Source organism: Oryza sativa, chromosome 8 (genome assembly GCF_034140825.1).
Source record: "Oryza sativa Japonica Group chromosome 8, ASM3414082v1".
Classification (NCBI taxonomy): Eukaryota; Viridiplantae; Streptophyta; class Magnoliopsida; order Poales; family Poaceae; genus Oryza; species Oryza sativa.
This window is the reverse complement of record NC_089042.1, coordinates 14,844,097-14,916,185: the sequence shown is the minus strand read 5'-3', so window position 1 is coordinate 14,916,185 and position 72,089 is coordinate 14,844,097. Positions and strand designations below refer to the sequence as shown.

The window sequence follows — 72,089 nt, the reverse complement described above, 5'->3', positions numbered from 1 at the left end:
CTGTTGCTGCTGTGGGACGCGCACCACGAATTGAGGTCGAGGCGCGGAGCGAGGTTGCTGCTGCTGCTGCTGCTGTGAGGAGGATCCCCCTGGGTAGGGATTGGTGTAGCGGACCCTCTGGTTAGCACCCTGCTGATTGCGGAAATTCGCCAAGCGGCGCTTGTGCGATTCCAGCTCCTTGTGCTTGGCTTCCAAGCGGATGCTCTTGTCCACCAGTCGTTGAAAATCAGGATAGTCCCCAGAGACTAGACGAACGGACAGCTCAGGGTCCATTCCTGCCAAGAACTTCTCTTGTTTCTCCTCATCTTCCCGCACATCCTCCGGGGCATAACGGGCTAGATTGTGGAACTCATGCAAATACTCCATCACGGAGCGGTTGCCTTGCTTCAACTCCCGAAATTCCCTTTTCTTAAGAGCCACGACTCCGGCGGGCACATGGGTTCTCCGGAAAGCGGCGGTGAAGCGAGTCCAAGTAATAGGTTGCCCTTCTGGCTGCGTGGCCTGGAAATGGTCCCACCATAGAGATGCGGGCCCCTGCAGCTGATGGGCGGCGAAGATGACTTTCTCTTCGTCACTGCACTGCACAGTGTCTAACTTCTTCCCCACGGCATGCAACCAATCCAACGCATCCACGGGGTTGTTGGAGCTAGAGAAGGTGGGTGGGCGGATACGGAGGAATTCGGCGAGTTTGGAGTGTTGGGGAGGGGGTGGTGGAGCATTGTGTTGTGGCGGGTTTTGGAGGTGGTGGAGGAAAGCATTCATCAGGTTAGCTTGCTGGGCGAGGATTTGGGTGAGAATGGCGTTAGTGTCTGGTGGTGGTGGTGGAGGCGAAGGTGGAGGTGGATTGCCTTGGTGGTTGGGGTTGCTGCCCTCGGGTTGGTTGCCTTCACCGGTGTTAACATTTCTCCTGGTCGTCACCATCTGAAAACCCCTCACAGAACCAGCAAACAGAGAAGGAGAGCTGACGATTAAAACTAACCACCCACGACTACTATTATTCTTAAATTTATCACTGCTATTAAATTGGTTCATTAAGGTTCAAGTTGCTTAGGCAAACAAATAAAGACAGGCTCCGACATAGTTATGCCACACACCGGCATAACCATGCCCCACACAACTCAAAAAGACAAACGAGGAAAAACACACGCGCAAGCCTACTAACTGCTCGTCTAACGCTGCGACGGGCCAGGATGGAAGGTGAGCAACAGCGCACCCTCCGAGCTACCAACGCCGGAGGCTTCCCCCTCCTGGGGAACCACGGGCGCAGGCTCGGCACGAGGGGTCTCGACGAAGCAGGTCCACGCCAGGGACTGACGAACAAGCTCGGGCCTGGAGGTGCTCTTGCGGGCGGTGATCTTCTGGCTGCGGCAGACGCGGCGACGCTTGGGACGGCTGTCCTCTCCCTGGGCGATCTTGAGCTGATGCAGCTGCGCCTCCAACGCGTCGAGGTCCTTCTTGAGCTGCAGATTCTCTTGGCGCAGCTCCAGGATCTTCATGTTGTTCTCCACCATGCCACGGCGCACCATCTGATGGAAGTCGATACGAGCCGCGTCGTACGCCTCCACCATGCGTGCCAGATGCACGACGGTAGCGTCATCCTCCGAACTGGCGTCTCGGAAGGTGGCGTAGTCGCGGGCTCCTCCGCGACGAGGGTGGTAGCGGTAGGGCGAGTGCTGCAACTCGTCCGGGTAGCGCTGGTGAAGGGTGCCGATGGCGAGGAGAGCGGCGTTCTGGCAAGCGGCGGGGAAGGAATCTCCACCCGCGGTGACTGCCAGCGAAGTCCGCTCGGGAGAGCCGGAGAGGATCACTGCAGTGACCTCCCAACCAGCGTGAGGCTCTGCATCCTCACCCTCCTGCTCCGGGAGCGGCCTGGCCTGGTAATCCACTCCATGTGGATACCCCAAGACCACGCACATGCCTCGCAGCTCCAAGACGAAGCCAGTCATGTGCAAACCACGACGGGTAACGCTGCCGGCCATCTACAAACAAAAAGAAAAGCAACATTTTAAAGGCCAGATTTTGACGATAAATGAAGCAGCAAGACAAGAGAGAATAGCGGGTTTTCACAAATAATAAAGGATTTTTATTTTTTTGAAAATATAGCTAAGGCTTGGGATCTACGGCTCGTCCTAGGGTCAAGGGTGGCTCTGATACCAACTTGTCACGACCGGAAATCACCCAACAGGCGTTCCTGACGTGCGTGTATTATTCCTTGTCCCAGGAGGCAAGGTACACCAAAAGTTGATACAATTCAGAGTTTAACAAGCGGAAGCGTAAATATAATTATTACACGGGCAACAACGGCCCAGCACACAAAGACAACGAAAAACAGCGGAAGACTAGGGCGACGACCACAGGCACTTGACGGCAGGCACGAGCTAGACACCAAAGCCTTCATCTTCAAGGAGCTCCTCTTCTGGACTTGGGAAAAATTGAGCAAGACTGAGTACAACCACCGTACTCAACAAGACACACCCACAAATGCAGAATAAATGCAAGGGAGTACAAGGGAATAATAATATAGGGATTAAGTTTTGCAGTAAACAGCATTTAAAAGACATTTAGTTGCTCAGGGCTATTTTGTAAACACGATCTTAGAACTACACAATATTATTAATCAAGGCCGTGAACCCTCACGAACCTGCCTTAACCCAAGGCCTACGATGATTCGGACCGAACTGGCAACCCGACCTGGGTTCCAGCTCGTCCCAAGCCAACCCAGGCCAACCATTCCATATTTTAGTTGTTGAGCAAATTTTAAGAATTAAAACACTGACTTGGGTACATTGCTAGGCTTGCCCATATCCGAGGGCTCGGCTATTCGAATAGATTTACTCTGATCAGAGGTGTACATCTTTACCCACAAGACACATCTTCCTCACGTGTTACCACGCGCCACATACCACCACGGTATACAGACGGAAGACGTGACATAGTTTCCAACCCATCCTAGCCATAAACAAGAGTACCGACCCAATCCTGCCTACGGCCGGGATACCCGGGACAGGCAGGCAGAACTGAGCCCCTAGCATTGGGCACCAACCCTCCGCCGTATGACATCTCGACTACCGGGCCGCAGCTCGTGTAGCCTTCATTTGCCCTGGAGAATGTCCATCGACGCCCGACTTCATCCATCTCCAATCCGTGTACTTTTGTTTAAGACTAGACTGAGCCACAAACTAAGCCTTACCCATTAGACATGTGGAAGTACGGTAGTGCTTTGCAACAGAGGCCCGAGCTTAATCCTTATAGTGGCCGGGGTGCTACTTCCCACAACTGGCATGCACCCAAACCCCACCGAAAACAGGTTTTAGGGGTTTTGAAAGAGGAAGAGAGGTGTGTGTCCAATTCCACCATAAACCAACAATTCCAAAGTGTCCAAATGATATGAGAATTCCCAAAGTCTAAAGTTGTAAAACCTCCTAATGTTACCTAATTAAATTGCGAAGCATCTACCTAGAATTAAACTAGTGGTGTCATGAGTAGAGTGTCCACTAGTTGGGGTTTTGTTTGATCTAGGGTGAACAAGGTAATAATAATAACAATGACAATAATCATATGGTCATAACAAAGGTAAATAGGCATGGCTAAGTAAAACAGTGATAACGCGGGAATTTAAATAAAGCGATAATGCAATAATTTAAATCAACATAATTTTATAAAATGGGATTCAATATGATCAAGATGATGTGTCTTGCCTTGCTCGTTTTCCCACTCGACGGCTTCGACTTCCACGAAGAGCGGATCTTCCGAAGCTGCAGCGTCTACACGACCAACGGAAAAGAAAAAGGCTTTAACACTAAATAACTCCACATAACAGCAGAAACAAAGCACAAAAATGGGTTCTTTACATCTTAAGGAAAAATTAGAGACTTGAACGGTCCAATTCCGAGTTCAAATGGCCAAGATATGGCCATTTGAAGTTTATATGCTCTTTAAATGGATATTTGCGAATTTCTTCATTTATTTTTCAATTAAAAATCCTATTTATTGCGTCAGCCGAGGGGCGGGCGCGCGGACCGGATCCACGGGAAGTGGGGCCCACGCGTCAGCCGCTCGGTCCACGGTGGACCGGGCGCACGCGGCTGGCGGCGGTCGGCGCCGTGGGTCCCGCGCGTCAGCCGCACCCGCGGGCGCGGGCGGCTGACGGCCGGGCCCACTTGGCAGCCGCGAGGGCGCGCCCGAGGGCGGCCTCGCCGGCACGGCCGACGGGAGCGGCGCGCACCCGCGCCCCGATGGTCACCGCCGGCGACCACCGGCGCGGCGGAGCGGCGCCCGAGAGAGAGGAGGGAAGGGGGAAACGAAGGGGACGGTCCACGGCTCACCCCGGGACAACGACGACGACGAAAACGGTGGACGGAGCGGAAGAAGACGGCGGCGCGGCTCGGGATGACGAGGGCGACGGTGCTCCGGCGGTCGGCGGGCGAAGCGGAGCGGCGGACGGGGTCGGCGGCAACACGGCGAAGCGGACGGAGGGGTCGCCGAGTCGGGAGGAAGTCCGGAGCGGCGGCGGCGGCGGAACGGAGCTCGGCGGCGACGGCGGAGAGGGAGGAGCACGGCGCGAGCACGATTTCGACGGCGAGAGCGAGCGGCGAGCGGCGGAAACGGAAGAGCGGAGCTCGGGGAGCAATTATATAGCAACGGGAGGGAGAGAGAGCGGCCGGAGAGAGAGGAAACGGGCGCGGAGATCTCGGCTCCATTGAATACGCCGGCGAGGTTTGCGGGATTGATTCCGAGCGAATCCGAGGGAGAGAGAGAGGGGAAAGAGGGGGAATCGGGAGAGGGGATTGCGGGGAATAATTCCCCCCTCTTGATTGCACGCGGGGCGGACGGGAGCGGCGGGATTCGCGGCGGCGGCGGCGCTAGGGCACGGGCGCGGCGGCGGCGGGAGGAGGGCGATGACAGGTGGGCCCCACCTGTCAGCGAGAGTGGCGGGCGGGCCCGCCTGTCAGCGGCGCGCGCGCGCGGGGAGGCCGATGGGCCGCGGGAGAGGAGAGAGAGAGGGAGAGGGAAATGGGCCGAGCCGGCCCAAGAGGGAAAAAGGGGGGGGAAAAGAACTTCTTTTAGGATTTTCTTTTTATAAACCTTTTTAACTTTGTTTATTTCTTTTCACTTATTATTTGTGCTCTGAAAATTCCACTAAAATTTGTTTAAGCATTTTAGGCTTTTAGGAAATATACAAAAATCCTCCAAGCCTCATTTGACTTTTATCTTTGCACATTTTAATTGTTGGAGGCTTTCACATTGAATTTTACTTATTCTTTTGCACAATTTTGAGGATAGATTTTAGAGTCGATTTGGGACGCGACAATCGGGGCGTTACAAATCTACCCCCCTTACAGGAATCTCGTCCCGAGATTCTGGGATGGCTAGAAAGGAAGCCGGTGCTGGTGGGCGGTCTGACTGATCTGCACATTGAACTGCCACATTCTGCTTCGAACTGATTGATTTACTGGTTGATCAAACCTGCACCATTGAAATGGCTGGATTCGACCTTTCTATTCCTTTGCTTTGCCAAAACTAGACCGGCTAGTTCTGCTTGAACTGACCTAGGCCAGAACTGCGGATACTCCTGAAACTTACTTATCTTGGACTGAACTGTTGAGGTTGGCAATTTTGGTAACCTGAGAATTCACCACGCTGGCTATAAGAGGATGAAAATTGAATCTGGCATTTGTAAATCATTTACCCTATGTCCGCTTGGACTGGTCCCAACTCAAATGGCAAGTAATTCCAGGAAAACCTGCTTAACCTATCTTTCGTCTGAACTGCAACCGTCTGCTTGACCTGTCTAAACTAAGCGGTTAAACTGGCCTCATGGGTGTACCTTAGAATTCACTCGGTTGCCCGGGGATCGGCTTAATTCTTCTGATACCTTGCAACTTGCTTCTTCAAGTGCTACCCTGATTGCGGCACTGATTGAACCTTCAACTAAAACAGCGACGAAGTGAGGCAAAACTCTTCTCCGGGACCTACCCCCCTTACAGGGAGTAGTCTTACTTCCGCGTGGCTGGGATCAGTTGAACTGTTGTCCTTCAAATGTAGCCAACACTTCTCTGATTTACAAAGAGCCCTGACTTTGAAAACTGAAAACTTCATCGGTCCATCAAATTGAAGCAATGGCGATGCACTTTCACCCCGACAAGATTTGGAACTTAACCCTTAGTTGATGATAGTAAATTCCACATAAAAGTGACTCTCATTTAGCTCATGAACACTCTGACTCTTGACTAACTTTCCCATAAGTTCTAACTACTGGCATGACTGTCCTGCTTCTATCCTGACTTCGGTGTCGAGTTGCAAAAACTGAACTAACCGACTCTGCATTGGAACTGACACAACTCGAGGAGTTGGGGTGTCGCTAACAAAGCTCTTGATGTGATGACGCTGACGCCTTACTGTGGAACAACCCTCTGAGAGGTGCCCTGTCGTACATCTTCCATGGATAGTTGGACACTTTGCAAAAACTGCTCTTGAAAACCATAACCACTATAGGTAGCATATGTTACTCCTGGGATTGGTGGTGGCTTAGCTGTGCTGATTTGCTGAGGACTTGGTGGCGTACTATCTGAGGTTGTGGGTGCTTCCTTTTTGAAAACAAACTGACTATCGCTCTGATCCTGATTCCGGCTTGCATCTGGGCTTGTACTTGCTGTTGGAGACATTGTCGTTGCATCTGCTGCTTTGGAATCTGCGGTTGCGGGATCAACATCTGACACATCCATCATTAGATCTTGGCTAGCCAGGATCTGACCAGAGCGAGGTGCTCTGACTCAGCTGGTAGCTTGTTGTCTTGAACTGATCCACTGACTCTGACTGCAACACACTACTGCTGGAGTTATTTCCGCTACATTTGACTAGGTGTCGAACCTGCATCTCCCACATCGATACACCCATCTTCTGATCTTGGACACCAAAAGTTGATCATGAGCAGGGTTCATCTAGCGTTGGGGCACCTTGCAGCTTTCAACTAAACCATTGATCTGTGGCTTTAATTGATCCTATCTCTAACACTGACCATCTGCTGCCAGGACGGAAGAGAGGTGGAAGAGAGGGGTCGCTAAAGATAAGGTACTAAACCACTTGCCTACTGATCTGTTGTGAGTACACTTTTATTGTTCAAGTTGCTTAAGCAAACAACCTAGTATGGTCGCATCCCCACCAATGACGCAAACCATACCCCTACACACAAGCAAACAACACACGATCTAGAATCTAACGAACTACTCTTCCGGGAAGGATTAGGTTTAGGTGAACTTCGGGTAAACTCTTCTTGATCTTCGCGCAACGACAACTCCGGGCTGAACTTCTTGCTCATGCTGCACGAAGCTTGAGGCTTGACTTGACTTCCGAACAGGCATGACGCTGGCGGTTTGTCCTCCAGGTTTGACAACTAAAGGAATTGGAGGGGCAGGGAGGAGAATTTTGAAAAACCGTTTGGCAAAGAAAAGCCGAAGGGCGAGGGGAGACATTTTTCAAATAGGGTTTTCAGAAAGCTTGTCCTTAGGGTTTGACCGTTTGGCTCAACCTACAGTCGAGTTGGCTCTGATACCACTTTGTCACGCCCAGAAACTTAGCCCAAATTTCCAGACTATTTTGTGTATTAAATCCCTGTCCAGGACCAGCCAGGGTACACAAAACGACAAGTAATATACAGTTCCAAACGTAAATAAAGCGTAAAATACTTACAGAAGAGGCACTTAGTCCTCACACCGAAACAAAAGCAGCAGCAGCGGAAAAAGGCGATCCTAGCGGGGCTTCAGCTCCACTCCACAGGCAAAACTCAACTGGGGTCTGAGCCTTGGTCCTCTAATTCCATCTTCAGCTCAGAAGCACTATACTTCTGAAAAGGGGGAATAATAGCAAGGCTGAGTACAACCACCGTACTCAGCAAGCCACACCAACGATGCAGACGTGCAAGGGGAACACAAGGATGGTTTGTGGCTATTTGCATAAAGGCGGTTGTAAAACATTTTATTGAGCAAAACAGTAAAACTGTTGAGTAATTAAAGTAACATTAAAATCTCCACTGATCAATGCTACACCACGTTGAACAGGCCCAACCAACCCACCTGTACTACAGTGCATTGGGTCGATTTATTAAGGGTGTGAGACTAATCACGGTGAATCTGGTCGATCGCCCATAACCGCGGGCACGGCTATTCGAATAGTTTTACTCTGGCCAGAGGTGCACAACTGTACCCACAAGACACAACCCACCGACATGTCACCGCGTCATCATGTGCCCATGATGCACACGTCACCATGTCGAGTGATTGTGACGAGACCCTTCGCATAACCCTCCCCTAACCATCCACACCACGCTAAGGTTTCACCCCCACCCCTCAAAAGGCAGTGGGCGGTCCCCTCTTGCGCCGCGGTGAATCCGGCAGCTGGACAACCGGACACCCCGGCCGACCCAACTCCATCACGCCCACCCTCGCCACCGGTGCCTAGGAAAGGGTCGAGCTATTCTTCAGATCAAGCAGTTACCCACTCCCGCTTGTGGCAAGCGCTGTAAGTCTTCCAGGGTTTCCCGTGAACCGGTCCTTAATTGCCATGGGTGCGACTCACAAAACCATGCACCCACAGCCCACCATTCAGTCGCATTTTAGTTGGATAATTACGACCATAAAACATGGCCAGATGTCTCGAGCACGCGGCTCAACAAGATACTAGAATGTCTAATACTGCAATTATCCCATCGACTGAGCTAGTGGTAATTAAGCATGGCTAAGCATATAGTTCTAGCTAGGTCACATAAGTAACACAAGCTAGTCGATTCATTACCCAAGGTTGACAAAGAATAGATATCAAGTAAACATGGCACAAGCGAGCAGATAGGTAATACCCGGATCCCATGTAATTAGCAAAACATGCATATTTATTTGTAAACGGTAAAACATTTATAAATTGGGATCAACATGCTCAAGGGGAATGTGTGACTTGCCTTGCTTCTTCACTTGGATCTTCCGAACTCTTTTCCTCGCGACCGCGATCTTCCGAAACGACGGATTCTACACGCTGGCACGCAAAACGAGGAAAAACCCTAATAAAAACCAAGGAAATAGTACATAAAAAGTAAACAAACATGTAGAGCTCAATTTTAGATGAATTTTGCAAGTTGAATGGCTCAATTCGGAGTTCGAATGAATTAGATATGAATTTTAGAAGTTTTGAGCCATTTTAATGGATTTCTATAATTATTATCGAATTATTGCGCAATTATTATTTATTTTTACAAAGGAAATGGACCTCGCTGACGTCAGCAAAGGGGCGGCCGGCGCCGACACGCGGGCCCCACATGTCAGCGAGTCAAAGGGGGAGGGCGCACGGTGGACATGGTCCACACGTGGCCTCGGGTGCGCGTCCACCACGTGGACGGCCCAGATCGGCCTGAGCCGATCGGACGGCTGGGGACGGCCGAGCGGCGCGGCCTGACCAGCGCGCACACAAGGCTGGCGGCGGCGGCGGCAGGGACCAAAGCGACGGCGGCACACGGGCTGGGCGGCCACCGGCGGCGGCGGCACGGCGCGCGCAAGCACGGGAGGCGGCCGGCCAAGGGGAGAAAGAGGGAAGAGGGGAGGAGTGCTCACCGAGGGCGGCGACGAGGGGCGGGGAAAAGCGGGGGAGCTCGGCGTCGGCGCTCCTCGGGACGAAGGCGGAACGGCGGCCCGGCGGCGTTCCGCGAACGGGAACCGGCGGACGGCAGCCGGGAGGACCTGGGGAGGATGGGGGAAGAGGTTAGGAGGGGGAGAGAGGGCTCCCAGCGGCATGAATCGCTGGTCGGAGGTGAGAACTGGCGGCGGATGCGCACCGGTGCAAGGGGAACCGTGTTCCGGTGGGATCCCGGCCGTGAAAAGCGGCGGCCGAGGTGCTCCTCGGCGCTGCGAAGCGAGCGGCAGCGACAGCGCGACTTGGGGTGGCTAGGAGCGGCGCCAAGCGGCGGCTGGAGTCGGCGGCGGCGGTGGAAGGAGGTGGTGCGCGTGGCGACGGTGCTTCGGAGGCGGGGAGGGGAAATGGAGCGGACGCCGGGGTGCGGCACGGGATGGCGAAGCTGATGGCACACTTGGTGAGGCGCGGCGACGGCGGGAGCAGCGGCGGCGCGCGGCTGGAGATCGCCGGCGAGCGGCGGCGATGGGGATCGGCGTGGAGAGCTCGGTAGAGGACGTGGGGGACTCGGGAAAACGGGGAAAAAGGAAGAGGAGGCCACGGGGAGTGATTTTATAGCTCAAGGGGGCGAGGAGAGGGCCGGGGAGCGGCGGATTTCGAGGGGGAGTGGGGCGGCGTCGTGGCGGGTGTGGCGGCTCGGCGTGGCGTCGATTCCCGCGGGGAGAGAGGGGGAGTGGGGCGGGATGTGGTCGCGAGGTGGAAGGGGACTCGGGTCCACGCCGGTTGGGACGAGGGGAGGCGCGGGATCGGCGGAGGGAGTGGACGGCGTGGCCGACGGTTGGAGCTGGCCGGAGGTTGGGGATGACAGGTGGGCCCACGGGTCCCACCTGTCGGAGAGAGAGGGAGGGAGAGTTGGAAGGGGGACGTAAAACAGACTTGAGGGAGAGAGAGAGAGCCGAGCGGGCCGAGGGAGAAGGCCAGCCCGAGAGGGAGAGAAAAGGGCGCGCGGGCCGAGGGAGGGAAGGAGGACTTGGGCCAAAAATGGCCCAAAGAGATTTTAATTGTTTTCTTTTTATTTTAATTGATTAAATGAAATTTGTGCTATTAAAATTACTTCTTGAGCTCCGAAAAATTCACGGAAAATTCCGGAGAGTATTTTAGGGCACAAAGAATATTGCAAAATATTCCCGGCCAATGATTTTTAAGGGAAAATTTTAATTCTCCCATTATTTCACTTGATTAAATTGATTTAAATTTTATTTAATTTCTAGAAAATGCATTATTTAATGATTTTTAATCCCGAACGAAAATCGGGGCGTTACACGGGTGGGCCCCACCCGTCAGCGAGGGTGGCGGGCGGGCCCGCCCGTCAGCGGCGCGCGCGCGGGGGAAGGCCGATGGGCCGCGGGGGAGAGGAGAGAGAGGGAGGGAGCTGGGCCGAGCCGGCCCAAGAAGGGAAGGGGGGGGAAAGAAGACTTTTTAGGGTTTTTCTTTTTATAAAACCATTTTAACTTTGTTTATTTCTTCTCAATTATTATTTGTGCTCTGAAAATTCCACTAAAATTTATTTACGCATTTTAGGCTTTTAGGAAATATACAAAAATCCTCCAAGCCTTATTTGACTTTTAAATTTGCACATTTTAATTGTTGGAGGCTTTCACATGGATTTTAATTATTCTCGGCATAATTTTGAGGATGTATTTTAGAGTCGTTTTGGGACGCGACACTCCGCGCCTCGACCTCAATTCGTGGTGCGCGTCCCACAGCCGCAGCAACAGCAGAGTCAGCAAGGGACTCGTGCGCCCCGTCCTCCTACGCCCACTGTGCAGCCTGGTCAAGGCCGCAGGGACGCTCAAGGTCAGCAGCGTCTGTGCTTCAACTGCTTCGAGCCCGGGCACTTTGCGGATAAATGATCGAAGCCAAGGCGTCAGCAAGGCCAAGCGCCTCCCCGCTCCAACAACGGTGGTAAGGATGTCATTCGGGGTCGTGTGAATCACGTGACGGCCGAGGACGTGCTGACAACTCCAGACGTCATCGTTGGTACGTTCCTCATACATTCCATCCCTGCTACCATTTTGTTCGACTCTGGAGCTTCCCACTCGTTTATATCTGTGCCATTCGTGGGGAGAAATCAGTTGGGGGTAGAAAGGCTTAGGAACCCTCTGCTCATCACCACCCCTGGAGGGGTTCTGACAGCAAAGTATTATAGCCCTGCCGTCCCTATAGAAATTCAGGGGATTCCTTTTCCCTCGGATCTGATTCTGCTAGACACCAAGAATTTGGATGTGATTCTTGGGATGAATTGGTTGGCTCAATTCCAAGGAGTAGTGGATTGCGCGAGACGCACTGTCACTCTGTACCGAGGGCCGGAACAACCGGTTGTTTTCTTTGCACCCCCAACCTCTGTCAGTAGTTCAGAACTGCATCAGGTAGGACTGTCAGAAATCCCCATCGTCAGGGAGTTCGGAGATGTGTTTCCGGAAGAACTACCCGGTATGCCGCCCAAGCGAGAGACTGAGTTCCGGATAGATCTTGCTCCAGGAACCACTCCTCTGCACAAGCGACCCTACCGTATGGCAGCAAATGAACTGGCCGAAGTTAAGAAACAGTTGGAAGAGTTGAAAGAAAAGGGGTATATACGTCCGAGTACTTCCCCCTGGGATGCTCCGGTGATTTTTGTGGAGAAGAAGGACAAGACGAAGAGGATGTGCTGTCGTGACCGAGAAAATTGCATTTTCCCGAACGCTAGTGTATTAATCCCCGTCCCAGGAAAAGCCGGGGTACACCATACAAACATGATATAAAAGTCACATCTTTATTATATCGATAATATTTACATTATTACAAAGGCACTTAAGGCCTGACAATCAAAAATAAACAGCAGCGGACTAGCGGGCCTGCGGCTCCATCTTCACAGGCGCTCAACTGGGGTATAAGCCAAGACTCCACCTAAGACTTCTTCTCCAAAGCTTCTCTTACTGAAGGGGGAAGAAAGATAGAACAAGAATGAGTACAACCACAGTACTCAGCAAGCCACACCGGCAGATGCATGATTAATGCAAGGGGTACAAGGGGTTAATAATATAGGGGTTAAGTTTTGCAGAAAACCGCATTTAAAAGTTACTTAGTTGCCCAAAGCCATTTTATAAAGACGATCCTAGAGCTACACAGTATTATTAATCAAGGCCGTGAACCCTCACGAACCTGCCTTAACCCAAGGCCTACGATGATTCAGACCGAACTGGCAACCCGACCCTGGGTCCCAGCTCGTCCCAAGCCAACCCAGGCCAACCATTCCACATTTTAGTTGTTAAGCAAATTTTAAGAATTAAAACACTAACTTGGGTACATTGCTCGGCTTGCCCATAACCGAGGGCGCGGCTATTCGAATAGGTTATACTCTGATCAGAGGTGTACATCTTTACCCACAAGACACGTCTTCCTCACGTGCAACCACGTGCCACATACCACCACGGCATATGGACAAAAGACATGACATAGTTTCCAACCCATCCTAGCCATAGACAAGAGTACCGACCCAACCCCACCTACGGCCGGAACCTCCGGGACAGGCAGGCAGGATTGAGCCCCTAGCAGCAGGACACCAGCCCTGTGCCATGACATCTCGACTACCGGGCCGCAGCTCGTGTAGCCTTCATTTGTCCTGGTGAATGTCCATCGACCCCCGACTTCGTCCATCTCCATCCGTGTACTTTTGTTTATAACCAGACTGAGCCACAAACTAAGCCTTACCCACTAGACATGTGGAAGTACGGTAGTGCTTTGCAACAGAGGCCCGAAGACCGGTCCTTATATGGCCGAGGTGCTACTATCAAAACCATGCACCCCGAGCCCAGCCTAAAACCATTTTGGGGATTTTGAATAGAGGGGGCGGTGTGAATCCAATTCCACAATAAACCAACCATTCCAAAGTGTCCAGGTGATATGAATATCCCAAAGTCTAGAGTTGTAAAACCGCCTAATGTCACCTAATTAATCAGCGAAGCATCTACCTAAAATTTATACTAGTGGTACTATGAGTAGAGTGTCCACTAGTTGGGGTTTTGTTTAATCTAGGGTGAACAAGGTAATAATAACAATAACAATAATAATAAGGTCATAACAAAGGTAGATAGGCATGGCTAAATAAAACAGTGATAACGCGGGAATTTAAATAAAGCGATAATGCAATAGTTTAAATCAAAATAATTTTATAAACTGGGATTCAATATGTTCAAGGATGATGTGACTTGCCTTGCTCGCTTTCCCAAACGCCGGCTTCAACTTCCACGAAGAGCGGATCTTCCGAAGCTGCAGCGTCTACACGACCAATGGAAAAGAAAAGGCTTTTACTCTAATAAACTCCATACAACAAGTAGGAACAAAGCACAAAAATGGGTTCTTGACTTCTTAAGGAAAAATTAGAGACTTGAACGGTCCAATTCCGAGTTCAAATGGCCAAGTTATGGCCATTTGAAGTTTATATGCTCTTTAAATGAATATTTGCGAATTTCTTCATTTAAATTTTAATTTAAAAATCGGATTTATTGCGTCAGCCGAGGGGAGAGGGCGCGCGGACCGGGTCCACGGGAGTGGGGCCCACGCGGCAGCCTCACGGTCCACGGTGGACCGGGTGCACGCGGCTCACACCGGCCGGCGCCGTGGGTCCCACGCGTCAGCCGCACCCGAGGGCGCGGGCGGCTGACGGCCGGGCCCCACATGGCAGCCGCGGGGCGCGCCCGAAGGCGGCCTCGCCGGCACAGCCGACGGGAGGCGGCGCGCCCGCGCCCCTATGGTCGCCGGCGGCGGCCATAGGCACGGCGGAGCGGCGGCCGAGAGAGGGGAAGGGAAGGGGGAAGAGAAGCGGCGGTCCTTGGCTCACCCCGGGTCGACGGCGACGACGGAAACGGCGACCGGAGCGAAGGAAGGTGGCGGCGCGGCTCGGGTGGACGGGGTCGACGGAGTTCCGGCGGTCGGCGACCGAAACGGAGGGGTGGACGAGGTCGGCGAGGATGCAGCGAAGCCGAAGGAGGCGGCGCCGAGGTGGGAGACGGTCCGGGGTGACGACGGCGGCGGGCCGGAGCTCGGCGGCGACGGCGGAGAGAGAGAGCGACGTCGCGAGCTCAAATCCGGCGAGGAGGAAGGGCGGCGAGAGGCGGAACCGGACGGAGGAGGTGCGGGGAGGGTTTAAATAGAGCCGGGGCGAGAGAGGGTGGCCGGGGAAGGGAGGAAACCGGCGCTGGAGGTCGGCCGCCATCAATGGCGCCGACGAGATTTGCGGGGGCAAATCCGCCCGTTTGAACGCGGGAGAGAGAGGGAGAAATGGGGGGAAAGAGAGAGGGGATCACGGGGAATAATTCCCCCCACTTTAATGCGCGCGGGGACGGCGAGAGGCGGCGGGATTCGCGGCGGCGGCGGCGCTAGGGCGCGGGCGGGGCGGCGGGAGCGGCGGGAGGATAGGGATGACAGGTGGGCCCCACCCGTCAGCGAGGGTGGCGGGCGGGCCCGCCCGTCAGCGGCGCGCGCGCGGGGAGAGGCCGAGTGGGCCGCGGGGAGGAGGAGAGAGAGGGAAGGAGATGGGCCGAGCCGGCCCAAGAGGGGGAGGGGGGAAAAAGACTTTTTAGGGTTTTTCTTTTTATAAAATCATTTTAACTTTGTTTATTTCTTAATAATTATTATTTGTGCTCTGAAAATTCCACTAAAATTTGAGGGCTCCTTTTAGACCAAGGAGAATTTAACAAAAATTCTCCGGGCCACATTTGAATTTTTCTTATACGCATTTTAGTGTTTGTCAATTTCTTTTTGAATTTTAATTAATTCTATTATTCCTTTTAGAAAATGATTTTTATTTCGGGATGAATTTATCAGGACGTGACAAATCCACCCCCCTTACAAGAATCTCGTCCCCGAGATTCGAGGAGGCTAGCATGAAGATAGGTTGGGCGGTCTTCTCTTCTTGTCTGACTTCTTCCGCTCCGTCTTCTACAACAAACTTGCCTAACAAAACTTCTCCACTCTGGACTGCTTGGCTCGATCTCCTGTTGCAGGTGGAATCTTCTTTTCACCTGACTCGAACCAGGGTGCACCTTTCAGCTGACGCAGACTAGGTTGCGGTAGTTTAATGATGCTTCCGTTCCAGAACTTCTCACGATTCATATCTTCGGCGTCAACCTCACACAAGTTATCAACTTCATGTCATGTGTCGTAACCTGCTTGTCATTACTAGGATACCATGCTTGTCATCATGAGAATACCATGCTTGACGTTTCCTTCCAGCTTACCACCATATGCTTTAGACTATGATATCCCGCTTACTAAGGATACCATGATTGACAACTTGCCATTAACTGTCTCATATTAGCTTTCCTGGTCTCCGGTGCTAGGTACTTCTGCTACTCGATGCAAGGGTCAACCACTCTAACTATAAATTATGCTTCCCAAGAGAACCAATTTATCCCACTTGACATGCTTTGACGTCTTCCCGAATGACTTTGCTGCTGGACTTGTTATTGTCTGATCGTGATCCTGCCAGATCTGAAGCTTCGTTGTTATAGGTGATTTTAATCTGACCTCTGTAGACTATCTTCGAACATATCACTTGGTACATAACTGGGAATAGCTCCCACGAACAAGCAGCTCGGATTCACTTTCTTTACATTCAGTTTACTTCCCATTATTATCTTCAGGTTGTCCTCAGTCAGCATTCAACGTATTCCTTTACACCTTTAACCTTGATGTGTTCTTTCCCATTGGATCATCTCCCAAGACATGGCATTACCTGGTAACCGGTGCTTGCACTTTTCACTCCGTGTAGCGTCTGATACCGAGTTGAAGATTTCACTCCTTGCCTTCATAGAAACACTTTTACCTAGGTCATCTTGCTTACTTAATGACAAGGTGACTGTTGCGGGGCAATTACTATCAGGGGTCTTCCTTGAGCGATGCAGAGCATGTTTCTGTTTATCAATCACCTTTCGGCCTACTTCTTTCATGCTGGAGAACATCTTTGCCAATCTCTTTTATCAATCATCTTTCGGCTTATCTCTAACAGGTGGTATTCTTTAATGTGGATTGCGGACGCTTCTGGGGACGATGAGGCCCTTTGGCTTGCTGCCTTTCAGTGAAACCTTGATGTGGTTCGTCAAAAAGCTGCACTGACTACCTTCAGGGAAATACATTGCTTGCTATCTGTATCTATGCCACTAGGGTTTAATTGCCGATGATCATCTTTAGTGCTTCCTCGAGATGGGGAGCATCCATATTGTTCTTCTGCCATATCACCTTTGACCCTTTTCTGATACCTGATAGACTAATTACCAAACACCGACTATTATGTTCTCAAATATTGATGTCTCCTGGATCTTCTTAACTGTTTGCAGGTATATCCGAACTTATCAATGTAGAGGCATGGCGGGTACCCTTATGGGTTTCATCCAACAATCCTTATCTTGATCTGTAAGAGGCGTATCCAAACTCCTATCCCCAACTACTGTCTCATTGGCTTTTTAACCCAACACGGTTTAATTGGTTTTCTTTTCCATCCACAGGTTGGTTATTAACTCGAGGTTAGAATATAGTTCCTCTGACACGAGACCCTAGGTCTCCTTTGTCAGTAAACCATTATACACATGATCACATATCCGCATCTTCCAAAAGAATCCTCTTAGAACTTGTCTGTATTACACATTTCTCCCTTATTACACGAATACAAGGCACTGCCTTAAACAAAAAGGGAAGGTGCTTATCATCGGTACATTGTATCCTCAACATGAATCATCCCTAAACATAGCAAGCTCACTGTTTACAGACATGAATATATTTATTAATTACATGATTGCTGCAAACTTTCGATTACACAATGATAAGTAGCGAACTGAAAACCACAAGCGTGGCTGCTCATTTTGATTCTGGAGAGATATAGCTGGCGTTGTTCTAGTGACTGCATCATCCTTGATTGGTTCTGTGATGATGTGATAGAACTGCATATTGCTATCATTCACAGGAGAAGCTTCCTTCTGGGTGCTGTTTGAAGCGGATGACGGTCTTCTGCTTGGTATCGCCCTCCGGAGGTTGATTGCCCTTGGCTCGGCCTGGAGTAGGTCGGGGAGAGACACAACTTCTTCCATCGACGACAATTCTTTGCTGAGGCTGTCGGTGCAGAGAATGGTTGGCGCTAAAGGTATTATTGCTATGATTTATTGCAGAGTTAGGTGGAGCAGGAGGAGCATTGGTGCTGTGGATGATATCGTCGATGTTGCGGTTGGAGCTGACTAGCTGATGAGACAATCGTAGGGTTGTTCGTTGGATTTCTGCGGTCTTGGTCAACGACACACTGAGTTGGCAATCCTTGGGCACATGGTTTGTTCCTTCGCACAGAAAACATGTCACCTTGCGAGTGGGACACTCCCCTGGTGGATGGTCTTCTTCATAGTGAGTGCAGAGTGTGAGACACATGCTAGCAACGTGTCCAATTTCTCCACAACGGGTGCATGCCTTTGATCCGAAGAAGACACATCTGAAACTCTTAGTCCAAACAAATGTCTCTTTGGTTGATCACTTGATTTTCTTCGCCATCAATCGCTAGGTTATTTGATTCATAATAGATTATGAGCTTACGGAAATGAGACCCTAGGTCTCCCTAATCAGCAACAAAATGTACACAACTCACAGCACTTGCAATCTTAACATGGATCCTTCATAAACTTATCAAACTCCTTCATTATCTCATGTTTCTCTGTTATTACACGATTGACGGGGAACAACTATAAAACAAAAGTATTTGAACACTGATATAAGAGTATTATGGTTGCTTCTGTCTAGCGCTAGGCTTAACAGGTACTGCATTTGCTCCAGTGACCACTTGGCGATTGGCATGTCTGCTTCCTTAACCGGTACTACAGTTGTAACAGACAATAACTTTCTTACGCTCGGGTTCTTCATCTTGTACTTGATTTCTTGGCTGCTGTGCTGGAACATCCAAAGGTGCAATGCCGATACTGGCCTCTGTCTTGTCAACTGGTGGCTGGGGCTGAAATTGAGCATTGACACCTTGTGGTAATGCACTCGCTGGAGTTGGAGCTGTTGCAACGCGGGCTATAGGACTGCTTCGGGATGCCTGGATGACAATTCGCTGAGGAGCAAGCTTCTGATTGCAGGGAGTTGCGTGGACTGACGTGCTGGCAGCTATGTTTCTCGGTTTTGGGCACTTGTCGGCGAAATGACCCATTCCTTGACAATTGAAGCAACAGATATCTTCCCGGACTCGGCATTTTCTTTTCTCATTTTGATTCCTCTGTCCTGGCACTGGAGTTAGGCTGAAACTGTAATCTTGGCGAGGATTTGTGTTGCCTTGATGCTTCTCTCCGTTGGAACTGGCGGGTTGGTTGGCCATCTTCTTCGTCAGCAGAAAACTGAATTGACAATCTTTTGGTACATGATCAGTTCCTTCACAAAAGAAACAAGTGATCCTGCTCGTTGGACACCTGTCGGGTGGATGGTCTTCCTCACAATGAACGCATGTAGTGGCACACGAGCTGGCAACATGACCGATTTCTCCACAACGAGAGCATGCCTTACGTTCCATTTTATTCTGGTTGAAACCTTGGGGAGACTTCTCATCTTCATCATCTGAGGAGACTTGATCTGAATCTTCACTATCAGACACTCTACCTCCATTAGCTAAAAGATGCTCTGTCAACTGTGGTGCACCTCGGAAGGTATTTCTTCTCTGACGTTTTGTCATTCCTGGTGGAGGCCATTCTGTGCTGGTAATGATCATCTTACGGACTTCATCTTCGGTTCGCATTGGTGTTTTTCTTTTCTGCTGAGGACACTCCCTTGCATAGTGCCCTTGCTCATCACACATAAAACAAATGATACTTGCTTCTTTTGAGTCAACATGTGGCACGTCACCATGGGTCCTTCGGGATGCTGGCGGCATGCTGACTTGCGGTGTGAGTGCTTGGACTGCCTCCAACTGCACTTGAGGTTGTATTTGACTCAGGTTCAGAATTGGCGTCTGATGCTGCTGTAGTATCTCTATAAGCAATCGGTTCTGGTTAATCAGGTGTTGGACCAGTGTCACACAACTGGTGTCTGGTGCTTCATTCACTCGGGAGCTTGAGGTACCAATGTCCTGACTTCTGACCTTATTGCCTTTCTCATTGTCAGCCATCTGTTGCAAAGGTTTGGAGAGGGAGAGAGGGAAAACAAAGGGGAGAGACAGATTAGAAGCTAAGGATAGGACCTTAACAGATCTAAGTCTTTTGCTGTTATGATGTATGTTAGTCTTATTCTGCAAGTTGATTAAGCAAACAACCTAGCATGGTTACATCACACCCCACTGATGCAAACCACGCGCTACACACACAAGCAAGGAAACACACGACTAACGACTCTACCCTAGAGGGTGGCTTAGGTTCTGCGACGGGTTCTCAAGATCTTCACTCCTGCTTCACAGCTGGCTTCACTGCTTCCTCCACTTCGCTAGCGGATCCTGCAGTCTTCCGGAGCTTCGGCAAACAACTGACGATGTCTTCTTCTTCACTGACCTGACCATCTAGTACTAGTTGAAATCCGAAGAAGAAAGAAGGGAGTAAATCTTTTGCAAATAGCATTAGGGGAAGGAGAAAAAAGGAACTTTCGCAAATAGTTTTATTTATAAAATATGTCCTTAGGTTTTATCCACTTGGCTTATCCTACAGTCGAGATGGCTCTGATACCAGCTTGTCGCGACCGAGAAAATTGCATTTTCCCGAACGCTAGTGTATTAATCCCCGTCCCAGGAAAAGCCGGGGTACACCATACAAACATGATATAAAAGTCACATCTTTATTATATCGATAATATTTACATTATTACAAAGGCACTTAAGGCCTGACAATCAAAAATAAACAGCAGCGGACTAACGGGCCTACGGCTCCATCTTCACAGGCGCTCAACTGGGGTATAAGCTAAGACTCCACCTAAGACTTCTTCTCCAAAGCTTCTCTTACTGAAGGGGGAAGAAAGATAGAACAAGAATGAGTACAACCACAGTACTCAGCAAGCCACACCGGCAGATGCATGATTAATGCAAGGGGTACAAGGGGTTAATAATATAGGGGTTAAGTTTTGCAGAAAACCGCATTTAAAAGTTACTTAGTTGCCCAAAGCCATTTTATAAAGACGATCCTAGAGCTACACAGTATTATTAATCAAGGCCGTGAACCCTCATGAACCTGCCTTAACCCAAGGCCTACGATGATTCAGACCGAACTGGCAACCCGACCCTGGGTCCCAGCTCGTCCCAAGCCAACCCAGGCCAACCATTCCACATTTTAGTTGTTAAGCAAATTTTAAGAATTAAAACACTAACTTGGGTACATTGCTCGGCTTGCCCATAACCGAGGGCGCGGCTATTCGAATAGGTTATACTCTGATCAGAGGTGTACATCTTTACCCACAAGACACGTCTTCCTCACGTGCAACCACGTGCCACATACCACCACGGCATATGGACGGAAGACATGACATAGTTTCCAACCCATCCTAGCCATAGACAAGAGTACCGACCCAACCCCACCTACGGCCGGAACCTCCGGGACAGGCAGGCAGGATTGAGCCCCTAGCAGCAGGACACCAGCCCTGTGCCATGACATCTCGACTACCGGGCCGCAGCTCGTGTAGCCTTCATTTGTCCTGGAGAATGTCCATCGACCCCCGACTTCGTCCATCTCCATCCGTGTACTTTTGTTTATAACCAGACTGAGCCACAAACTAAGCCTTACCCACTAGACATGTGGAAGTACGGTAGTGCTTTGCAACAGAGGCCCGAAGACTGGTCCTTATATGGCCGAGGTGCTACTATCAAAACCATGCACCCCGAGCCCAGCCTAAAACCATTTTGGGGATTTTGAATAGAGGGGGCGGTGTGAATCCAATTCCACAATAAACCAACCATTCTAAAGTGTCCAGGTGATATGAATATCCCAAAGTCTAGAGTTGTAAAACCGCCTAATGTCACCTAATTAATCAGCGAAGCATCTACCTAAAATTTATACTAGTGGTACTATGAGTAGAGTGTCCACTAGTTGGGGTTTTGTTTAATCTAGGGTGAACAAGGTAATAATAACAATAACAATAATAATAAGGTCATAACAAAGGTAGATAGGCATGGCTAAATAAAACAGTGATAACGCGGGAATTTAAATAAAGCGATAATGCAATAGTTTAAATCAAAATAATTTTATAAACTGGGATTCAATATGTTCAAGGATGATGTGACTTGCCTTGCTCGCTTTCCCAAACGCCGGCTTCAACTTCCACGAAGAGCGGATCTTCCGAAGCTGCAGCGTCTACACGACCAACGGAAAAGAAAAGGCTTTTACTCTAATAAACTCCATACAACAAGCAGGAACAAAGCACAAAAATGGGTTCTTGACTTCTTAAGGAAAAATTAGAGACTTGAACGGTCCAATTCCGAGTTCAAATGGCCAAGTTATGGCCATTTGAAGTTTATATGCTCTTTAAATGAATATTTGCGAATTTCTTCATTTAAATTTTAATTTAAAAATCGGATTTATTGCGTCAGCCGAGGGGAGAGGGCGCGCGGACCGGGTCCACGGGAGTGGGGCCCACGCGGCAGCCTCACGGTCCACGGTGGACCGGGTGCACGCGGCTCACACCGGCCGGCGCCGTGGGTCCCACGCGTCAGCCGCACCCGAGGGCGCGGGCGGCTGACGGCCGGGCCCCACATGGCAGCCGCGGGGCGCGCCCGAAGGCGGCCTCGCCGGCACAGCCGACGGGAGGCGGCGCGCCCGCGCCCCTATGGTCGCCGGCGGCGGCCATAGGCACGGCGGAGCGGCGGCCGAGAGAGGGGAAGGGAAGGGGGAAGAGAAGCGGCGGTCCTCGGCTCACCCCGGGTCGACGGCGACGACGGAAACGGCGACCGGAGCGAAGGAAGGCGGCGGCGCGGCTCGGGTGGACGGGGTCGACGGAGTTCCGGCGGTCGGCGACCGAAACGGAGGGGTGGACGAGGTCGGCGAGGATGCGGCGAAGCCGAAGGAGGCGGCGCCGAGGTGGGAGACGGTCCGGGGTGACGACGGCGGCGGGCCGGAGCTCGGCGGCGACGGCGGAGAGAGAGAGCGACGTCGCGAGCTCAAATCCGGCGAGGAGGAAGGGCGGCGAGAGGCGGAACCAGACGGAGGAGGTGCGGGGAGGGTTTAAATAGAGCCGGGGCGAGAGAGGGTGGCCGGGGAAGGGAGGAAACCGGCGCGGGAGGTCGGCCGCCATCAATGGCGCCGGCGAGATTTGCGGAGGCAAATCCGCCCGTTTGAACGCGGCAGAGAGAGGGAGAAATGGGGGGACAGAGAGAGGGGATCACGGGGAATAATTCCCCCCACTTTAATGCGCGCGGGGACGGCGGGAGGCGGCGGGATTCGCGGCGGCGGCGGCGCTAGGGCGCGGGCGGGGCGGCGGGAGCGGCGGGAGGATAGGGATGACAGGTGGGCCCCACCCATCAGCGAGGGTGGCGGGCGGGCCCGCCCGTCAGCGGCGCGCGCGCGGGGAGAGGCCGAGTGGGCCGCGGGGAGGAGGAGAGAGAGGGAAGGAGATGGGCCGAGCCGGCCCAAGAGGGGGAGGGTGGGGAAAAATACTTTTTAGGGTTTTTCTTTTTATAAAATCATTTTAACTTTGTTTATTTCTTAATAATTATTATTTGTGCTCTGAAAATTCCACTAAAATTTGAGGGCTCCTTTTAGACCAAGGAGAATTTAACAAAAATTCTCCGGGCCACATTTGAATTTTTCTTATACGCATTTTAGTGTTTGCCAATTTCTTTTCGAATTTTAATTAATTCTATTATTCCTTTTAGAAAATGATTTTTATTTCGGGATGAATTTATCAGGACGTGACATGTGCGTTGACTACAGAGCTCTCAATGAAGTCACCATCAAAAACAAGTACCCTCTTCCCCGGATCGATGATCTGTTCGATCAGCTTAAAGGTGCCACTGTATTCTCCAAGATTGATCTTCGTTCCGGATATCACCAATTACGTATTCGTGAAGAAGATATTCCTAAGACCGCATTCACCACGCGATACGGACTGTATGAATTCACGGTGATGTCATTCGGTTTAACCAATGCTCCTGCCTTCTTCATGAACTTAATGAACAAAGTGTTCATGGAATACTTGGATAAGTTTGTCGTGGTTTTCATTGATGACATTCTGATATACTCACAATCAGAGGAAGACCATCAGCACCATCTTCGTCTGGTGTTGGGAAAGTTGCGGGAACATCAATTGTATGCCAAACTTAGCAAGTGTGAGTTCTGGTTGTCCGAAGTCAAATTCTTAGGGCACGTGATATCTGCTAAAGGAGTTGCCGTGGACCCCGAAACAGTGACCGCCGTCACTGATTGGAAGCAACCCAAGACAGTCACTCAAATTCGCAGTTTCTTAGGTTTGGCAGGATATTACCGGAGGTTCATCGAGAACTTCTCCAAAATCGCTCGACCCATGACACAGTTGTTGAAGAAAGAAGAGAAATTTGTGTGGAGCCCGCAATGCGAGAAGGCGTTCCAAACTCTCAAAGAAAAGCTGGTTTCCTCGCCAGTGTTAATCTTGCCGGATACTCGCAAGGACTTCATGGTGTATTGTGATGCTTCGCGCCAAGGATTGGGGTGCGTGCTCATGCAGGACGGTCATGTGGTGGCCTATGCCTCACGCCAGCTACGGCCTCATGAAGGCAACTACCCTACCCATGATTTGGAGTTAGCCGCGGTGGTTCATGCTCTAAAAATCTGGCGGCACTATCTCATTGGGAATCGCTGTGAAATATATACCGATCATAAGAGTTTGAAATACATCTTCACCCAGTCGGATCTGAATCTTCGGCAGCGGAGATGGTTAGAACTCATCAAGGATTATGATGTGGGAATTCACTATCATCCTGGTAAGGCCAACGTGGTTGCCGACGCTCTAAGTCGAAAAAGCCATTGCAACACTCTTGACGTCCGTGGCATTCCACCCGAACTTAGTCAACGGATGGAAGCCCTGAACCTAAGCATAGTTGGTCGTGGATTCTTGGCTACGCTGGAAGCCAAGCCCACCTTGCTCGATCAAATCCGCGAGGCTCAGAAGAACGACCCGGACATGCATGGACTCCTCAAGAATATGAAACAGGGTAAAGCCGCTGGTTTCACAGAGGATGAACACGGAACCCTATGGAACGGAAATCGGGTATGCGTTCCAGATAACAGAGAACTTAAACAGCTGATACTTCAGGAAGCTCACGAAAGTCCTTATTCCATCCACCCTGGCAGTACGAAGATGTACTTAGACTTGAAAGAGAAATACTGGTGGGTTAGTATGAAGCGGGAAATTGCAGAGTTCGTGGCCCTTTGTGATGTGTGCCAGCGTGTCAAGGCAGAGCACCAACGAATATTTGGACTCCTCCAACCTCTCCAAGTACCAGAATGGAAATGGGATGAAATTGGGATGGACTTCATCACCGGACTTCCAAAAACCCAAGGTGGATATGATTCTATATGGGTAGTTGTGGATCGATTAACCAAGGTAGCTCGATTTATTCCTGTGAAGACCACCTATGGAGGGAACAAGCTAGCCGAGCTCTACTTCGCTAGGATCGTGAGTCTCCATGGCGTTCCCAAGAAAATCGTATCTGATAGGGGAAGCCAATTCACCTCTCACTTTTGGAAGAAGCTCCAAGAAGAGCTGGGTACCCGATTAAATTTCAGCACCGCGTATCACCCGCAGACAGATGGACAGACCGAGCGTCTAAATCAGATCCTAGAAGATATGCTTCGCGCATGTGTCCTAGATTTCGGGAAGACCTGGGATAAGAGTCTCCCCTATGCTGAGTTCTCCTACAATAACAGCTACCAAGCCAGCATACAAATGGCACCCTATGAAGCGCTGTATGGACGCAAATGCCGGACACCGCTATTGTGGGACCAAGTTGGGGAAAGCCAAGTGTTCGGGACTGATATCCTGAGAGAAGCTGAAGCTAAAGTCAGAACCATTCAGGATAATCTAAAGGTGGCACAGTCCCGGCAAAAAAGTTATGCAGATAACCGTCGCCGTAACCTGGAATTCGCAGTGGATGACTTTGTGTACCTTTGGGTCACGCCATTGCGGGGTGTACACAGGTTTCAGACAAAGGGGAAGCTCGCACCTCGGTATGTGGGTCCTTTCCGTATCATTGCTCGGCGCGGAGAAGTCGCTTACCAGTTGGAGCTGCCCGCCTCCTTGGGCAACGTGCATGATGTGTTACATGTGTCGCAACTCAAGAAATGTCTTCGAGTGCCATCCAAGCAGGCCGACTCAGAGCAAATTGAAGTTCGCGAAGACTTGACCTATGTGGAGAGGCCAGTGAAAATCCTGGACACCATGGAGCGCAGGACCAGGAACCGGGTAATCCGTTTTTGCAAGGTCCAGTGGAGCAACCACGCCGAAGAAGAAGCTACCTGGGAGCGTGAAGACGAGCTGAAGGCAGCCCATCCCGATCTCTTCGCCAGTCCTTCCGAATCTCGGGGTCGAGATTCCGTTTAAGGGGGGTAGGTTTGTCGCGTCCCAAAACGACTCTAAAATACATCCCCGAAATTATGCCGAGAATAATTAAAATCCTTGTGAAAGCCTCCAACAATTAAAATGTGCAAAGTTAAAAGTCGAATAAGGCTTGGAGGATTTTTGTATATTTCCTAAAAGCCTAAAATGCGTAAATAAATTTTAGTGGAATTTTCAGAGCACAAATAATAATTGAGAAGAAATAAACAAAGTTAAAAAGGTTTCATAAAAAGAAAAACCCCAAAAAAGTCTCTTTTTCCCCCCCCCTTCCCCTCTTGGGCCGGCTCGGCCCAGCTCCCTCCCTCTCTCTCCTCTCCCCCGCGGCCCAATCGGCCTTCCCCCGCGCGCGCGCCGCTGACGGGCGGGCCCGCCCGCCACCCTCGCTGACGGGTGGGGCCCACCCGTCATCCCCTACCTCGCGCCGCCCCCGCCGCCTCGCCCGTGCCCTAGCGCCGCCGCCGCCGCGGATTCCGCCGCATCCCGCCGCCCCCGCGCGCAATAAAGAGGGGGAAATCACTCCCCGGGATTCCCTCTCTCTTTTCCCCCACTTTTCCCTCTCTCTCTCCCTCGGATTCGTTTGGAATCACTCCCGCAAACATCGCCGGCGCATCAATGGCGGCCGGATCTTCCGCGGCCGATTCCCCCTCATCCGGCCGCTCTCTCCCCCTCCCAACCCTATTTAAGCGCTCCCCGTGCCTCCCTCCTCCGTTTCCGCCACTCGCCGCTCTCTCTCCCCGTCGGATTCGAGCTCGCGCCGTCGTCCTCTCTCTCCGCCGTCGCCGCCGAGCTCCGGTCCGCCGCCGTCGTCGCCCCGGACCTCCTCCCGCTTCGGCATCGCCTCCTTCGGCTTCGCCGCGTTCTCGCCGACCTTGTCCACTCCTCCGTTTCGCCCGCCGACCGCCGGAACGCCGCCGTCCTCGTCGACCCGAGCCGCGCCGCCGCCTTCCTCCGCTCCGGTCGCCGTTCCCGTCGTCGCCGTCGACCTGGGGTAAGCCGTGGACCGCCATTTCGCTTCCCCCTTCCCTCCCCTCTCTCGGCCGCCGCTCCGCCGTGCCTATGGCCGCCGCCGGCGACCATAGGGGCGCGGGCGCGCCGCCTCCCGTCGGCCGTGCCGGCGAGGCCGCCTTCGGGCGCGCCCCGCGGCTGCCAGGTGGGGCCCGGCCGTCAGCCGCCCGCGCCCGCGGGTGCGGCTGACGCGTGGGACCCACGGCGCCGGCCGGCGCAAGCCGCGTGCACCCGGTCCACCGTGGACCGTGAGGCTGCCGCGTGGGCCCCACTCCCGGACCCGGTCCGCGCGCCCCTCCCCTCGGCTGACGCAATAAATCCAATTTTAAATTAAAATTTAAATGAAGAAATTCGCAAATATTCATTTAAAGAGCATATAAACTTCAAATGGCCATAACTTGGCCATTTGAACTCGGAATTGGACCGTTCAAGTCTCTAATTTTTTCCTTAAAAAGTCAAGAACCCATTTTGTGCTTTGTTTCTGCTTGTTATATGGAGTTTATTAGAGTAAAAGCCTTTTCTTTTCCGTTGGTCGCGTAGACGCTGCAGCTTCGGAAGATCCGCTCTTCGTGGAAGTTGAAGCCGACGTTTGGGAAAGCGAGCAAGGCAAGTCACATCATCTTTGAACATATTGAATCCCAGTTTGTAAAATTATGTTGATTTAAATTATTGCATTATCGCTTTATTTAAATTCCCGCGTTATCGCTGTTTTATTTAGCCATGCCTATTTACCTTTGTTATGACCTTATTATTGTTATTGTTATTATTACCTTGTTCACCCTAGAATAAACAAAACCCCAACTAGTGGACACTCTACTCATGGTATCCCTAGTATGATTTTAGGTAGATGCTTCGCTATTTAATTAGGTAACATTAGGTGGTTTTTCAACTCTAGACTTTGGGATTATTCATATCACCTGGACACTATGGAATGATTTGGTTAATGTGGAATTGGCTTCACACCGCTCCTTCTATTCAAAATCCCCAAAATGGTTTTAGGCTGGGCTCGGGGTGCATGGTTTTGATAGTAGCACCTCGGCCATATAAGGACCGGTCTTCGGGCCTCTGTTGCAAAGCACTACCGTACTTCCACATGTCTAGTGGGTAAGGCTTAGTTTGTGGCTCAGTCTGGTTATAAACAAAAGTACATGGATGGAGATGGAAGAAGTCGGGGGTCGATGGACATCTCTAGGACAAATGAAGGCTACACGAGCTGCGGCCCGGTAGTCGAGATGTCATGGCACAGGGCCGGTGTCCTGCTGCTAGGGGCTTAGTCCTGCCTGCCTGTCCCGGGGGTTCCGGCCGTAGGTGGGATTGGGTCGGTACTCTTGTCTATGGCTAGGATGGGTTGGAAACTATGTCACGTCTTCCATCCGTATACCGTGGTGGTATGTGGCACGTGGTTACACGTGAGGAAGATGTGTCTTGTGGGTAAAGATGTACACCTCTGATCAGAGTATAATCTATTCGAATAGCCGCGCCCTCGGTTATGGGCAAGCCGAGCAATGTACCCAAGTTAGTGTTTTAATTCTTAAAACCTGCTTAACAACTAAAATGTGGAATGGTTGGCCTGGGTTGGCTTGGGACGAGCTGGGACCCAGGGTCGGGTTGCCAGTTCGGTCTGAATCATCATAGGCCTTGGGTTAAGGCAGGTTCGTGTGGGTTCACGGCCTTGATTAATAATATTGCATAGTTCTAGGATCGCGTTTACAAAATAGCTTGGAGCAACTAAATATCTTTAAATGCTGTTTCCTGCAACCCTAACCCTTTATAGTATAACTCCTTTGTACTCCCTTGCATTTATTCTGCACTTGTGGGTGTGTCTTGTTGAGTATGGTGGTTGTACTCAGTCTTGCTCAATTTTTCCCAAGCCCAGAAGAGGAGCCCCTTGAAGATGAAGGCTTTGGTGTCTAGCTCGTGCCTGCCGTCAAGCGCCTGTGGTCGTCGCCCTAGTCTTCCGCTGTTTCTCGTTTGTCTTTGGGTGTGCTGGGCCTTCGCTGCCCATGTAATAATTTAACTATTTACGCTTCCGCTTGTTGAACTCTGAATTGTATCAACTTTTGGTGTACCTTGCCTTTTGGGACAAGGATTAATGCACGCACGTAAGGAACGCCCGTTGGGTTGTTTCCGGTCGTGACAGATATGGCGGCGTCGGCGCGGGGATTTGCCCTAGGCAGTGGCGGCGAAGGAGAGAGGCCGAGAGAGATCGATCGGCCGAAAACGTTAAGTGTTGGTGGAGAAGACGAGGGCACGCGTCGGGAATATATATAGCCCTCGATCTTTACTCCCGGTTGGTGAGAACAACCTGGAGTAAAGATATCTTTACTCCCGGTTGTTGAGAACAACCGGGACTAAAGAAAAGTTCTTTAGTCCCGGTTGTTCTCAACAACCTGGAGTAAAGATATCTTTAGTCCCGGTTGTTCTCATCAACCGGGAGTAAAGATCTTTTCCCGCTATTTCCAAATTCTTTTTAAACCCGGTTAGGGTTAAGAACCGGGACTAAAGATTATAGCACTGCATATTATTTTCGCTTATATATGTGTTTCTAAAATAGAAGTTAATGCATTAACATTATTTAAAGTACAAAGATTAATGACAATTACTTCGAAAAATTATTTTTGTCTGTAATAAATTAAGTGGATAAATCGTAATAAGCAAATATATGACTTAAAATTAATAAAAATTCCAATAATCATATATACTTAGCATATGAATGATATTATTAAATTGGTAAAAACTCTAATTAAGATATGTATGTACATACTGCATGATTTAAAATTAATAAAAATTGTAATCATCATATATACTTAACGTAGAAATTATATTAAATTAAATGTTAAAAACTCTAATTAACATATGTAAATGCCACATGCATGATTTAAACCTTTTAAAAATTCGAATAGTCATATATAAGTAGCATATGAAATATAGTAAATTAAATTGTGAAAAACTCTAATTAACATCTGTAAATGCCACATGAATTATTTAATACTTTTAAAAATTCTCTAGTCAATTATAATTAGCATATGAATGATAGTCAATTAAATGTAGCATATGAATGATAGTAAATTATGCCATACATCAATTGATTTATATGGATAATCAATACATCCAAAATAGTTTACATCGTGTACACAATAATTACGGCATTACATCGGCGGTGACGGTTGACCGCACGTACTTTCTCCTCACTATTATTCCCTCCTTGTGATCGCTGCGTGAGTAAGGGGTGTCTTCATTTGATAGGAGGATGCTAGGGTCAATCGTCACCGTGAAAGGGGGTTGCCCATCCAACTGATCATAATCCTCGTCAGTCTTGTCCTCAACTCCGACGATTTTTCTTTTGCCTGGGAGAACTACTTGACGCTTAGGCTCGTCAGGCCCTCTGCCCTTCTTTCCTTTGCTAGACATGTCCTTCACGAAAAAGACTTGCCTTACATCATTGGCAAGGACAAAAGGTTTGTCCGAGTATCCAACCTTGTTAAGGTCAACAGTTGTCATACCACTGTCATCAATCATTACGCCTCCACCAGTCAACCTAACCCATTGGCTCCGGAACAGAGGAACCTTGAGAGGACCATAGTCAAGTTCCCATATATCCTCGATGGCACCGTAATACGTGGCAGTTGTTCCATCGTGTCCCATGGCATCGACACGAACAACGCTGTTTTGGTTCGTGCTCTTCATGTCTTGGGCTCTCGTGTAGAATGTGTACCCATTGATCTCATATTCCTGGAATGTCGCGATCGACCCAGACGGTCCCCTCGCCAGGAAGGCAAGTTGTTGGTTGATCGACTCGTTACCTATGAGATGTTGTCGTAGCCACATGGGGAAAGTATCAATGTGATGCCGTGTAATCCATGCATCGGACTTACCGATGTTCCTGGCGTAAACAAGAGCCAAGTGCTCCTCGATGTTAGGAGCTACCAATGAAGAGTGTTGCAGAACAGTGAAATCGGCTTTACGGAATAAATTGTTGTCTACCGTCATTATTGCTTTCCTTCCGAGAGTTCCCTTTCCCCGTAGTCTCCCTTCATGGCGTGATTCAGGTACCCCGATTGGGCGAAGGTCTTCGATAAATTCTACGCAAAATTCGATGACCTCCTCTGTTCCATAACCCTTGGCGAAGCTTGCCTCTGGACGAGCACGGTTACGAACATACTTCTTCAGAACGCCCATGTACCTCTCGAAAGGAAACATGTTGTGTAGGTACACAGGCCCGAGAATACGGATCTCTTTCACAAGGTGACAAAGCAGATGCGTCATTATATTGAAAAATGAAGGTGGAAATATCAACTCAAAACTGACGAGACATTGCACCATTTCATTCTGAAGGGCTTCTAATCTATCCGGATCGATGACCTTCTGCGAAATTGCGTTCATGAATGCACATAGCTTTGTTATTGTTGCTCGGACATTGTCTGGAAGGATACCCCTTATTACAACTGGTAGCAGTTGTGTCATCAACACGTGACAGTCATGAGACTTTAGGTTTGTGAACTTCTTCTCCTTCGTGCTTATTATTCGCTTGATATTCGTGGAGTATCCAGATGGTACCTTTATGCTCTCCAAGCATTCAAATATACTTTCCTTCTCTGCCTTGCTAAGAGTGTAGCTGGCTGGACTCAAGTAATGGCTTCCTTTCTCCTTTGGTTCCGGGTGAAGGTCGCCGCGTTGTTCCATATGCTTCAGATCATTATGTGCTTCCAGTGTATCTTTCGACTTTCCGCATACACCTAGGAAGCCAAGAAGGTTTACGCAAAGGTTCTTAGTGAGGTGCATCACGTCGACTGCGTGGCGTACGTCCAAGAATTCCCAATATGGTAACTCCCAAAATATAGAGTTCTTTTTCCACATCGCCGCGTGACCATCTTCGCTCTCTATAGGCTGGCTTCCAGGCCCCTTTCCGAACACTACATTAAGATCTTTAACCATAGCAAACACTGTTTTCCCGCTGCGATGTTTAGGCTTCGTACGGTGGTCGGCCTTATGTTCGAAGTGCTTGCCTTTCTTCCGTACCGGATGGTTTGCTGCAAGGAATCGACGATGACCCATGTATACAACCTTCCTACAGTGCTTAAGATACGTACTTTCTGTTTCATCCATACAGTGAGTGCAAGCCTTGTACCCCTTGTTGGACTGTCCGGATAGGTTGCTAAGTGCAGGCCAGTCGTTGATGGTTACGAACAGCAGCACTCGTAGGTTAAACTCCTCCTGTTTGTCCTCGTCCCACACGGGGACACCTTCCTTCTTCCACAACTGTTTAAGATCTTCGACCAGTGGTCTTAGGTACACATCGATGTCGTTACCAGGTTGCTTGGGGCCTTGAATAATAATCGGCATCATTATGTACTTCCTCTTCATGCATAGCCAGGGGGGAGGTTGTAGATACACATCGTAACAGGCCAAGTGCTATGGCCGCTGCTCATCTCTCCAAAAGGATTCATGCCATCCGTAATCAAACCAAACCGTATGTTTCGTGCGTCCTTTCCAAATTCTTTAAATTTTCTGTCGATATTTCGCCACTGCGAACCATCGGCGGGGTGTCTCAGCATCCCGTCCTGTTGACGCTCTTCAGCGTGCCATCGCAACATTCTAGCATTCCCCTTGTTCCTGAACAAACGCCTTAGCCGTGGTATTATAGGGAAATACCACATCACCTTAGCAGGAATTCTCTTCTTTGTTAGCTGCCCGTCAACTTCTCCTGGATCGTCTCGTCTAATCTTGTATCGTAGTGCTTTGCAAACAGGGCATGCTTCTAGGTTCTCATACTCCTCACCGCGATATAGGATACAATCATTCGGACATGCGTGAATCTTATGAACTTCCAGTCCTAACGGGCAGACTATCTTCTTAGCCTCGTACGTTGTCTCGGGCAATTTGTTTCCCCCCGGAAGAATGTTCTTGACGAGTTTCAATAAATCGCCAAATGCCTTGTCACTAACCCCATTTTTTGCCTTCCATTGCAAGAACTCCAGAGTGGTATCTAACTTTTTGTGCCCCTGCTCGCAACCTGGGTACAACGAAGTTCTGTGGTCCTTCAACATCTTGTCCAATTTATGGGCCTACTTTTCACTTTCGCAGTCCTCCCTGGCGTCCTGCAACATCTGACCAAGATCATCCGCAACGTCGTTACCATCAGCAGCTATTTCCTCCTCGCCCGTTTGATTTTCTTCAAATCCAACATACTGAGCAAAGTCCGGAATATTGTCGTCTTCCACTTCATCTTCTTCCATTTCAACACCTTGCTCTCCGTGGGATGTCCAACAATTATAGCTTGGCATGAACCCCGACTCAAACAAGTGGAAATGAATAGTCCTGGATGCAGAATACTCTTTCTGATTCTTACATTTATTGCATGGACAACAAATAAAACCCCTTTGCTTGTTAGCTTCAGCCACTCTCAAAAAATAGTGCACGCCGTCAATAAACTCTTTGGACCGCCAGTCAGCGTACATCCATTGCCGATCCATCTACATGAGTCAAAAAAACCGTACACAAATAATTATTTTTACAACAATGACAGTCATACAATAATTATAAGATATCTTTATTCATACAAAAATCATAAAATATTACACCAAATAATTCTTAAAAACTATTTGTAAAGTTTTAAACTAATTTTAATGTGTTTTACTTCTTTTAATTTTCATTTTAGTTTGTTTTCTATTATTTAAGATTAACTTTCACTAGAGTTTTCCTTCTCAACTATTTTATAAAACCTTGTTTAGCAAATGAACTAAATTTCTATATATTCTTTCTTCCCCACACACATTTTCTCTCTCATCAACTTACAACTTATAAATTTTGGAGACAAAAAAAGTGTGCAAAACATAAGTGCAAATGTAGTATGACAAAAAAAACATTGGAGGATGAAGTTGCAAACCTTTTAGGCACCTCCGATTTGTATGTAATCACCAAAATAAATTCAATAGAAATTTTGGCATGACCTCCCCTCTTTTTTGAAGAAATTTTAAAGCTTGCTCGGGCAGCTGGAGGAGGAAGAAGACATATAAATAGAGGTGGGACTTTAGTCCCGGTTGGTAGGCTAAAGATCACCAGGATCTTTAGCCCCGGTTGGTAATACCAATCGGGACTAAAGTTATGATCTTTAGTCGGGACTAAAGATCCCGGGGGGCCTGACATGCCCTGACAGCATTCGAACCGAGACTAAAGATGATCTTTAGTCCCGGTTGGTGTTACCAACCGGGACTAAAGATCAAATATGCCCGTTACCCTTTTGAACCGGGACATCTTTAGTCCCGGTTTTTATTGCATCCGAAACTATTGTGGAAATCGGCCGACCGACGAAAGATGGTTTCTCCACCAGTGTATGGACGTTTAATTATTGAGGTTTTACTCATACCATCAGTCTTATGAAATTGTGCTGCTAGAGGTCGTAGTAGTCCTTCATTGAGTTAAGCTGTTACAGTGTGCTGACCACTGAGGCAATAGGTTTTGCTATCAGCAGTGCAGCCATCACTTGTGCTGTCCCTGTAGTTATTGTGTTGTTGGTCCATAATTTGGTGCTTATATGATGACAAGTGAACTTCTGCTGTAGACTAATTTTGATTAGCTGGCTTATTTAAAGGATGGAACTTCTGAACCTTCCATCTATTTGGAAACTGTACCTCTGCATTTTGGAGTTGTTTTTAGTCTTTTCAGCTTATGGTTATTTATTAAGAATCAACACATGTTATGCATATGGGTGCCCCTCTAAGAATTGACGATTTTGAGTAGTAGTAGAGAAATAGGGAATTAAATGGATGCCGCATCTGGCAACGACTTCCATTAGCAGATCTCTTGTTTTGCTTGCATTGTCAGCAGAAAAAATCCCCCATGATTTCAGCCATCAAATTCTATTATTTACCTGTAGCAACGCATGGGTATATACAATTATTTACTTATTACTAGTCAATATACCCGTAGCAATACAATTATTTACTTATTACTAGTTAATATAGCCGTGCGTTGCTACGGGTAAATAATACTCCCTCCATCTTGATACACAAACCAAGGATAAGTAATTCTACTTATCATCCATTTAAATATGCTACTAGTCATTCCTCGTAAACAAGCGATTCATTAATATTTACATTTCTCGATGCCAATGTAACCAATCTTGTGTGGAAGAATGACGAGTCATGCATTAAATCCGAGAAAGTTATTAAGATGATAGGTTGTTGAATTGAAATATGCCTATCAAAAATAAAATTTTTAGATTTGGAAATATAACTATCAAAAGTAGATGGAGGGAGTAGAATTTGATGGCTGAAATCATGGGAGATTTTTTCTCAACTTGTAATCACTTCAATTGATTACAAGTGAATCGGACAGACCGGACTAGCATGGCCCAGCCTATCGTGCTTCGTACGACTGACCGGACTAGCATAGTCCGGCCTGTCGTGCTTCGTGCTTCGTGCTGGGACTTGGGCCGTACCAGGCTAGCACGGCCCAGCCCGTCGTGCTTCATGCTAGAACGGCCCTGCACGGCCTGCTAATCGTGCTGGGCCGTGCCAGGCCAAGGTGGAGAAGACAAGGCCCAAACATGGCCCAAAGATATATCGGGCCTGTTCGGGCCGTGCCGTCACCGGAGCTCAGATCGAGTAAGCACCACCACCACCAGATCGAGAAAACGATGGAAATATTGCATGGGAATTGATCGAGAGCTAACTCAGATTGAATGAATAAAGAGAAGCAAGGGAAATGAAATCACTGCGCTTTGATTTATTTTTGTTAGGATCGGATCCGAACCAGATCAACTTACATGGGAAATCGTTGCGCAATCAAATCTATCTGATTAGCATTAGAGCAAGTATAATACGTATTATATAGGTAAGCTGAGAGAAAGCTAAAAAAAACCCTTATAGTCAACACATCAACTGTATTAGGGCAAGTACTACAGTCATTTAAGTACAATCCCCTAAATGCCACCTAAGCTTAAATGATGATGTGGAGGAGAAAGGAGATGAGAGAGAGGATGAGCCACCCCTCATACAAGGGTCAACCTCTTCACAAACTTCAAGGAGGAAGGAGAAAAGAGTGAGGTTGATTGGATGAGAGTGAATAAAATAAATATTTATATTGCATTGAGACTAGTATATGAGCTGCCCTCTAATAAATTAGTTGATGATATAGACAATATTGGATGTGATAATCACCTCTACCATAAAACTTAGCCCTTATTAGCGTTGCTCATAGCAGGTGGCTTGGAAACAAGGGGCAGGGCACCACAATCCCAGGCGGCAGCCTCGCACGTCGTGCACTGCAAAGTAAGCACTATTGGAGGGCAACGCCGCGAGCCCAGCTGCCCAGGACGCCTGGCTTCTTGGCCAGATCCTCGATCTCGGCGAAGGTCAGCCTCGCGGAGAAGGCGTAGATCCCGTGCGTTACGTACCTGTAGTAGGAGTCCAGGAGGCGTGGCTCGCCGGAGTAGCCAAGCACGGTGCTCGGCAGGAAAGACACGTGCCAACGGCGGTGAGCATCTTCGTCCATGGCGCCGGCATTTGGTGGCTTCCGGAGGATGACGAGGTAGGTTTCGTGTCTAACATGGGGTTCGCCGTAGTATTGCCGTCAGCTTTTGCTGCACGTGGTGGCGGTGCAGCAGAGACGAGGAGGAGGATGGCCATGACAGCCGCCGCCGCTAGCAACAAAAGTCGTGGCGACGATGTGGCGGCCACTACCCACGAGGACGACCACGCGGCGGGAGCGGACAGCCCCGATCTACCGGATGGTAGATCGGCTGCGGCGGCTTGTGGCCGGGTGGCGCACGGGCGGCCGGCCCGGCCATGGCGTGCGGCAGCGCGGCACGGCCACCACCAGCGACCGGCAGCGCACGACGGTGACCGGCGGCGAGCGGCGGCACGCAGCGGCGCGGGAACACTGCACCGAGGCGTGACGACATGGCACAAGCGGCGGGCGGCGTGAGAGAGCGAGGAAGGGAGGGGAGGGCCTCACCGACGGCGAGCGACGGGGTCGGACGGCGAACGGCGGACAGACTGCGAGGAACGGTCTTAAATTTTAAGCTGTCTACTTTCCGGAGGATCAAATATTAAGAGGTCAATAATTGCGTTAGAGTGCGCAGCCGGGTCCACCAATCGTGAGCCACCAAGGTCATATTGGGTCTGCTCCACCGTAGGCCCAACCAGAGCCACAATATTAGATCCTGTGCCTACGCGGTGTGGGAGCGGTAGGGTACACGGGAGCGGATGGCGAAAGAGGGAGAAAGATGGAGGAGGAAGGGGTCATATTTATAGCGGCGGGAGAGCCAGGCGTGGCTGGTGGAGCCGGTTTCCACGGCGGCGACGTGGGGAGGTGGGGGAGAGTGAGGCGGCGGGATTCGAAATTCGAATCCCGACCGTTTCTCGGTGCGGGTGCGCGGGGGAAGTGGGGCGGGGGTTGCAGGAGGTGGGTGACGTGCGGGGGGAAAGCGGGGAAGTGGCGCGGGAGCGGCGGTTGCGGCACACAGTGGCACCGGCCGGAGCTAGGAGACGGGTCCGACAGGTGGGGCCCATCTGTCAACGACCCGTGAGGGAGGGGGGCGCGCGGATGTCGGGCCGGCCCAGCTGAGGAGCAGGGGGGAGGAAGAATGGGCCGACGGCCCAGAAGGGAAAAAGAGAGGGAAAAAGAAAAAGGAAAAAAGAGATTTTTTTAGGGATTTCTTTAATGCTTGTGCTCGATTTTAATTGATTAAAATTATCTCTGGGGCTCTGAAAATTCCACTAAAAATCCTGTTAGCGTATTTTAACATGTAGAACCCAAGAAAAATTCCACATTCCACTTCCAAATATTATTTGCATTTATTACTTTAGGGTTTCACTCTTGACTTTAAACAAATAATTTCATGCGACAATTTATTAAATAAATTTAGGCTTGGGAAGAACTTCAGGTGTGCACCCACTCCTACCATTCTCGTTGTAAACAATTTACTCCTATCATGCGCCTCTACCACCCACCTTTATTTGAGTAAACGATTTATTTCAATAATAAAAACAACTTCCCAGCTTCCGATCCCACCCCACGTCCCGCATCGTGCTCCCACCATTATCGGAGTAAATGATTTACTTCGATAAAAACAACTTCTCTGCTTCTGGTATATATTATATTTTCCCTGTACCCCACCAACCACTCTCGCCTTGCAGTTATTATAGGGAAGTCTAGGGACTTAGAGCATATCCTATTTGAAGGAGGGTGGAATTCAAATCTGGTAAAGGATCTTTCCTTCTATTGATTTGATAGAAATTTATTTTTCTTTTCCTGTCTCTATAATTTTTGATGAATAAGCCTGTGGTAATCCTTTTATCTCTATTTTATGGCACGGGCGCCTGTCCAGTCTATAAACAAGTTCTAATAGGGAAATAAAAACTATACTAAAGGAAACGTAGGATATCACTCCTAAAATCTAGAAAAGGACATATTAGGGCTATGCGGATTCCCCACTTTTTTTTTCTTTTTTTCGGATCTAAATCGATCCACCATCCCAGCCCACAGATCGACGACACACCATGGAGGAGGACGATGACACCGTGGTGGTTGATGGCGGTGGGCGGCCGCGGTTGAGGCGACGGCACTGCTTCGGGCCTCGCTACCGGACGCTGGGCAGCACCTTAACTAGCAAGGAGATGTTCATCTGGGCCAATAGCAACAACCAGCGACTGCTCCACATCGGCGACATTGATAGAACAAGCAGATAAGGAAATTACAGTCTGATTTGCATCTGCATACTCTCCTTCAACTTCACGTATGAAGCCCCGATTTTTTTTTTGCAAATCAAATTAACGTGCAATCTCCAATATTACCTAGATCTCAATTGATGGGCTGCACAGGTCCTACATTTGCACATCGTGCTCCATGTGGCTGGCCGCAGAGGATAGCGTGGAATCCGCCGGTGATGGAGGTTGCTTGCTATTTTTCTTTTGCTCGTCATCTCTATTGACATGAACGATAATGTTTTTGCATTTTTTTTGTGCTTGCTAGATGATGGATGGCTGCTATTGTGCAACGTCGAGCTCATCTCTAGACCACACCGCTACATCCTTCCATGACTCCATCGTAGATTACTGCTCGCCACCTGGTTGCCTTCTCCACTACCAGTCACAAGATGCAGACCATCCTCTTCATCCTTCTAGCAAGATCCATCAAAGCCAACAGATGGATTTTTGACTGAATCATTTTTTTTTCTTTTCTAGTTTGATTCACCATTTTACCGCTTGTGTGTGATTGAGCCTGTAATTTTTTCATTCATACGACTATTTTATGATATAGGTCAACAATACTCTTAGTACCAGTTTTTACTCTTATACTGTATATTGGACACATCAGTAAATATATTACTACACGGTGGCTACGAGATCATGGCTATATCGAGAGGAAGGTGGTAATGTTTTACTCGCAAACCATGAAATCTCAATTTTTACTCTTATACTGTGTATTGAATACATCAGTAAATATATTACTACACAGTGGCTATGAGATCATGGCCTATATCGAGAGGAAGGTAGTAATTATTTTACTCACAGACCATGAAATCTAAACAATATTTATAATATTGGTAAAAGAATTACTAGCGTTATAAACTGGTTGTAATTCTGTTATGACCATCTAGGTATGGCATCATACGATGTGGAGGCATTCATGCGAGTTAATTTGTTACTTTTGAATGAGCAGATGTGGGAGGCTGGGAGTAAACGAAAAACTGCACAGAGTAAATACGTTACTTTTGAAATGTGCGGAGATACTATAAAAACAGAAAACTCGAAAAAAAATAGACGGTAAATATTTTGCTAAAACGCGAAAACAGAATAACTACATAGAAGGAATGAAAAACAGAAAAATCTGGATGGGGCCTATTGATGAAGCACGGATGAGATGGAAAAGAGAAAAAAGTACGGAAGGTGGAGTGGTAAAAAAAAAAAGGGAAAAAATGGACCAAGAAAAGGTGGGATGCAGAGAAATGATGGGTCGTAAAATAGAGAAAACCGGAATGAGAGGGCGTTGTGCGGCGCTCGAACTAATATTTCGCATTGTAGCGCGCGGATTAGCGCTATCGTCTAATATATCGCATTAATATATTTTTCAAGTTTGTAATAATTAAAACTCTATCTATTATACATTAATACTACATTGTTTTACATAAAAAACTTAATCTTCATCTTCATATTCAGGAGAAAAGAACATCACCATGATGAATCGAATCAAGCACCAGAGATTCCGTTTCAGAAAAAAAAATACTAGAGATTCTCAGTCCTCGCCCCCCTAGCTGAGTCCAGCGGGATGCGGAACGTGCAACGAAATTCTAGCCCATGAGAATGTGAGATGGGGGAAGAGAGAGGCCCCCTAAAAGAAACCCACATGCAGCCCAATAGCCCATGTTGGGTGTTCGGCCGTGCAGCCCATGCTCGCTTCTTTCCTTGTCCCCTCTTGGCCACTTCTCCATCTTCTTGCCCAGATCGATCCAAGCGTAGGTGACGAGCGAGCGCTGCTAAGAACTAGCGAGCTCGAAGCCCACGACGAGCTCCTCTCCAGCGAGCTTGTCCGGGCGACCAGGTCAGATCTTCGCACCGCCTCGATCGCCGTTCGCCTGTGTCCCCTGCCCACCCACGGTCTGTCGTCTCTCTGTTAGATGGATCTCCCTCTCCTTGAGCCCAACGACTCAAGGGGGCCTTGACCCGCGTCCTGATCGGGGGCGCCCAGCCCAATGGCTGGTGGGCCCCCATCACACTGCGCCATATAAAAGGGGTAGAGGCCGGGGCGGCACACAATACGAGATTCATCGTTGCCGCCACTCCACCCCACAAACCCTAGCCGATCGAGAGGGGGCGCAGCCAGTGACGGGAAATGCCACCGCCGCGCCACGACCTCGCCGGAACCGTCTACGATCGCCACTGCCGCAAGCACCGTCGCCGCCGTCCACGTCAACCCCGCAGCGACGACGACGATGTCCAGCGCCTCTTCCTCCACAAACACCTCAACCGGTCGGTCTCTCTAAACCCTCTCCCTCATCCATTGTTGTTCAAACATCAACCCAATAGAGCCTACCCGACTAGATCTAACCTAGGTGATCCTAGAGAGTTCTAACAATGGTATCAGAGCGTTCCTAGTGCTTAGATCGGTTCGGGGATATAAATCCAAAGAAAGAAAAGCAAAAGATCTGCACGGATCAAAAGAACCGAAAAAACCCTAACCCTAAATCTTACCTCGTCGCCAGCCGTCGTCAACGCCGGCAACGGAGGGGGGAGGGCCTAGGAGCCCCTCGACGGCCATGCACGCACCCGCGGGTGCACGCGCGCGCTAGCGAGGGGGCCCACGGCGGCGCCGCCATCTCCGTCGACGCCGGTCTCTCTCTCACTTCACACGGTTGGAGGGCGAGAGACGGTGTGGGGGAGAATAGAAGAGAGAGAGGTTCTATGTGTGCCGCCCCGGCCTCCACATAATATTTTCTGACCAACGGTGTGGGGTTCTATGTGTTATGTCTAATTCTGCCCAACGGTGATGTAGGCTTAATGCATAATATTTTAATGTTAATTTTTGTTCTCACCGTCCATGATTATTTAAGGTGGCTACTCCTTGATGGGTTGCATTAAAGATATTCTGACCCTGAAAGGAGATAACTACGCAGAATGGAAAAGAAAACTCGACCTTGCTTTTATCTTGGGAGAGGTGGACTGGGTGTTGACTACCCCATGTCCTATAGAACCTGCTGCACTTGTCAGAGGTGAAAATGAGTCAGATGCTTACTGGCAAAAGAGACAGAGGGACAATGCTCCCACCATAATGTCGTATGACTTCGAGCATGCGAAATGGTCCTTAGCCAACAAGAAATGTTTTGCTGTGGTAAAGAACACGATTGAGCCATTGATATTGGGCTCAATCCCAGAGTGTGACGCTGTCTCAGAGTACCTCGAAAGAATAAAGAGCCAGTTTACTGGTTCTTCAAAGACTTATGCTACACAGCTGATCAAGCAACTTGTGACAGAGAGGTACCATGGAGGTGGTGTTAGAAACCACATTCTTAGGATGGGCAACATGGCTTCCAAGTTGAAGCCAACGGATTTGGGCATAACAGATGACTTTCTGGTCCATCTGGTTATGGCCTCATTGCCAAAGCATTTTGGCAATTTTATTGTCAACTACAACATAAGTCCAGAGAAATGGAACTTTGAAAAGCTCGTCGCTAATTGTGTGCAAGAGGAGAGAATCAAAGAGTCAAATGGTGGTTCAATTAACTATGTTAAAGATAACAAGAAAAAGAACCACAAGTCTCCTTCCTCAAAAGGAAAACAGTCTCAGCATCTGCCTCAGCAACAACAGTTCGCTGTTGAAAAGGATCAGTGTCTTCACTGCAAGAAGACAGGAGATTACAAGAAAGATTGTCCTGACTTCCTGAAAATAATCATGGCAGGGAAAGGTGAGAACATTATTACATTTGTAAATGAATCTCATTATGTTGGTTATTCCCGATCCACATGGTGGATTGATTCTGGAGCAACTATTCATACATGTAATTGTTTAAAGGCATTCCGTTCGACGAGGACTATGCAAAGAAGTGAAAGCTCCATTAGAGTTGCCAATGGAGTTGAAGAAAAAGTTGAAGCTGTTGGAGATCTTCCTCTAGAGCTCGCGAATGGCTTCACACTTTTACTTCGAGATGTCTTTTATGTTCCTTCTTTGCAAAGAAATTTAATAAGTGTATCAAAATTGGATTTTGATGGATATGATTGCTGCTTTGGAAGTGGCAAATGTGAACTATGGTATAATAATGCATGTATTGGTCTTGCTGTGTTGCTAGACGAGCTTTATTTGTTTTCTCTTTCTGAGAATGTGAATGTTGTGTCCTCGTTGACAAAAGAAAACAAGAAAAGAAAGCGAACTCCCGATTTCTCATCGAAATTATGGCACTGCCGTTTGGGCCATATTTCGAGGGGGAGAATTGAGAGACTCGTTAAGAATGAAATTCTTCCTTCATTGGAGTTCTCAGACTTAGAACAATGCATAGAATGCATTAAAGGAAAATTTGTAAAGAGCATCAAAAAGGGTGCAAAACAAAGCGCAGGAATTTTAGAGATCATTCACACAGATATTTGTGGTCCATTTCCTGTGAAAAGTGTGGATGGCTATGACTCGTTCATAAGATTCACAGACGATTACTCCCGCTATGGTTATATTTATCCAATTAAAGAGCGATCAGAAGCATTGGATAAATTTAAGATATTCAAAGCTGGAGTTGAAAATCAGCACGATATAAAGATTAAAGTAGTAAGATCTGACCGTGGGGGGGGGAGTACTATGGTCGACATATGCCTTATGGGCAAGTCCCTGGACCTTTTGCAAGGTTCTTGCTAGAGAATGGAATAGTAGCCCAGTATTCAACACCGGGCGAACCTCAACAGAATGGGGTAACTGAAAGGCGTAACTGTACCCTTATGGATATGGTGCGCAGCATGATGAGCTACTCCACACTACCACTAGGTTTATGGATGGAGGCGTTAAAAACCGCCATTCATATTCTCAACAGAGTTCCAAGCAAATCGGTGCCCAAAACACCGTATGAGCTATGGACAGGAAGAGTACCCTCGCTAGCTCACCTCCGTGTGTGGGGGAGTCATGCAGAGGCTAAAGTATTTAACCCAAATATTGGGAAGTTGGACCCCAAAACAGTCAGCTGCCATTTTATTGGCTATCCTGAAAGATCAAAGGGTTATCATTTCTACTGTCCAAACAGTTATACAAAGTTTTTAGAAACGAGACACGCCGTCTTCTTGGAAGACAAAATGATTAGGGGGAGCTTGGTAGTTCGAGAAATTGATCTTGAGGAGAGGCGGGTGTCTGTACCCGCTCCGTCGACTCAAGAACCTTTCTTCTCTCTACCTGCTGATGTTGTGCCTGCAATGCCTGACGTTGCGGTACCAGCACCTGTTGTTACCCCTCCTGTAGCAACAATAAATGAAAATGAGGAACCTGTTCTACAGAATTCAACAGAAATTGTTGCCACGCCAGAGGAGGAGCTGCAACAGCCTCAAACAGATAATGTGCCAGCATAGAACACTCAACAAGAGCCTCAGGTACAGAATGTGCCAAATGAGCAGGCCCCTAGAAGGTCTGAAAGAGTCAGAAGATCGGCTATCCGTGATGGCTATCAAGTTTATAATATAAAAGAGTCGCATATGGAGGATGATCCCACCTTATATGAAGAGGCCATGAGAAGCGCGCGCTCATCTGAATGGTTGGAAGCCATGAAAGATGAAATGAAATCAATGAAACTAAACGATGTCCGGGATTTAGAAGAAATTCCTAAAGGAGCCAAAACAGTAGGCTATAAATGGGTCTATAAAACCAAATATGACTCCAGAGGGAATATAGAAAAGTTTAAAGCGCGACTTGTGGCAAAAGGCTTCACGCAACGAGACGGGATTGATTACAATGAGACATTTTCTCCAGTCTCTTGTAAAGATTCCTTCAGGATAATAATGGCACTGGTGGCACATTATGATTTGGAATTACATCAGATGAATGTAAAAACGGCATTTCTAAATGGAGATTTGGAGGAAAAAGTATACAAGACACAACCGAAAGGTTTTGTCGTGAAAGGAAACGAAAATATGGGATGTCGTCTAAAGAGATCCATTTATGGATTAAAGCAAGCTTCGAGACAGTGGTACTTGAAGTTTGATGGAACAATAAAGAAATTTGGGTTTCAAGAGAATTTCGAGGACAACTGTATTTATTCAAAGTTTAAGAATGGGAGATTTATTTTCCTAATTTTGTATGTGGATGACATTCTACTGGCTAGTAGTGATGTCAGTCTACTACATGAAACAAAGAAATTCTTGTCCTCAAATTTTGACATGAAAGACCTCTGTGAGGCTTCATATGTTTTGGGCATAGAGATTCACCCAGATAGAACAAAGTATGCATTGGGACTTTCTCAAAAGGCATATATAGAAAAAGTGTTGAAGAAATTCAACATGTACAGATGCAGTGTTACACCTGCTCCTATAGTTAAAGGGGAAAAATATGGGGCATCGCAATGGCCCAGAAATCAGTACGAGCTCAATGAAATGAAAACAAAGCCATATGCGTCAGCTGTAGGAAGCCTACAGTACGCGCAAGTGTGCACATGACCTGACTTGGCATTTGTTAGCGGGTTACTTGGCAGATTTCAGAGTAATCCAGGCCCAGAGCGCTGGAAATTAGTAAAGAAAGTCTTGTGTTATTTGCAAGGAACAAAAGGCCTCATGCTGTCTTACAGAATATCAGAATCGCTCCAGATAGTGGGGTATTCAGATTCTGACTTTGCAAAAGATAAAACAAAGTCAACATCGGGATATGTGTTCACCCTAGCAGGAGCTATTTCATGGAAAAGCTCAAAACAGATTATCACTGCAGGGTCTACTATGTATGCCGAGTTTATAGCATGCTATGAGGCAACGGGGCAGGTGAACTGGCTAAAGAAGTTCATACCCGGTTTAAAGGTGGTTGACAGTATTGAGAAACCACTAAAGTTATACTGCGACAACGAACCCGCAGTAATGTACGCTCACAACAATCAGTCAAGTGGTGCTACCAAACACATTGACATAAATTACTATGTTGTGAAGGACAAAGTCCGGGATCAAACAATTAGTCTCGAGCACATTAGAACAGAAGGGATGCTCGTAGATCCGCTCACGAAAGGCCTACCACCCAACATGTTCAAGGAACATGTAGCCGGCATGGGTTTAAGGGAAGCCTTATGATTCCTGGACTACAGGGCCCAAAAGTTAAAGTACCTGTCTCTAAATAGAGATGTGTATAGTGGCTGTCGAATCCATCGGTGATTAACCGTGACGATGAAACATGCTCTATGTGCAAATCTATGATGGAATAGAAAAAGGCTAAAATAAATAGTGAGATCAAGGAGGAGAATGTTAGATGGATCTCCCTCCCCTTGAGCCGACTCAAGGGAGCCTTGACCCGCGCCCTGATCAGGGGCGCACAGCCCAATGGCTGGTGGGCCCCGTCACACTGCGCCATGTAAAAGGAGGTGAGGCTGGGGCGGCACACGATATGAGATTCGTCGCCGCCGCCACTCCACCCCCACAAACCCTAGCCGATCGAGAGGGGGCGCAGCCAGGGACGGGAAACGCCACCGCCGCGCCACGACCTCGCCGGAACCGTCTACGACCGCCACTGCCGCAAGCACCATCGCTGTCACGACCACCGTCGCCGCCGTCCACGTCAACCCCGGAGCAACGACGACGATGTCCGGCGCCTCTTCCTCCACAAACACCTCAACCGGTCGGTCTCTCTAAACCCTCTCCCTCATCCATTGTTGTTCAAACATCAACCCAATAGAACCTATCCGACTAGATCTAACCTAGGTGATTCTAGAGAGTTCTAACACTCTCTAGTCATCATCGATCTAAGTCTGAAAAAAAAAACTAGAGCCCCCCGACACATGCATTTACTTCCACTCCCAGCCGGCAGCGTACCCCAATCGGCCAATCCCACCCCGGCCGGCAACCCAAATCGGTGCCGCCTCACGCGCGATACTTGCAAAACCCGTTTACGCAACCATTGTGGCAATTGATGTGTGTTCACGAATTATAAGGTTTCCTGAAGAGAGGGCTGGAGAAACGCGTGGCGAGGCGCGCGGAGCCAGGGCGCGCCAACAACTGCGTGTGTATATGTCGTGTTTGCTGTTTAGTACCGTATTGCCTGCGCAAGCCGGAGAATCGTCGCATAAAAGGCCGGTATACTGCTCTTGTCTCGCACCGTGCGGCACGTACGGTCAGCACGAAGATTATATTGTACAATCCCACTCAGGCGCCAGCTTGCAAGCGGGTACGTTCGACCTTACACCTGTAATCTGTGTATATCAGGATTTATCCAGAGCAACAAAAGCTAACTGATGTAACAGGTCTTTGCAGGTGGCAGCCCTTTTTATCTCTCTCTTTTATTTTTCAGCAAAATGACCTAGAGTTTTGTTTTGTTTTGCAACTAAATGAATTGTAAGGGAGACCTAGAGTTTTGTTTTGTTTTGCAACTAAATGAATTGTAAGGGAGGTGCATTTTTATCTCGAGAGGACGTCACTTCATTTTATATATATTACCCAAAAATTTATAAAAAAAAATATTAGAGAAAAATTAACAATATACATCAATATATACCGTCATATCTCAGTGGAAAAAGTACGATTTACCCCCCAAACTATCGTGGTCGACTGAATTATACCCTTGAACACGAAAACCAAATATTCTACACCCTCAACTATTGAAACCGGACAAATAAGCCCCCTAAACACTCTTTTGAGTGGTTTTAACTTGACCTTGCACATGTGGCGCCAACGTGACAATCCAATCAGAAAAATAATAAAAAAATCCTAGGCCCACCTGTCATACCTCTCCCTCAACCCAATCTCTCATCCCATTCCATCTCTCTCATGCACGTGCTCGGGCCAGGCATCGTGCGACCGGCGGCGGAGGCGGAGCTCCCCTGGCAGCGGGCGGCTGAGGCGGAGGCAGAGTGGGCGGCCGGTGGCTGACGGCGGAGGTGGAGCTCCCCGGGCGGCGGGCAGCTGAGGCGGAGGTGGAGGCTTTAGGAGGAGCAGGCGGCTGAGGTGGAGGCGGAGGCGTAGGAGGAGCGGGCAACCGGCGGTGGAGGGGGAGCTCCCTAGGCGGCAAACGGCTGAGGAGGAGGCGGAACGGGCGGCCGGCGGCGGAGGAGCAGCTTCCCGGGTGGCGGGCGGCTAAGGCTAACGCGGAGGTGGAGCGGGCGACCGACGACGCCGTGGAGCAGGGCAGCGGCGGCGGTGACGCGGGAGCAGGCGTGTATGGCCGGTGGCGGCGAGGTGACGATGGTCCAGCTCCGGCCCTCTCCATGCTCCCAATCGCTCTCTTCTCATGCTCCCCTACCTCGGCTCTCCTGCAGTGCTGCAAGGAGAGGAAGAAGGCTGGGCCGGCGAGCTTGTTCGCGCGGGACCGGTGTCCATCGCGCGTCTCCTTTCCATCCTCCCGGAGACCCGGTTGTCATCGCGCGTCTCGTCCCTAACTTCCGCCGCTTTTCCCCATCCTCCTTGACCTCGATGACCTTCGGTGGCCAGTGTCGGCGAGAGATAGAAAGAGAGGATAGGGAGAGGTAGAGAGAGAGAATGGGAGAGATCTGACAGTGGGTCCCACTGATTTTTTTTAGAAAATTGCTGACTGGACTGCTATGCGTATGCTACGTAGGATCAAAACCACTCCGGATTGAGTCGGGGGGGTTATTCGTCCGGTTTCAATAGTTGGGGTGTAGAATGTCTGATTTTCGAGTTCGGGGGTTTAATTCAGTCGACCTCGATAGTTCAGGGAAGGGTGTAATTCGTACTTTTTCCTATCTCAATACACAAGCATACAAACATATAAGATCAAATTTGAAATATACAGGTCAAAACAAAATTAATAAATTTAACTGTAAACAGTGTGTCATATTCACAGACAAATTTCATGATTTCCCTTCTATCTATATAGGTTGAATTTATACACTCAGTTGATATAGAGGTCGGATTTCTATCATTATGGAAAAGTTCGAACTTATACATGCATGTCTACCGAGTAAACACTACAACAAAACCCCTCATAGGCATTAGCTCATAGACACCAGTTCATTTTAAACTGATACCTATGGACCTTTTCTCACTTCCGTATGATGAAAAAAATATAGAATCAACACCTTACTATAGGTGTCGGTCTAGAGAAAAACCAGCACCAATACTATAGATATCGTTTCTTTAAAGAACCGACACCTATAACATATTATAAGTGCCGCTTAATTAAAAACTCGACATAGTTAACTAGTACCTAGGTACTGGTTTAAAAAAAAAGTCATCCATAAAACCCGACTGAGCAGAGCCGTCTTCCCACATCCTTATCCACCGCACTGCTCGCACAACCGCGTCCGCTCGCACATCTTATCCTCCCCCCCCCCCCCCCCCCCCCCGCCCTCCCTCTCCCTCTCTCTCTCTCTCTCTCTCTCTCTCTCTCTCTCTCTCCCCCTCTCTGTGCAAGGACGTGAGGGCGAGGGCTCGAGAGGTGTGTACAGCGAGCCGCCACTAGCCGGCGGCTAAGGCCGCGATGGCCTCGGTGCAGAGTTGCTAGGGTAGGGGAAGCAGATGAGTTCCAAACGGCCACAAGCGGCGTGCTCACACACCGAGAGCTCGTGGTTGCAGTGTTGTGTTGATAGTCGTTAAGTGCAAATTTTAACCGTCAACTCCTACATAAAAAATACAAAATATAATATCAAACTTAGTGGTAAGTGTCTATTACTGACTATGTCCACTAGAAATGATAAATATTGGTATGTAGGTGATTTCTAGATGAAAACACACACGTCATGTGACAAAATGTGCCTCCGACCAATCATATGCGAGTACAAAGATTGAAGGGATGCGATTAGAAGGATTAAAGGGTCCACATGGTAGTCAAAACCGACATAAAATGGGCCTAACCATGGTGCACCGGCATAAGGGCCCATCAATCGGCCTACCAACCACAGGAGCAGCTGGGAGGGGGGCCATAGGTCGGCTGAACCAACGGTTGACCGAACCCACCTTGCTTCTATTCATCGCCACCGTCCACGTGTACGCTCTGGATCACCTCCCAATGACGGTTGTGGGTGCTCCGACCTCCACATCCGCCATTCCAACCGTCATATGAAACTATAAAAGGAGGAGAAGCTCTCACTTCCATCTTGCACAACAAAGTGGAGTACAACTCACTTTTATATTGTAAGCATCACTTTAGTATGTGGAATTTGAGTGAGGGGAAGCTCCGGAAGGAGTGCCCCAAATATCGAGTTCCTCTCCGGAATGTTCCGAACTAGTGTAGTGTTGGGTTTATCCACATTCTTCCATTGGAGTTCCAAAGAAGCACCGGAGTTGTTGGCTTCCTTCTCTCCCTTGTACCTCGGTGTCTGGTCCTTCCTCTCGAAAGCTTTGCTCCAATGCCCCCTGCTGCCCCTCCGTGACCACCGGACAGCGAGACCAACGACTACGAGCGCCATCAAGCGGCACGACTGCACGAGCCCCTGCCCCCCCTCCCCCGGCGCAGCCCCTGCCTAGTGCAAAGGTGATTTACATTTACTCATTTCTTGCTCACTGTGAGTAGTCTTTAACATTTACTTTGAATAGATCTATCATCAATGAATGAAAAATGTGGATGAAAAAATGTGAATGAAAACTAAAACTTAGTTTTTTTAGCAACATCTTAGTGAGTAATCAATACAGTAGTACTAGTGGAAAATTTTTGTTTGTCTCAGTAGTCTGTAGTGCAAGTTGCAGTGAGACATGAAATGGAATGGAGACATTGCATCACTTTTTCGGAAACATGAAGCAAAGGCGAAGAAGAGGGCATATCTTGTTGATGAGGAAGTTCAAATTGAAGAAGAGGAGCCACCACTAGTTGAGCCACAGCCTGAGCCAACTCTAGTTGTTGGGGCAACAAATGAAGAACAAGGTTCACCTCCAGAGTACGTATGATGCTGATCATCTTCAATATGATCCAGGATTGAGGTCCCCTATTGCAAGCTATGATGTCAATGAACAAGACGCAGTTCAGCGTGCATACATTCCAAAAGGTCCAAACCAATGCAATCCACATGATTTCCCAGTCAGGGAAATTTATGGTAAGAAGCGTCACTTCAATTTTGTTTGGTTTCATAAGTACCATTGGCTTGAATATAGTGTTGCAAAGGATGCTGGGTTTTGCATGGTATGTTACTTGTTTGGTTGTGGAACTAGTAATTTTGTTAAAGATGGTTGGAGAAATTGGAACAAAGCCGAAGCACTTGACGAACATGTGGGGGCTATAACAAGTGCTCACAATAAAGCTCAAGAGAAATACAACCTATTTGTGAGTGGTGGTCCTTCAATAGATAATGTCATTGTGAAGGTGTCAAATGAGAGTGAAATTTGGTATAAGGCTAGGTTGACTTATTCACTTAGATGTCAAAGATATCTTTTAAATAAAGGATTGACATTTCGTGGACATGATGAAAGCAAAGAATCTAGTAATAGAGGGAATTTCATTGAACTTTTGAAGTGGCTTGCTGAAAATAATAAAGAAGTTGATCGGTTGGTATTGAAAAATGTTCCTGGAAATTGCATCTTGATTTGTTCTAGTATACAAAGGGAAATTATCCATTGTTGTGCTGATGAGACTACTAAGCGCATCATTGAAGAACTAGGTGATGATTATTATGCAATTCTTGCTGATGAGTGTAGTGACCTTTCATATAAGGAACAACTTGCTCTTTGTGTGCGATATATTGACAAACCTGGAAGGGTATGTGAATGGTTCCTTGGAGTAGTCCATGTAGCTAGTACCACTTCTGCTGCACTTAAGAAGGCAATTCTAACTTTGCTTAGTGATCGTCACTTGACACTCCTTCTCAAATTCATGGTCAAGGATATGATGGGGCTAGTAACATGAAAGTGAAGATTAATGGGCTGAAAACATTGATCATGAAAGAGTCTCCTTCTGCTTATTACATCCACTGTTTTGCACATCAACTCCAACTAGTTCTTGTTTCCGTTGCCAAGGGAAATGATGATAGTGTATGGGTTTTTACTCAAGTTTCTCACTTGCTGAATATTGTTGGTACTTCTTGTAAGCGTCATGACATGCTTAGAAATGTTATAGCTCAAAAGATTATGGAAGCACTTGAAATGGGTGAAATAGAAAGTGGTGTTGGATTAAATCAAGAGATGGGATTGGCTAGGCCGGGTGATACTAGATGGGGTTCTCATTGCCTAACAATATTGTATATTATTGGTACGTACCACACAATTCATGAGCTACTCATAACTCTTGGAAAAGATCCCACACAAAGAGATGATTGGCCAAGAATACATGCTGTGGTTGGAGCTTTTGAATCATTTAATTTTGTTTTCAGTGCACATTTGATGCTTGTCATTCTTACATATACAAATAAGTTGTGTTTGTGTTTGCAAAAGAGAGACCAAGATATTGTTAATGCAATATCAATTGTAACTTTGGCCAAGGAAAGAATGCAAAAAATTAAGATCTGAAGATTGGGAAGATTTTTTTTCAAGGAACTATTGTTTCATTTTGCAATAAACATAGTATCCAAGTTCCAACCTTTGATGGTAAATATGTGCCTCATTAAATATCTCCAAGGTTTTATCCGGACCAAACAAATAATGATCATTTTAGAAGAGAAGTGTACATTGGTATGATTGACAAAATTAGCCAAGAGCTGAACAACAGGTTTGATGAGGTTGGAATTACTCATTTGCATGTCAGCATTAAATCCATTTAATTCATTTGCCTCTTATGATGCACAGCAAATACTTAAGCTTGCCAAGTTTTATCCAAAAGACTTTTCAGACATGGATTTGATCATACTTAAATTGCAACTTGGGACTTTTATTGATGATATGAGAAAAGATGAAAGGTTCAAAGGCCTAGAAACTCTTGCTGAGCTCTCTATCAAACTTGTTGAAACAAACAAGCATGTTCTTTATGATTGTGTCTATTTACTTCTCAAGTTGGTATTGATATTACCTGTAGCAACAACAAGTGTTGAGAGGGTGTTTTCTACATTGAGTGTAGTGAAGACCAAGCTGAGAAATATTATATGTGACAAATTATTGAATGAATGTTTAATCACATTTATTGAGCGGGATGTCTTCTCTCAAGTTAGCGAAGAAGATATTATAAATAATTTCATGTCTATGAAGACCCGGAGAGTAGAAAAGAAGTAGTGTATCTAATCTTCTATCTATCTATTGTAATATATTTGAATTATTTATGTTGTAACTTTCGTAACTTCGAACATAAAATGTTGGTTTTAATCATTTTGTGATGTTCTGATATATATTGCTATATTTGAGTTATATTTCCACTGTATTTGACATATTTAACTTGATTTTGTAACATCGTGAAAATTGTGAACGCAAAGTACGACCACCCATTGAATCGTTCCTGGAGCCGCCACTGCAGGCCTAAGGCCTGGCCCAGCACGGAAGGCCGAAGGCGAACAGATACGCCATGCGCAGAAGCCGGAAGCTGAAGGCGAATAGAACGAGACTCACGGCGTCGAAATCGCGCGCAAGGCCACGCATCGGCGTGCAGGTTGACGGCTTTACGTTTTCCGCTGCTCCACATGACGGTCGACGGCAGTAGGGCACGAGGTGCCGCCGTCGCCTGCCGGCTGCTGCCTGCTTGCTTGCTAGACGGTAGTGCTTGGTTGATTACTTATTTACTTGCTTGCCGCCAGCTGCCCCACTGCTTGGTTGATTACTTGCTTGCCGTCATCAGCCCCCTCGAGTATTAGACAAGCATGATTCTATTCAGGTGAGTGCAACACCAATACATTAATATATCATTGCTAATTTGCCATCGTCAAATGAAAAATAGAAATTTTGTACCATTGTGATTTTATCTTTTAATATGTAAATAGCCATGTGCCCGTGTACTGATGTACAATCCTATGTTAGGTTAATTCGGTTGTTCCGATAGTTGGAAAAACCGACGAAGGCAGTAGTGTCTGTTTTCGACTCACTTGCCGTGCGTATCTAGAAACTTGTGATCTACTGATTGGTAGGATTTAAAATTTAGATTTGTAATTTAGTAGTGTAATTTATATGAGTTAAACTACTATAATAATGTTTTTTTCAATCATCAGGCCATGCCATCAAGAAAGTATGCAACGGGTAGCGAGAAAAAGGGAAAAAAAAGAAAAGGGTGGATGATTTGATAGAATCCCAGAAGGGAGCAATGGACAAATTTTTAAGGGGTAACACGGGCACGTCAAGGAACTGGCCCGGATGAGTTAGCTATAGTTGTTGTGGAGGAAGCAAGTGACATGAACATTGAAGACGAGGGCCCCATACCTACAGAAGAAAACGACATAATGAGGATGGTACCAAAGTAAGTGTTTATGAGAACATATTTAATTCACCCACTACAAAATCTCCTAGTGTTGATGAACAACTAGTTTTTACTACCGATATTTATGATCCAAGAAATTGGGACAAACTTGATAATAAAGCTAGGGACATATTAGTGGAGAAAGGGCCTATAAGAGAAGAAAATATTGAATTCCCTCTAGATGACAACTTAAGGCATTTCTCGTACGCTGAGCAATTCATTTCTCAAAGCATGCTGATAGAGTATTTTGTTTTTGTTGTAAGATTTCCAACTCTAGAAATTGCAAGAGTCCACTTGCGCATGATGAGTTTAGACATTGGAGACATATTAGTGAAATGCTAAAAGAACAATGTTAGTGTCGAGCATATCACCAACATGACCTCTTGAAATGAACTGAGAGCTAGATTGAGAAAAAATGAAATAATTGACAAAGATTTGCAACAGCAACTTGCTAAGAGAAAGAGCATATACAACAAGTTTACTAAGAATAATTACTATTGTCAAATTTCTTGGTAAATGTAATTTGGCTTTTAGAGGAGCCAATGAGCAACTTTACAATGATCGGGATGGCAATTTCCTAGCTTGTAATGAGATGGTTGTAGAGTTTGACTTGGTGATGCAAGATCATCTTAGACGTATCCAGAACAATGAGATATGTTATCATTATCTTTGTCACAAAAAACAGAATGAGTTGGTTTCTCTCTTGGATTCTAATATCACAAAATCTATCATAAAGATGGTTAAAGAGGCAAAATAATTCTCTATTATCCTTGATTTCACCCGGATGTGAGTATGTCCTGTGGCAAAATAAAATTAGAGTTTTTTATGGGTTTTTTGAAGGTGTATGATACATCTGGTTCATGGCTTTTTGATGTATTGTTTGATTCCATCAAGTCCATTGGTCTTCCTATTGATGATATTAGAGGTCAAGACTAAGATAATGGCTCTAACATGAAAGGAAAACACAAGGGGTGCAAAGACGGTTGCTTGATATTAATCCAAGAGCTTTGTATTACCTCCATCCCAGAAAAACCGCAGTTTTGCACTATTTATGTCCAATGTTTAACGGTCCGTCTTATTTGAAAAAATTTTATAATTAGTATTTTTATTGTTATTAGATGATAAAATATGAATAGTACTTTATCTGTGACTTTTTTTAATTTTTTTATAAAACTTTCAAATAAGACGAATGGTCAAACATTGGACACGGAAACCCACAACTGCACTTAAATTGGGATGAATGTAGTATGTGCCATGTGCTTGCAATAGTCTTATACTCTCTCTGATCTGGCTAAATCTTGTGCTAAAGCTATTTCATTTTTTGGAATTGTGCAATGGATATGTGTGTTATTTTCTGGTTCAACCAAAAGATGGAAAGTTTTGCTTGCACATGTTCCAAGTTTAACAATGAGATCATTATGCAATACTCAATGGGAGAGTCAAATCAAAAGTGTTAAAGCAATTAGATATCAAGCTCTTGAGATAAGATCAGCTTTGTTACACTTAATGGAATCTAATGATATCGAACCCAATCATAGGAGTGATGCGAAAAATTTATTTGAGGTAGTTGGTACCTTTGAGTTTATACTTGGTATGATTATTTGGCATGCCATTTTATTTGATGTAAACATTGTGAGCCAAAAGTTGTAGTCACCATCCATGTGCATTGAGTCCACCTTATAGCAAATAGAAGGCAGAAGGACTTACTTTCACAAGTATAGAGATGAGGGGTTTGCTTCTAGTTTGATCATAGCCGAAGATATTGCATCTGAATTGGGTGTAAATGCATCATTTCCAGTAAAGCGTCATGCAACTAGAATGAGACAGTTTGATGAAACCGTGAGTGATAAAGTAAATTTGCAAGCTGTGAGGGCTTTTGACGTTGATTACTTTTTTTTGTTATGGTTGACATGGCAATCACTTCATTGAAATCTAGATTTGAAGAACTCCAAGAATTCAAAAGTATATTTGGGTTTTTTAATGAGCTCCACTGTCTTGAAGTCATTGGTTGGCGTTGAATTAAAAAACATATGCACAATTTTTTTTTCTCTAGGGGGTTCATCTGATGTTGAGTTAAATGATCTGATTTCTGAGTTAACTATTATGCATTTGACTTTGCCAACCAGACAGATGTTTGCCAAGGAGATTTTTGAGTCTGTCAGAGATGCAGATTGTTACCCTCATATTTGTGTTTCTTATTGGCTCTTATTTACAGTGTCTGTGACTGTGGCATATGCTTAAAGAAACTTTCGAAGTTGAATTATTGAAGAACTATTTGAGATATTCAATGTCCCAAGAAAGCTTAAATGGTTTGGCAAATCTATGAATTGAGAAGAAATTATTGGATGAAATTGATATTGGTACCATTATCAATAAATTCGCATCTAGAAATGTTAGAAGAAACTTTTAAGGTAACATGTACAATGTTTTTAATATAAATATTATTTCTGAATGCAATTTAAATGTTTACGGCAATAATTCAGTATATGAAGTTTTTGGCGCAGCCAATTTTTGGATGAAGTTTTCGGCGCGGTCTAGTTTTGAAATAAGTTTTTGAAAAGGGCCAATTTGTCAAAAAAAAAATAGAGGAAGGTTGGTAAATAAGATTTTGAAAAGGGCCAATTTGTCAAAAAAAAGATGAAGGTTGGTCCAAGCACAGAGTGCGCCAAAGGAACCACTTAAGCAGACTTTGTCCCAAAACCTAATGCCGACAACTGAGAGAACTCCAAAGACCACACAAATGAAGGCAATAAAGGTGTGAGAACAGGGCCTCTGAGACAATTCCTCCACGAAGGTCTCGGTGCCAAAAATATCGACATTACCTATCCAAAGAAATCGATAGTGTTTTCACCAAGAGAGTCCCGCCAAGAACAACATCCTAGGAGGGGAGGAGTATAAAGGCGTCACAGCTACTAGCTCGGAGAAGATGGGCTAGGCTTTTGCCGGCAGCTCCCTCTTCAATTCAAACCAGTCTCCGCTAGCATATGGACCTATCATGCCTGCTAGCTCTTTGCTGGGCAGCCCACCTCCTGGGTATATCTCCAATGCCACGCCATCTCATCAAGCAGCTCACTTCACCTCCTTGCGGTACACCAGTTCGTGGCACCCCACCTTCTCATGATACCCTACCTCCCTTCACTAGAACTCCCACCGGCCACCCAATATGACAGTGGCCACTGTTCTTCGACTGGCACCATAGCCACATCTCCGCTCCATCCCAACCCCAACAGGGCCAACCGTGAGGCTTTCCAACCATTAGATATGGCTGGTCCGCACCACCGTTGCCTATCGTTGGTGACCGAGCACAAAGGAAAGGAGAGTTGTTGCCATCAACGCTATCGGCCTGCACCGCAGCCACATCTCCTCTCCAACCCATCCTCGATGCCGCAAGCCACCATATATCCTCCCCACCACTAATCTGGTTGGCCGAAAAATGTTGTAGTTGTCGACACCACCAGATCTACCACCTTCAAGATCTAGCCATTGGAACCTTGAGGAGTCAAAATGAGGCCATGCCCCCACCGTCCTCGCAGTCGTACAGCCTCCAGCGGCGATGAGGTGTAAGGAGGGAGGATATCTGTATTTGTTGCTAGTAGTAACGTCATAAGTCATAACCTCCAAGAGAATATTCCCTTTAGCCAGTGCCTAGGTGCTTACAAGTAAAAACACTTCTATCAATAAAAGGAGAACCGGCGAAGTGAGCATAGCTCAACTAGTTAGGTTCCTTGTGGTGGAACCAGCCCACCCGGGTTCAAATTCTAGATTTGACACGGGTGCTCGCATTTACGGCTAATTATTCTTTCAGTGGTAGGCGACGTACTCGTCGACAGCGAGGCGCCTGTGGTGACTTCGTCAATCTCACGACATGCCAGCTCAGTCTTTCGGAGGTACTCATAGGGGTAGGGTGAGTGTGCGCACATTGTGAGCGTCACTTCGTCAATCTCACGACATGCCGGCTCAGTCTTTCGGAGGTGCTCATAGGGGTAGGGTGAGTCTGCGCACGTTGTGAGCGTCTGCGTTTGTACTGTGTTTCTAAAAAAAATAGAAGGAGAACCGGCAATTTATAACACTTGAACGGCACACAGATACTACATTCGCATGAGCTTAGCTGGGACGTACGCTCAAACCACACAGCTATAATGATATTACTAGAGGGGTAGCGCGCCGTTGGCGTGCCGCCGTCAAGTAAGCAGTTTAGGAAAATAACGAACATTTGTATAGTAGTTGGAGCAAGTTTGTACATTAAAGATTTAAAATAGAGCGGACATGTGTATGGTAGCATGTGAAGGTTTGTATTTTAAAGATGTAGGAAGCGAAGGAAAACACACTGAAAGAAGGCCATCAGAAAAGAGGGGAGCGTAAAGCGGCAGGTGTCGGTTAGGACATCACACATAAGCATATTAGTAAGCAGTGATAATTTGCACTGCATATATACAATAGATTTCAGTGCTGATAATAAGTGGCCAGGGTGCATAGGTAATTAGGGTAGCATAGTGGTGGGAAGGGATGCATGCAGTTTTGCTGCATGAAAACATATGGGATAATTCAGTGCTGACAAAAGGGAAACTCTACTATAGCACAGCTGATAAAGGTGGCATTTAAAGGACATCTATTGTTATCTTGACGTTGGGTGCCTTGTAGAAGTGAAAGATGCAAACTGAATGGAGATGAATGGCATTGGTTGCTGCAAAAGTTGCCCATCCTCTCTTTAGGTTGCAACGATCGTCCGATGATTTATGCAGGAGCATGGTGACTGAATCACTGCCTGCTGCTTCAACCTGAACGAAGATAGTTTTTTTGCGTCCCATGAGTGGCTGAATGTAGGTCACTGAATATTCCTTGGTAAAGTACTGCAATTGGAACTGCATGTTATTTTTTTAGGGAATGCATGAATAGACCAATGTTTGTCTAGTGTAAGTATACTTACCAGTCTATCTTGCTTCATGAATGTATTGTTCATAGTCACAATATAGAACTTGCTGGAACGCTGGAGGAACTGCCCGATGATGCTGATGTAGTTTTTAATGTCAGGTGTGACTGCTGTATTCCTTGCACAAAAACAGAGATCGTCGAAGCTACGTGTGGTTTCGCCTGTGAGCACACATTGTTTATAAGATTGCTATGTTTAATTGGAAAGAAGTCATGAAATAGGTAAATATGGCTATAAATTCTGTTAGTAGACAATTAATTATATCATGATTGTTGATATGCTAATAGTGACTCGGATTTGTTCTCTGTACTGGTAGGCTTGTGTGATAAAATCTCTGTGGCCAGAATGCGGATACTGATGTGGTGATTTTAGAAGGAAAAGAACTGAGTTATATGTGAACAGATGAAAGGCTTACCTGAATTGTCGGAGCTGGAAGGAATGTCAGTCATCGACTCTGTCCTTGAATCTGACGAAGTCTCTGAAAGATGGTGTTGAAATATGTCATTAGTGTGATTGGCTATAGATTTGTACATATAGGTATATATCATGGAGCACAGGATTGTAGACAAATATTTGTGCACCTTTGTTTGATGTGTGTGAAATGAGCATGGAAGCATGCTTGCTGGTAGGCATGTCATTGATAGTGATTCCTGTCGATCTCTTTGGTGCTGTCTTGATTTGTTTCTTGGATGAAGGGATCATGGGCAGCTTGCTATCTTTTTTCTTGTCAAAGAGAAGGACATTTATCTTTGATGGAGTAAGAACTTGAAAGCGAATGTATTGACCAGACAGTAAGCCAGTACGGTGAACAAAGGTTTTCCACCCTTTTGAGATGAAGAATGATCCTGCAATTTTTTCTAGTTCGACGGTCATTGGTGGTGCGTGCGGTGAAAGCAATGTTACAGTCTGTCCATGGTGTGCATGGCAGCCTCGAGCAATATTGTTCGGCAGCCGCTGTTGTGAGGCACAATGTTAGTTAAGAACATGAAAGAAGGTCAATAGGAAAAGAAAGCGTTGCTGTTCTTACAAAACGAGTGCGTTGTAGCGAAGTGAACTTCAATATAGGTGATGTATGGGTAGGCATGATTGAAAAACCTGAAATGTATGGTAGGTGGATGTCAGAAGATAAAACAGAGCAATAGAAGGATTAATAGGATAACATCTACATTGTAAGGTCAAGAACTGTAGATCTAATGAAAAGGGCTCTGTAATTTTGGAAAGGAAGGAAACATATTAGTATCGATTACACACAGTATAAATAGAGAGAAAATTAAACATGTTAGCTTATGACAGGGCAGCATTAATGTTAATGTGGCGAGTTCTACACAAGGCTGCCATTGTTGCTAGTTTTTGTTGAGCAAAGGACATTGGTAGGGTGGAAGAGCAGCATGGCTATATTAGGGCTGAAGGAGTTTGGATCTGGCATGGGAGATCTATTTTGTAGTAAGAAAAAAAAACCAGTGGTGTTGTCTAGATGTTGTTTGTTGGTGGGGAAGCAGAAATGCTGTGTATTTGGAAGGTGCAGAGAGAGTGAAAGAGGGATGATAGTGGTAGGAGGAAGAACTAACCTCCAAAGTGGCGCTCAGCTGGCGGCGGGAGTAGAATCGACCTTGGTTGATGGCGATTTTTTTTGCTCTTTGGCCGGTCGCTTTGTCTTCTCTGTGCTAGGGCTAGGGTGGTTGAAGAAGGCAAGAAGAAGGGATAAGGTTTGTCTGACAAAAAGGAAGCGTCGAGAGCATCGCATGGGCTTTGTGGGCCTTCGTACGGAGAGGAAGTAAATACATGGGCTTTTTGGACCTCTGTTTTGTCTGCACATACTTATATTAGTGGCTTTGGAGCATTGGCTGAGCTGCTCTTTGTTGTAGTGCCGTAGGGAAAGTTCGGTTGAGAGCGGCGGCGGCGGCTTTTTCCTCTGATGCATTTGCGCAGATCTGAAGGGATTGTGCTGACCGCGCTTGCTTTGTGCGCGGTGAGTATCGACGAAGTTGTGCGAGGTGGGACGGCTTGGTAGAAAGAAAGGAAAGCGCACAGGTGAGTACGATCTTTCAGATTCGGTTTGTCTGCCATTGCTGTTGACCATGAGGTTTGTTTTGTTGGTAAGATTGTTTGCAATGTTTGGTTAGTCCGTGCTGGAGTTAGACGCGAGAGGATGTGCCTGGCTTGGCCGAGTGAGAGCGTAGAAATGTGTAGCAGAACATTTACTATTGTTTGTGATAATTCGTTAAGGTCTGGGCTGATGATAGTAGGAAGCAAATGCTAAGGTACATAGCAATCTATATGGAAGAGGTGCATTTGTTAGTTCCTACGAAGAAAGTCACTGTCTTTCTGGCAGTAGAACAAATTAGGTGTGTAGGGAGTAATACTTGGTGTATTGTTTGCAATGATAGCATGTTTATTTTGGGAAGAGGCAAGATGTAGTTTGCTATAATCAATACTTTATGCTTTGTCTAGCTCATAAGAAATGAAGAAAAACTTAAAGGACAATGTCTTCCATTCTGTAAGATTGGAATGCAATATTTTTGGTTGTTTGGGCTTGTTATGAGACTGATCATCTGTAGATGTGTTTGTGTGTGTTTTCTGCAATAACTCTTCTAGTTGGATATGTCATGTAGGGAGGCATCAGTTATCTGCCTGGCAATGGACAATATTAGCAGGATGGAGAGTGCTCCTGCTGTTAGCGCTGACATGGAGTGGTGTGATGAATTTGGTCTAGGCAGTGAAGAATGGACAACAAAGGTTGAAATTAAGATCAGAAATGTCGCTGAGCATGTGTGTCACCCGGAAAAAATGGAAAGATTAGTATCGTCTTTCTGTGATGCACAAACATATAGTTTTGATGCAATGAAAAAGGAGTATTATATTTGTGGATTTGCTCGTAGCATTGAATCAATCCCAAAGTATAAATACTTGAAGATAAAGTATGGGACAGAGAATGGAGTCTGGATTAAGTTTTTCATGCTTAATCTAGAGGCTATACCGTACGTTGATCCAGAAAAAGATGTTGTGGCTAATGGTAAATTCATTGTATGATTGTAAATTTATTATATTGGACAATTGACTTTTTTTCTATCTATGATGTTAGTACTAATCTGTCATACATACAGAGAAGGATCCTGAACTGTATGAAGATCCAGATGTTGTGAGAGAAGCCTTTGAAAGTCAAGTTAGGCTGCAACGCATTGCAGGTATGAATTTGGTCTGCGGCGTTTAAATGCATGTCGGAACTACATATGGAAACTAAAAGTAACACCTGTTTTGTTGTATGCTGTATAAGATGGTGAGGAAAGCAGTATTTCGGCCGATGGCTCTTTGTGCATGAGCATTGACTCTGACTGGAGCCTGAAGTATGGTGGGCGTTGAATAGAACAACAAGGACATCAGAAAGATCAGTTGTCTATGAAAGATGCCAAGAAGCCAACTATTTAGTTTATTGTATATGATGTGCTATATAATATACAATGTAGCCTCGTAGCTTTTGTGTTGAGTATTAGTATGCTGTGCCGTAACATGTTAGCATGTATTACAGCGTGCTGTATGTAACATATGGGTTGTTTGATTGGTTATACTGCCGTGTGGGACTGCTGTGTTGGATATATGCATACGTCATTGTAAGATACTAAAGTTTGTAGCTTTTGTGCACGATATTAGTATGGGTTGTTTGTAGCTGGAGTTATTTCATGGCCTACGCTCTCTTGTGTGGCTGGAATCTATCTGTGTATCATAATGTTGCAAGGCTAACCGTTGTGCTATGTTAATATCACTTAGGTATGTCTGTGTGAACTGCATTGTCACTCTGCATTAGCACACGAATATGAAATCTGTTCGTATCTTGCACGAGAAACTATATACTGGTCAGGGAAGAGAATGATGATTGTTCTAGATTATATTTCCTGGTCTGTCTGATTTTATTCATTAGCTAGTTGCTAACCAATAGAGGGTGCTGGCAGCAAGGCCAAGAGGGTTCGATGTGCCGTGTAGGATCCAGAAGACATGGTCGTTAATCAGAATGGAAACCATGCCATTCTGCTGGTAGGCAGGAGAAAAGGAGTGTTTTTTGATGGTAGCTATATAGACAAGGTAAATAAGAGAGAACGCTTAGGTAGATTATAGGGATAACCATGTCTTTGTAGCAGCAGTCTAGAACACACAACAGTAGCAGAAGCAAACATAGGCAGCATTTCCCTACGATAACGACCATGGACGAAAGCCATGAACAAAAGAACTTGATTCTTAGCCTAAATAAAGGAAGGAGGCTCCTTCTGCGCTGTATCCAGGTTGATGGCCTATGTACACATAAGCAAAAGCCTTGCTACGCAACTGCATGTGGAGCTGTTATTTGCTGCATACAAGATGGAAAAGTTTGGGGGTCAGGACTGTGTTTCCATATTGTATTTGCAGGTAAATAATGTGTGTTGTGAGTGGTAACCTACACCTGTGTGTCTACTAAGGAGCATCCTTGAAGAGCTTCTTAGCACTTGGATGTAGGAGCGCAGGTTTTTCCCTGTTGAGGTATAAGGACATGTTAGTAATAATGGAAAAAGGGAGTGAAATATAGATGCAAGCAACTTTTATGTAAGAACCTTTTCTTGGCTGTGGCTGTAGTAGCTGATGTTGCGGCTGTTTGCGGAATGTCCTCTGCATGTTTAGCTGTTTGTTTTGCCTTGTAGAACAAAGAATGTTTAGGTGGTTAGGTCTAAGCTTAAAGGAAAGAAAAGCAGGAATACCTTGGACTCAGGAGAATTAGTGACAACAGTTGTTTCAGGAGCATGCTCTGGATGTTTGACCTCATCCTGCGCACAACGATTGGCCTTGCAAGATTATGTATGGGGTGAAAACCTAAATAGGGTGGCAGGAAGAACAATATGGGCAGGAAAGGTAATGACAAGTGTTGTACCTTAATAGCAGTGTCAACATTGGTGCTAAGAGGCTGCATGTGGCACATTGAAACAACGATGTTTTTTTTCCCTGGTGTTGAAGAACTTGGTTTGCTGGTTGGTGTGCTCTGTGTGGGAGTACCAATAGGTGACTTTGTTGGGGTTGAAGTGCTGTGCCCTTGCTGGACGAGCTGTTGTGATTCAGAGCTTGTTTGGCTTTGCTGGGGCCCTGTTTGGACAGAACTGCTGGAGCTTGCGGATGCAATAGCTGATGGTTCCTGGGAAGAACCCGGTGGCATAAGCAGCAGTGGCTCATTTGAAGGGCCAGAGGAAACAATGCTGTTAACCTGGAGAGATTCTTGGCTTCTTTTGACAGTATCACGTGTAAAGCTGACATTCCATGTAAATGTGCTATCAACAAGCGCTGCGATCTCAGCTGGAATGTAATCACTATCTGGTGGATTGTCCTCAATGAGAGATTCCACTGATTTTTTTATGAGGCGGTGTGCAACTCTTCCAAAAAGGATAAATGTAGCATTGGAGCTGGCATCACCGGCGATGAGCACTACTTTATATCTACATGGGTAATATACATGTGTATATTAATGTGTGCAGCACAATTAGTAAGCATGGAAAAATCTGGAATGAGGTGTGGTATGAACCTTGGATCTGGTATTCCTATGTTAGAACAGCTTGAGCATTTGTAGCTAGAACCGTATGGCTTAGAAGTTCTATAGCATAATCGGCATGAATTGTACCACCAGGAATTTTCGCTGCATATCCTCCTAACAGTGACATTGACAATGAAACGTGTACTCTGAAAAAGCAAAGAACAGAAATGATATCACTATTATTGAAAGTGAGAAAATGTGCAGCGATGTATTGAACAAAAAACTGGCAAGGAGGTACCCTGTTTTTGTGAGGATTGAGGGCAAGTATTTCTTGAATAGTTTTTTCCTCTGCAGTGTCCTGGTTGTAACCTGTTGCTGGGTTATCAACCCAGCTGACTGGACGAAAGTTTGCACTGAAGCTACATAGTTATATCACGTTGAAAGTTAACTAACTGTTTCACAAGGAGTGAGAACACATGATGGCAATGGATTATAAACATGAGTTCAAGTAGGCAGCCTCACCTCTCTTTGAGTTCTAGCACTTCAGGAATATCAAGGTTTAGATACCATTTGCACGGCGAACTACCAGTCACTGTAAGACCTGTATAGCATGAACCAAATAAAAGCATAGCGTTAGATGGCTAGAATAAACAACATAGAAGTGAAAATGCGTAGTGAAAACGAACCTAATCCTGTGTAATCTTTGACAAGTGTCCCAACAAAGACAATAACTTGGGCCTGAGTTTGGCCAGCATTGTATACACTATTAGCGTCAAAAGCATCAGCCCTTTCTCCCCAGAGTGTAACAGGCATTGTTGAATTGCTATTGTTTTTCCATGAATAGAAAAAAGGAAACAGTGTGAGTGTAATTTAAGAAAGCAGCAGCGTACTAAGAATCTATGCATGCATCAAAGGAAAAGGTAAAAATTGCAATTAAACATAGGGATATTCAGTCTGAGCAAAGACACCTTGCATCACATATCTGTATTGTTCTTTTTAAGCTATCAGCATTCCTTGACTTCGGCCGCACAACGGTTGGCGAACCAACCTCAGTGATGACACCCATGACATCTGGTTGCATGCCATATAAGCCTAATTAATGATGAGATAGTATGGATTATTGATACAACAAATATAGCTGTGTAGAAGAATCTCGTTACCAACATAGAAGATGGTCTTGTCCACTAAATTGGGGATATCACTGAATGGTGTCAATGAAAAAGTTATGCCAGGGAAATCAGCAGCGGGCTCAATGTATTCTTCAAATGTTGTCCATTTACTGAACACAATCATTAGGCTATTGTCGACTGGCCTGTATGTCCTATTCGCATACCTCACAGTAAAGGAGTCAATATAGTAAACCTTTTGTTCCTTAAGCAAAGGCCTCAGGCTGTCAATTGCAGGTGGATAAATCTGAGCGTGAATGCTGTTTCCCTGCATTTTTAAAGTAAATAATGTTATCAAGAGAGTTGGCACTATAGCCTAATAGGCATCGATGAATAAATGTCATAGTCACATCATTACCATCTGATCGAGCAGCACAAGATCAGTGTGGAAAATATTGCCACTGCCGTTGAGATCGCAGAAATCCCATAACCTAGAAACTCTTGCAAGGATCCTTGTGTTTAAGTCTCCACAGGACAGCTGTGAAATGAGCACATGTGCCATCTTGGACCTGCAATGAGCATAGAACTATTTTAGAATGGGTAAAATGGTTGGATAAGATATAACAGTCAAAAGATTGCTTGGCAGGATACTATACATGACAAAAGGCAATATACTATGTACCATACACATAGTCTATAGTACTTGAGGCTGAAAGACATTTATTCCAAAATATATGTACAAATTTGGGTATTACTGTGGTAAAAAATTTCAAGCATCAAGCGGCGGAGCCTGCAATAGTAACACATGCACATTACTCTGCTGAAAATACAACGAAGTGATGAAAAGCAAAAAAAAAAGATATAACGTGCGGGAAATCACCGCTTGGACTGTAGCGCTGAGCACTTCAGAGTAAACTATATTTTTTGTCTGTGTACCACATGATCCATCATCATTTTCAATTAATATTTTTAGCCCTGATCGGCTTGTTACTCTTGAAATAGCAACGTATAATTGCCCATGTGTGAAGACAGGCTTCCTAAGATATACGCCAACCCGCTGGAGTGTTTGACCTTGGCTTTTATTGATGGTCATTGAATAGCAAACTCGAACAGGGAACTGCCTTCTCTGCAGTGTAAAAGGCCATTTCATCTTTGTGGTGCCAAGTGTGATTCGAGGTATGTAAACAGTTTCACCAATGTTTGATCCAGTCAGTACTATACACTGTAAAATTCTGTCTCCTAAAACTGTGACTAATAGCCTTGTTCCATTGCATAACCCAATTGATTGATTAAGATTTCGTAGCAGCATTACGACAACACCTTCTTTAAGAACAAGTTTATGCGTTGGAAAGTTAGTAGCATTTATTGAATTCAGAAACTCTGGGGGGTATAACAGATCGAAATCTGGAATTTGCTCAGAGCTTTTTGATATGGTATCACAGCTTAGGTATACTCTAGAATCTCCTGGCACTAAACCAATAATATAATCGTTTATTTCATCAACCGTTGTATTAGTAGGACAAACAATTGCACGAGAAGCCAGATATTCAATGTCTCTGTAGCACGTAAGGAAATCTGAGTAAACCTCATGAACAATAGCAGCTATTTTGTCACCGCTAGTCATAACAAGTAAATCATCGGGAATTGTGATCCATGCAGGATAATTCTCACCTTCCTTTGCTGTCATAGGTAAAGTGCCATTGCCTATAGCTAAAACCCATTGACTAAAATCATGCAATTCTTTTTTTTGATTGTCTGGTAACATTGGATTGAGTAATCTCATGTTTATATTCAGGCTGAGTAGCGCTACATGTTTCCATAGTTCTGAGTTCGTGATAGATGCATTGATTATAGCCTGACGGGATCCTTTAGGAATAACTGGGAGTATTTGTTTGAAATCACCACCTAGGACAATAGGCTTTCCTCCAAAAGGTATAATAGAATTTGAAGGGCATGTCTCTGATAAAATATCTCGTAGCGTTCGATCTAATGCTTCAAAGCATCGCCTATGTGTCATTGGAGCCTCATCCCATATGATCAATGCAGTTTCAGCTAAAAGCTCAGCAAGCATTGTGCCTCGTTTTATATTACAGATGCTTGTTTCATCAATGTCAATTGGTATTTTAAACCGAGAATGAGTTGTCCTACCTCTAGGCAATAGGAGAGATGCTACCCCTGATGAAGCGACAGCAAGAACAATCTTGTTTTGTGATCTAAGTTTTGCAATTATTGTATTCCAGAGAAATGTCTTGCCAGTTCCACCATGACCAGACACAAAAAAGAAACCAGGTTCATTAGCGATAGCACGAGAACAAATAGTGTTAAAAACAGTTATCTGGTCATTATTCAACTGCTGTACGAAAGAGTCTGCATGCATAGCAAGCATAAGTGGGTCAATTGTGATTTCTTCATCGATTAATCTATTAGTACCAAGAACATGTGGAACAGATGATGGATGTGGCAGGTTAAAATCTTTGATATTACCACCGCTATTTGCAAATACAGCAATAAGCTCATGTAGTAGCATGTTAAGCAAGTGGTCATGTGGAATCACACAGTGTGGATTGTCAAGGGCCTTTTTTAGCCTGTTATGTATGTCATCAGTCATGTATAGCCAGTATTTATCAAACAATGAACGAACATCACCAACAGAACAGTAAAGAAGGACTGTCACAAAAAGTTGTCTAAGCTGCGCTGAAGACGCAGTCACTATGGCCTCATCAAAAAGGAGATGCCATTCATTATCTCCTTCAAGAAGCCCTCGTGCCTCACATGCCTCTCTATACGTGCCATAAACAACACCATCGTATGTGCGAACATCAGCATAGCTTTGAGCACCTTTGACAATCATTAACAACATCCTAAGATAGTAAAGCTCGCCTGCAGTTGGATGCACATAATAAATTCTGCCAATTTTAGGAGCAGGTGTTCGCTCGTGCCAAGTTTTAGATGATGGCTCCCATGTCCATTCCTTAGGAAACTCACAGTATGTCAATGAATGGGCCTTAGAATTTTTTTTGTTAGTTTCAAACCATTCAGTAAGCATAGACCGTTTTGCACCAGGACTCTCAAGGACTGCCCGTAGGTCAGCTCCCTTCTCGTATCTCACAAAGTTTTTCCCAGGCAGATGGACAACCAATCGCTCAACAGGTGGCACTCTATAATGTATATCAAATTCAAATAATCGATGAAGTGCCTCACAGGTTGAGAGAAATCTTGCATCCATGTATTCTAATATTTCATTGCGTGGAGCAAGGTCATGATTTGGTGATGCATTTTGTGTTTTTCCTGTTGTTTCAAAATAGATCCTAGCTCGGTCATGGCCTTTTGTAATATATTTAAATAAATACTTTATCAAATTTGATTTGTTACACCACTCAACATTTATGTGTGCCTCATATTTTTTCAGTAAAGCCATGTTGTAGGGTACAACTGATCTATTGTCTAAAAGGATCCCATTCTTCATGATAGATCGTCCATCATTTCTTCGTCTATAGATTGTAAACCCAGATTCATCAACAATGGTTTCATCTTGGAAATCTTTAGGATAATGTTTTGAACATTTATCGTTTTTCATACAAGGACACTTCTTGTTCGCATCACCGCAAGGACCATGCATCATAAACTCGCTAACCAATTCATATCCTAGCCGGTCGGTGTCATAGTCAGGTATTTCAGCACAGATAAACCCATCTATTATAGAGGCTGAGACATCGGCAGTGGCAGCAGCAAGCCAAACTAAGCAATGTATGTGTGGAAGGCCACGCTTCTGGAATTCAACAGTGTACAACACTGTAATCATTAAGAACAAAGGTTGATGAGTGCCACACCAATGGCCTTAATACGCTATGAACTAACAAAATTGTGACCATACCTGCAAGAACTTTACCAAAAGTTCTGCCTTCCCTAATATCAGTTATAAATTCATTAACTTTCATGTTAAACACACGCACAATAATATCAGCTCTATCAGATGGTTGTTGGCCAGGCTCAAATCGAATCGCATCTGCAATTTCTTGCCATTTGGAATTACATGTGTATGTGACAAAAAGGTCAGGAGGCCCATAGACACGACATATTGCCATCGCATCTTGATAATTCATGACCATATATCTTCTTCCTCCAGTGAAGCTAGCAGGAAGTATGACACGCTTGCCAACTGAATCTCCATCAGTGACACCTTTATCAATCGCATCAACAATTCCATCTACAGACTCAGAGCGCAGCTCTTTTTGATGATCGATGAAGTACTGTAGCCTATTTGTTTCAATAGTAGAAAATATATCAACATCGATTTGATCGCTCAAGCGACCATAGCATGTGAAAGGATTTGATTCATTTAGTCTGTAATGCATTTCATATCTATAATATTCCGGCATCGTGACATACTTTTTGCCAATTCCATCATAGTTACTGTATTTAATGCCTAAATGGAATCCGCGTTCACCATATGGAAATAACAAAGGATATTGCAATGCCATATAAGATGGATGCAAGGGAGAAATCTGGCGCAGGCCACGACCTTTATCGTAGACAAGCACATCAAATTTGTATTCTTTCGCAGAAAAATCACCTACTATAATAGCAGCTATTTCACTGTTCGTTGGTAAATTGTATTGCACATCGTCTTTTGCATTGCAACCTAAAAGGCGAAGTGTCACTTGCTGATTGCCATGCTGAATAACACGTTCTCTAGCATACCTAAAGCTCTGGACAAGAGTATTTTCAGCATCAAGCATCGATGATAGGGCACGAATTATCTCAGGATCTGCTTTATCTGAATTATCACCGTCGTTTTCAAATATATTTAATCGGTTTTGTAATTCATTTTCTGGATCATACACATATAATTGCGCAAATTTGGGAGGTGAGCCACAGGATGGCACAAGAGTACCAATCCTATGGTGCACAACTCCATTGATCTTGAATACATAAGGTGCATTTCCAGTGTTAATCGATTTATCAATAGCTGCACCCATTGAGCTGAAAGCAAACATCGAATTATACGATCGTATTTGCCTCAAAAAAATTTTCGAACGTGCATCACCATTATAGTTCAATAATGATGCTAGTGGCTCAGGAGGGGCACGCAGTTTTGGCAATTGTATGCGTCCTCCTTTGCAACATAGATTGTAAATTATTTTTCTTTTTGAAATAGCAGATGCACTCTTGACCCTCTCCTGGTACCAGAACATGGCACGACAATACGGGCATTCATACGTCGGAGGGCCATAGTATGATCTGTCTGGGTATGATGCTGCCACAAAAGCGCTGGACAATGTCAAAAATAGTCTCGTGTAAAAAAACAATACATTACGTGCACGTATTCAGAACAGCGGCCGAACCCTTTAGCAATCAGATATACTCCTTGTCTGTCCGGGAGGAACTACCGTTGGCTCGTGCAGTGCGATTTGCTGCGAACAAAGACAGTAAAACGGCCTATGAACCTAAACTGCACGAAAAAAAACAAGCCTACCATCACAGACAACAAAAAGAGCATACCATCCACATTGGCCAAAGGAACGGACGGATCCATCTTTGAACGCAGGAGGGAACGCCTTTGCCTATTTAACTTTGCCAGCTGAGGTGCAAAATCCATCAACGAACATTTCCTCTTGCACCGACTTTCCTGATGGGGCTGCCCTAGCGGAACGATAGCATGTTCTATATGCATTGCACTCTGTTGGGACAGAACATTTGTGGCCCTTCTCTGCCGGCTGGCACGTACCCTACGCACTCTATCCATAGCATGCGTTTCTAACTGCCATCATAATTTTACAGAGGCAAGAAAAGAATGAAGCAAAGAACACGGGCAAAAAAAGTGGCTCAAACCACACAGATACAGTGAACGAACAATATAAAACGACCGAAAGCTCTGGAGCAACCACATGCAGATTTAGACAGCGATGAATGCAGGCAATAGAAACAAAATACTAAACCAATCAACCATAAATAAAGGACAGAAAGATTAATAGCGCGGGAATACCTTTAGCAAGGAATATGCTCGTCGACAGGCAGAATCCACTAAAACGCACCACGAAGCGAACACACAAGCTGTGAACAGAGGCAAGGAAGAAGACGGAACAGAGCTGCAGAGAACGGAGCATGATCAGTGAATAAGAATGTAGGAAGCAAAGCATAACACAAGGCCAATGAAACCAGCAACAACCAAAAGTACCTGCTAGGTCTTAGAAGCAGCCCGCACACGTGCAATGGAAGATGATCAGGAACCTTTAAAGGTCCATTGCAGCCCATGCAGATCGCCTCCCCTAAATGGAACAAAAGGTGCAGGGTCAATGCTAGCAAGAACAGCCGCGCAGTCATAAGCAAACAAACAAGAGAGAACAAACATAAAACCCAAATGACAGAACGGACAGGAGAACCACACGCATTGATCCAGGCCTTACCACGCCATAACGAAAAGTTGAACAGGAGCAAAACGAGTGGGAGTTTCTCGAGCAAGGAACAGAACAGT

General features: G+C 46.4%; 2 protein-coding genes, 1 long non-coding RNA gene and 1 pseudogene across 3 annotated transcripts; 2 read left to right on the top strand and 2 right to left on the bottom strand.

Annotated features, from left to right (window-relative positions):
• Positions 1 to 41,754: 41,754 nt before the first annotated feature.
• Positions 41,755 to 42,734, top strand: LOC136351560 (uncharacterized). Its single transcript, XM_066303739.1, has 2 exons — positions 41,755 to 42,592; positions 42,700 to 42,734. Exons 1-2 carry the CDS (start codon positions 41,755 to 41,757, stop codon positions 42,732 to 42,734), a joined length of 873 nt encoding a protein of 290 aa, XP_066159836.1.
• Positions 42,735 to 54,685: 11,951 nt separating this feature from the next.
• Positions 54,686 to 56,419, top strand: LOC136351559 (uncharacterized; annotated as a pseudogene).
• A 6,686-nt stretch (positions 56,420 to 63,105) lies between these two features.
• Positions 63,106 to 63,809, bottom strand: LOC136351347 (uncharacterized). The gene is made up of 2 exons (XR_010734366.1): positions 63,604 to 63,809; positions 63,106 to 63,524 (listed from the first exon to the last, which is right to left on the bottom strand). It is a non-coding gene; the product is annotated as an uncharacterized lncRNA (long non-coding RNA).
• A 289-nt stretch (positions 63,810 to 64,098) lies between these two features.
• On the bottom strand, positions 64,099 to 66,176 carry LOC107281937 (uncharacterized). Its single transcript, XM_066303738.1, has 7 exons — positions 66,033 to 66,176; positions 65,669 to 65,942; positions 65,477 to 65,579; positions 65,195 to 65,331; positions 65,031 to 65,109; positions 64,280 to 64,473; positions 64,099 to 64,175 (listed from the first exon to the last, which is right to left on the bottom strand). Exons 1-7 carry the CDS (start codon positions 66,174 to 66,176, stop codon positions 64,099 to 64,101), a joined length of 1,008 nt encoding a protein of 335 aa, XP_066159835.1.
• Between the last annotated feature and the right edge of the window lie 5,913 nt (positions 66,177 to 72,089).

Bases quoted from the DNA above. Each gene is read 5' to 3' on its own strand.
- LOC107281937 (XM_066303738.1), bottom strand. From the start codon at position 66,176: ATGGCACATGTGCTCATTTCACAGCTGTCCTGTGGAGACTTAAACACA. The intron at 65,110-65,194 runs GTTCGTTTTCAC...CATGCTATACAG, and splicing joins CAAAGATTACACAGGATTAG to GTCTTACAGTGACTGGTAGT. The intron at 64,474-65,030 runs GTGAGGCTGCCT...TTACCCATGTAG, and splicing joins GTGCTAGAACTCAAAGAGAG to ATATAAAGTAGTGCTCATCG.
- LOC136351560 (XM_066303739.1), top strand. From the start codon at position 41,755: ATGGGTTGCATTAAAGATATTCTGACCCTGAAAGGAGATAACTACGCA. The intron at 42,593-42,699 runs GTGAGAACATTA...AATTGTTTAAAG, and splicing joins AATAATCATGGCAGGGAAAG to GCATTCCGTTCGACGAGGAC.